General features: G+C 43.8%; 2 protein-coding genes across 3 annotated transcripts in view; both read right to left on the bottom strand.

The window, feature by feature from the left end:
• Positions 1-36,694: 36,694 nt before the first annotated feature.
• amer1 (APC membrane recruitment protein 1) lies at positions 36,695-56,370 on the bottom strand. Of its 2 annotated transcripts, none has more exons than XM_085999065.1 (2): positions 56,291-56,370; positions 36,695-45,067 (listed from the first exon to the last, which is right to left on the bottom strand). In XM_085999065.1, exon 2 carries the CDS (start codon positions 44,959-44,961, stop codon positions 41,323-41,325), a length of 3,639 nt encoding a protein of 1,212 aa, XP_085855191.1. In that variant the 5' UTR covers positions 44,962-45,067; positions 56,291-56,370; the 3' UTR covers positions 36,695-41,322. The 2 variants fall into 2 exon arrangements, with proteins under 2 accessions (XP_085855191.1, XP_085855199.1); XM_085999073.1 differs by having other exon boundaries at positions 56,284-56,361.
• A 12,060-nt stretch (positions 56,371-68,430) lies between these two features.
• The window catches only part of asb12a (ankyrin repeat and SOCS box-containing 12a), a 5,060-nt gene continuing 1,401 nt past the window's right edge, over positions 68,431-72,089 (bottom strand). Inside the window, exon 2 of the mRNA XM_085999051.1 lies at positions 68,431-70,098. Coding sequence (XP_085855177.1) covers positions 69,965-70,098 — 134 coding nt within the window. The 3' untranslated portion in view covers positions 68,431-69,964. The remainder of the gene's footprint in view (positions 70,099-72,089) is intronic.

Below are 72,089 nucleotides of genomic sequence, written 5' to 3'. Positions count from 1 at the left end.
GGAGAGAACAGCTGTCAGTGTGCCGGGGGACCTTGATGTGTGGATCCCGAGTGGTAATTCCACCCAAGTTAAGGGATAGAGTGCTCAATGAGCTTCATGAGGGTCATCTGGGAGGGGTAAAAATGAAAAACCTAGCCAGGGCTTATGTGTGGTGGCCGGGAATCGATAAAGAAATCGAGGACCTGACCAAGAGCTGCTCAGGATGCCAGAAAGTCCAAAATGCACCACCACAGGCCCCTCTACACCCATGGGAGTAGCCCTCATCTCCATGGCAACGGGTGCATATTGATTTTGCTGGTCCATTCATGGACTCAATGTTTTTAATAGCCGTGGATGCGCACTCGAAATGGCCTGAGGTCATCAAAATGTCCTCCACCACCACGGAGAAAACTACTGCAGTCCTACGGACCATTTTTGCCAGGAATGGCTTGCCAGAACAGATTTGCTCCGACAACGGACCACAGTTTGTGTCCGAAGAGTTCCAGAGGTTCTTGAAAAAGAATGGGGTAAGGCATTACACATCCACCCCGTATCATCCAGCCACAAATGGATTGGCTGAGAGGTTCGTACAAACCTTTAAGAAGGCAATAAAGGCTATGTACAATGACAACATTCCGCTGCAGCACAAGGTGGACAATTTCCTGTTCGCCTACCGGAATGCGACACATGCAGTCACCAACCAGGCCCCAGCCATGATGTTCTTTAACCGAAGGTTAAGATCTCGCCTGGATTTGCTCAGACCAAACGTACGAAGAGATGTTGAGAGTAAGCAATTCCAGCACATCCATGAGAAGCCAACAAGGAGCTTCAATGTAGGGCAACCAGTCTTGGCCCGCAACTACCGAACAGAAAAATGGCAGCCAGGAACGATATGCACACGGCAGGGCCCACTAATATACACAGTGGACGTTGGGGAGAGCATCGTGAGACGCCATGCTGACCAGATCCTAGAGTCACAGGAACAAGTCAACCCCATGCCTCGCCCATATGTACCTGGTGATGAACCCGACATACAGGTCGCATCTACCCCAGAAACAGTAGCATCGGAAGCTGATGAACCAACCGACGACAGGGGGCCAGAATCGCCTCCGCACCAAGAGCAAGACACTCGGGAAAGGCGCTATCCAGAAAGGATCAGGAAGCCTCCCCAAAGACTGAATATATAAATAGACTATTTTCAGCTAATGTTGCATGTTAAAAGTGTTAATTGTAATTAGTTTGATATTTAATTGTTAAATGAGTGTTATGGTACTGTTAATCTAAAAGGGGAGGAATTGTAATGTATATACCTTTAAGGGGGGAACTATCTTTTACAGCTCATGTATACTGCAGTACCGGCAGTGACCACACCTGTATATAGCACTGAGTAGTAATCTGTACAGATCAGTTCCAGTGTGAGCCATGTTGAGTAAACACCTGTTGTACCATTCTCCTGCAGTCTGTGTCTTATTATACACGGACACAACAAATACCTTGCCCCAATCCCATGTGCCTTAATTTTACACACTAATCTCTTATGCGGGACCTTATCGTAAGCCTTTTGAAAATCCAAATACACCACATCCACTGGTTCTCCCTTATCTATTTTACCAGTTACATCCTCAAAAAATTCCAGTAGATTAGTCAAGCACAATTTACCTTTTGTAAATCCATGTTGACTTTGCCCAATCCGGTCACTTTTTTCCAAGTGCTCTGCTATTACATCCTTTATAATGGACTCTAGCATTTTCCCCACTACCGATGTCAGGCTTACCGGTCTGCAATTCCCCGTTTTCTCTCTACCACCCTTTTTGAACAGTGGGGTAACATTAGCTACCCGCCAATCCATGGGTACTGTTCCAGAGTCTATCGAATTTCACCTGCCGGTCGCTCATTTTTCAGGCAAGAAACGGGCAACAGGCAACGGAAAGTCTCCCTCTACTATTCTGGGATCACCGAAGCCATTTCTAACTTTCCATATTTGGAAATGTGATCAAACTACGTAAATTATAAAAAAGGGTCCCACCTCATGTACCACGGAGTCGTACATAGCAAGAGGGCCCAGGTCTGATTCCCAGTTGACTGAACTCATCTGGAGCAGCATCTGGGGCAACAGCTGTGCTGAGCTGGGATAAAACAATCTGCCAGGGTTTCCACTCCTAACTGCCAGCTAGAGATTCCGGCTGGAAGGTGCACACATGTGTGGGCCTCAGATGAGAACAGAATGCTGCTCGGTTGTGCTGCTCTCCATGATGAATAGTCTGCTGATATTAACTGTTTGGGCTTACACATTAAGAAATGTGGTCTTGGGTGAAGTGCCAGAGGGCTGTTAACATCTGTTTTTTTTTTTTAATTCATTCATAGGATGTGGGCGTCGCTGGCAAGGCCAGCATTTATTGCCCATCCCTAATTGCCCTTGAGGAGGTGATGGTGAGCCGCCTTCTTGAACCGCTGCAGTCCATGTGGTGAAGGTACTCCCACAGTGCTGTTAGGGAGGGAGTTCCAGGATTCTGACATGGTGACAATGAAGGAGCAGCGATATATGTTGAACTGCATCCCAGCAAAATTCAGCGCCTTTAGGGAAGGAGGGAGAGAAAATCAGGAAAAGAATCATCTTGTCAGACCAAGGTGGCTCACAACAGAAGGGAGCAGGAGCGCACAGGCGGGGGACAAGCCGACACCCAACCACTGTGTGTACTGGAGAATCGAGTGCTGCAAATCATTGGGCACTAGGTGGTGGGTACCGTGGCCACCAGCGACGTTGACCCCTTTGGGGACAACAACAGTATGTTCATCCTTACTCCTCACATCCCACTTCCCCCTCACCCCTCAAGCGTTTTGCACTTTCCAGCTAATCATGCTGCATGCATGCATTTCTCCCTTCCTGCCTCCCTCCCCTCACCTTAACCCGACTCTTGCGCCTTTATGCTTTCAGATAATCAGCAAGCACCTAAGCATCCTGTCCCTGAGGGTACCATAGAGAGCGAGGCGAGGGAAGAGGACCCACAGACACCAGCTCAGATATTGGCACTATGCGTTCTTTAAAGGCTAGCATAGTAGCGGGATCTGCACATGGTGACACACCGGGGACGAGTGGGCTGCAGCAAGGCCAAGGGGAAAGGGTAGCTCGGGGGCCAGCTCCCCGGAGGGCGAGTTCGCACGCGAGTTTGCCGCACAGGACTCAGATGAGGACCTTAATGGGGAGGCCTTTAGAAGAAGGGTGATGAGTGATGTAACAAAAGAGTCTCACACATCAAGGAACTTTAAAGTAAGCTTTAAGCAACTTATAATTAAACTATATACAAGAGCGGTCTTCACCATGCCTCTAGGTGAAGCCCTTTTACCATACTGAGCAGTACAGTATTTATACTAGTCCAAACACCGGAAGTGACGTATGCACAGAGTTCACAGTTCACAGGAAGTGATGTGCACATAACTTCCCGGAAGTTATTATTATTATCACAATGAGCATGCACACGGAGATGATAGGTGCAATGGCAAGGGTGCCCGAGAGCCTTTCAGCAATGATAAGAAGCGTGGAGGAGTCCGTCTCCAACATTGCACAGAGCTCTGCGCGCACCATTTCTAGTCTGCAAAGGATGGTAGACTCCCAGAGAGACCGTGGGGACCCAGACCTGATGCCGCGTGTGATGAGCAATCTGGCAGCTTCCATTGCAGCACAGGAGGAAGCGACACAAAATCTTAGTGCTGTAATGCAGTCTATGCTTTGTGGTATCCAATCTCAGATTGCTCTCATGCAGTCTCAGCTTGATGCCACGCAGGCTCTGACTGCTCTCATGCAGTCTCAGCTTGGTGCCACGCAGGCTCTGACTGCTCTCATGCAGTCTCAGCTTGATGCCACGCAAGCTCTGACTGCTGCCATCGTGGCTGGGTCTACCACCGTTGGCCGGGGCTTTCACGGTGTCGCAGCAGGCCAGCAATCTGTGCTCCAGCAGATTGCTAGGGATGCTGAGGTGCTGCCCCGGGGGAGTGGCAGTGGGTCAGTGGAGCAGGAACCTGCTGTCCTCTCCCAGGATGACAGCAATCCTGCTCCCACCACTGCCACTCCGCCCACGCTGAGGTGGTGCAGTCGACAGCCGGGTCTTCCAGGTCCAGAGCTGGTCAAGGACGTCCTGCAAGGCCATCTGAAGTCTCCCGCATGGACACTCAGCAGCCTTCCACCAGCTGCAGCCACTGGGCCAACACTTCGTAGGAGCACTAGAGTAGGCAAAGGCACAGTAACGACAGGCACCAAGGGATTGCACAAGGGTGAATAGTTAATACTTTTGGTGTAAATATGTGTTCACTAATTTTTGATAAATTTATTAATTCAGTTTGGATTCTTTTGTGGTGTATCTCATTTCAGCTTTGCACTGTAATATGGCCTGCAACAGGAATGGAATGATGGGGATGTGATGAGCAATGTGGACCTGAGGTTTAAGTCATTCGAACCACAGTCTGATGAGGCGGTCACAGACCGCCCTTCTGGAAGGCCAATTGAGTGGCTGCCTCCTCCCTCGCTCCTCTACCTCCTCGTCCTTCTCGTCTCCCTCTTCCTCCTCTTGAGGTAGTCCCGCAATCCCTGGTGGCAAGGGCTGGGCCCTCATGATGACCAAGTTGTGGAGCATGCAGCAGACCACCACGAAATGGGACACCCGCTCAGCCGAGTACTGGAGGGCTCCTCCCGAGCATTCAAGGCAGCAGAACCATTGCTTCAGCAGGCTGATGGTCTGCTCAATGATGTTACTGGTGGCAGCATGGCTCTCATTATATGAGTGCTGGGCAGGAGTGATGGGGTTGCAGAGGGGGGTCATGAGCCAGGTGGAGTGTGGATAGCCCTTGTCTCCAAGCAGCCAGCTGCGAGCTTGACGTGTTGGCTGGAAGAGTGCTGGCACAGGATGAAGGCATCGTGGCTACTGCCAGGATAGCGGGCATTGACGGTGAGGATTCGCTGTCGGTGGTCGCACACTAACTGCACATTAAGTGAATGGTAGCTTTGTGGTAACGGAAGATGTCAGGATTGTTATGCAGTGCCTGCAAAGCCACATGGGTGCAGTCAATGCCGCCCTGCACCATGGGGAATCCCACTATCCTGGCAAAGCCACATGCATGCTCATCCTGCTTCTCTCTGGGAATGGGAAAGGAAATGTAGTCCCTTCTCCTACTGTAGAGAGCCTCTGTGTCCTCCCGGATGCAGCGATGGACGGCGAACTGCAAGATGTTAGCTATGTTTCCTGTTGCAGACTGGCGAAGAAATTGAGGGCGACGGTGACCTTGACTGTCACTGGAGGAGCCGTGATTGCCCTGGTCTGGGGCTGGAGGTCTGGTTACAGGAGGTGGCAGAGTTCAGTGACCACCTCCTTGGTGAAGCGAAGCTTTCTAATACACTGCTCCTCACTTAATTGGAGGTAGGAGAAGAGCTCTTGGAATATCCACGGAGGGTAAGGCCTCCTGTTGAGAGGCCTGGTGGCCCACCTCCTCCCTCTGGACACATGTTCCAGTCTTTCTCGCTGTCTCCACCCCCCTCCGCCGTAGAACCTGGAGGGCAAGGTCGACTGCCAGTACAGCCCCCATTAATGTAACCAAGTATAGCAATTTGAATCTTTGAACACTAAATGTAGCTACTTTTTAGTTGCCAGAAGACTCCTGATACAGAAGAACCTTGAAATAACTGAATGAAACTGTTGCAGTGGGTGAAAATAACAAAAAAAACACTGAAGCTGCACTAACCTGACAGCTGCGAGTGATTACTGATGATCCCTTTAAATAGCATCCAGCTTTCTGGTGTTGCACACCAGCTCTCCCTGTCGGTGTTTACTCCAGGCGGTGAGATAAGTGGCGAGAATAGATTTTGCAAATCGGGCGGTCAGTGAGCATTGCACACTCACTGATGTCACAATCTACCTGGCGTTGACTTTCCTGGCAATAACTCTTACTGGTGGCACTACAGGGGACTAGATTTGGTGTGCGCCGCTGGATTTGCCTTGCTCCATTAGCGCCATCTTGGCACTAACAGGACAAATTTTTCCCCCTTAATCTTTTTTACGTTCACATATCTTTGGTTTTGCTGTTAGCGGTAAAATTTTCAGTATGGATAGTATGTTCTGCATACAATTTTAGTTAGGGCCAGATGATGCTTGAACAGTCAAATCCACATCTAGACAATCCTGCTAGAAACAATTTTCAGCAGCCCCCTGATATATAAAAAATAACAATTCCCACTTTTATTCCTTACAAAATTAGCAATGATTTGGTAAAATGTAGGTCAAGTGTTTTATTGCAGTCCGTAATTTATTGTTAGTCAGATCGACTCAGGAATTAGCCTTCAAGAGTTTTTATACAAAATTATAGTACTTAGCAAATCACACTACAGTACATAGAAAAAGGTGAATGTACACAACCAGGAAAGATTATTTCAGTCTATCTGGCTGACGTCAGCCAGAGTTCAAGAACAGAATGCACATGCTCTCTTTGATGTCAGTGGCAGGAGGAAATACGCAACAGGAAGGCCCTGTACAAGTGAACCAAGGACCCAAAACAAGAGGGGCCAGTAATATAAACATTGCAGTATTAACCTGAGAGAAATAATGCAATATAACATACATGAATGAAATTTAAAACCATTACTCACCAAATATCTGTCCAACTTTGTCTTAAAAAGGGAGCCTTGATTACCTCCCTATGTAATCCATTCCAAAATTCACCACCCTCTGTGTCAAATAGTGTCTTCTGGGTCCATTTTCTGAACTTCATCCTGTGTCACCTGTTGTCATTCTTGGGCCACGGTAAAGGTTTCAGGCTTCAACTTGTTGGTACTTCAACTTGTTCAACTTATGTATCTTGACTGCCTCATTAACATAAGAACATAACATAAGAAATAGGAGCAGGAGTAGGCCATTCGGCCCCTCGAGCCTGCCCAGACATTCAATAAGATCATGGTTGATCTGATCTTGGCCTCAATGCCACTTTCCTGCCCACTTCCCATAACCCTTGACTCCCCTGTAGCTCAAATATATGTCTATCTCCGCCTTGAATATATTCAATGACGCCGCTTCCACAGCTCTCTGGGGTAGAGAATTCCATAGATTCACGACCGTCTGAGAGAAGAAATTCCTCCTCATCTCCATTTTAAATGGGTGACCCCTTATCCTGAAACTGTGCCCCCTAGTTCTAGATTCCCCCACAAGGGGAAACATCCTCCCTGCATCTACCCTGTCAAGCCCCCTCAGAATCTTATATGTTTCAATAAGATCCCCTCTCATTCTTCTAAGCTCCAATGAGTATAGGCCCAACCTGCTCAACCTTTCTTCATAAGACAACCCCTTCATCTCAGGAATTAACCTAGTGAACCTTCTCTGAACACCCTCCAACGCAAGTATATCCCTCCTTAAATAAGGAGACAAAAACTGCACGCAGTACTCCAGGTGTGGTCCCTCCAGCGCCCTGTACAATTGTAGCAAGACTTCCCTACTTTTATACTCCATCCCCCTTGCAATAAAGGCCAACATTCCATTTGCCTTCCTAATTACTTGCTGTACCTGCATGCTAACTTTTTGTGTTTCATGTACGAGGACCCCAGATCCCTCTGTACCTCAGCATTATGTAGTCTCTCGCCATTTAAATAATAATTTGCTTTTTTATTTTTCCTACCAAAGTGGATAACCTCACATTTTCCCACATTATACTCCATCTGCCAAATTTTTGCCCACTCACTTAACCTATCTATATCCCTTTGAAAACTTTTTGTGTCATCCTCACAACTTGCTTTCCCACCTATCTTTGTATCATCAGCAAATTTGGCTACAGTACACACGGCCCCTTCATCCAAGTCATTAATATAGATTGTAAATAGTTGAGGCTCCAGCACTGATCTGTGTGGCACCCCACTAGTTACAGTTTGCCAACTGGAAAATGACCCATTTATCCCGACTCTTTGTTTTCTGTTAGTTAGCCAATCCTCTATCCATGCTAATATATTACCCCCAACCCCGTGAGCTCTTATCTTGTGCAGTAACCTTTTATGTGGCACCTTATCGAATGCCTTCCAGAGATCCAAATACACTACATTTACTGGTTCCCCTTTATCCACCCTGCTTGTTACATCCTCAAAGAATTCTAGTAAATTTGTCAAACACGATTTCTCTTTCATAAAACCATGTTGACTCTGCTTGATTGTATTATGATTTTCTAAATGTTATTTACTGTCTATTACTTCCTTATTAATGGATTCCAGCATTTTCCCAATGACAGATGTTAGGCTAACTGGCCTATAGTTTCCTGTTTTTTTGCCTCCCTCCTTTCTTGAATAAGGGTGTTACATTTGCGGTTTTCCAATCCGCTGGGACCTCTCCCAGATCCCCTCTCAATCTTATCTTTTCTAGTGCGGACAAATTCAGCTTCTGCAGTCTATCCTTGTAACGCAGTTGTCTGATGCCAGGTAACAGATGGATAGCCCTTTGCTTTACCTTTCCCATTGCCATGATGTCCTTGCTGTAATGTGGCAACCAGAATTGCACACAATGCCCCAGTGTAGGCTCAGTTTTACATCCTATGGTTTGTGTTCTATTCCATGCACTCTACAATCCAAGAACCCATTTTCTTTATTTACTGCTGAGCTTCAATGATCTGTTCCTCCAATACCTCCAAATTCTTCTCTGTGCTGTGTCCTGTAAAGTTACACCAGTTATTGTTCCAATGTTTATGGTTCTTCACTAGACTCATCACTTTGTATTTGATGGCATGGAATTTCTTTTGTCATTTCTCAGCCCAACTAATGAGCCTATCTAGATCCCTCTGTTCAGATGAGGTGTTAATCCGAGACCCCATCTGCCCTCAGAGTGAGTTGAATGGTCTGATCTCTGTAGCAGCACCTGGCCAAAGTGTAATGATGTCTTAATTATACCATATATTTGGCTCAGTAGTAGGGTAACTTGACATCCTTCCCCAAGGACTGTGATTGGCACCCCATACCAGGCAAACATTTGACTTTATTACTGCCCATTAAAGAAGATTTAGTGCTAAGTGGCACGCCTATCAATCATTGCTGTCTCCATATATTGTCCCATCATGTGTTACTGGGCACAGCACAATGATAAAAGCAATAGGGGGTCATTAAGTAAAGCTGAACCCAAAAAGACACATTTCTAAGATTTTCTTTAAACATAATATTGCAGGCTAACACTTTGCAGGGTACCGCATTCCTACAATATCATTTACAAACACATCTAGGCTATTACTATGTGCAGTATGAAGACCTCAGGTATGTATAGCAGAGAGCACTTAACTAATATGATATTTGAGAAATTCATGAAGGAAAAGGGCTTAATGGGGTGAAATTGCTTTAAAACATATTGTGCAGCATTGTAACATTGTGTGGCCAACCCAACAAAGTTGTGCTTTTTTGACCATTGATTTGATGCCAGTAGAAGTGGCTCAACAAAATGTTATCCAGAGCAGACAGTCTCAGCCAATTATCATTAGACAGAAGGTCTATCATAAGGACATGTAGTAGTGGGCGGACACATGGCAGATGAAACTCAGTGTAGAAAAGTGTGAGGTGATAAATTTTGGTAGGTAGAATGAGGAGAGACAGTACATGCTAAATGGTACAATTTTAAAGGGGGTGCAAGAAGAGAGAGACCTGGGGGTGTTTGTGCACAAATCTCTGAAGGTGGCAGGACAGGTTAACAAAGCAGTTAATAAAGCATATGGGATCGTGGGCTTTATAAATAGAGGCAGAGAGTACAAAAGCCAGGAAGTTATGCTAAACCTATATAAAACACTAGTTTGGCCCCGGCTAGAGTATTGTGTCCAATTCTAGGCACCACACTTTAGGAAGAACGTGAAGGCTTTGGAGATTTACTAGAATGGTTCCAGGGATGAGGGAATACAGTTAGGTGGATAGATTGGAGAAGCTGGGGTTGTTCTCCTTAGAGCAGGGAAGGCTAAGAGGAGATTTGATAGAGGTGTTCAAAATCATGAAGGGTTTAGTTAGAGTAAATAAAGAGAAACTGTTTCCAATGGCTCAAGGGTCGATAACCAGAGGGCACAGATTTAAGGTGATTGCCAAAAGAACCAAAGGCGACATGAGGAAAAACTTTTTTACACAAGTGGTTAGGATTTGGAATGCACTGCCCGATAGGGTGGTGGATACAGATTCAATAGTAGCCTACAAAAGGGAATTGGATAAATACTTGGAGAAAAAATTGCAGGGATATGGGGAAAAAGCAGGGGAATGGGGCTAACTGGATTGCTCTTCAAATGAGCTGGCGCAGACTTGATGGGCTGAATGGCCTCCTTCTGTGCTGTACTATTCTATGATTCTATGGCCTAGAAATTCGGTAAAGCCCGAAAACGGGCGGTGCCACTGCGGGCTGAGGTTAACTCCCAACCGTAAAACGAGCGCAGGCAGCACCGTTATTTTGGTGCTGCCTGCTGATTTAAATGAGCACAGCACAGAACCTACCATGCACGCGCTCTTTCAGGTGGTAAGATCAACAAGAGGCCGAAGGTCAGGTGCAAACTATCTGTGCAACGTTATCAGGAAATCGTGATTTATGAAAGTGAAGTGAAATGTTTCTGGTTATGTTTCTCGTGTTTTGTTGGTTGACAAGACGGGGTATGCAAGATAAATCAAAGCCTGAAAATACACTAATCTGTCAGATTTTATTGAATGCAACCTGCAGTTTAGTTGAAATCTATGTTTAATTCAACTGCTGACACTCTCAAATATTTAGCCGGCTGATTTGCCAAGTACAATTATTAATCAAAAAAAGTCATTGTTAACTGATTAAATTACTGTAATTTGGGTGGCATCATTCTAGCAGTTTGCCATTCCAAATAATTGAAGTCATGAAAACTCATGCTACATGTGTCATGAAATTTCTGATTACACCATCTAGTGCAAACAATTTGAAACAGTGATCAGTGAAGAATGCAAACCTGTCACAGAGCCTGGGTTTGGTGGGGCTGCAAATATTCTGCAGTTATTGAAGACTTCTCAGAGATCTATAGATCTCCGCCGCTTTCACCCGGGTCTACGCACTGGCATAGGCTGCACGCACGGGTGTGTTTTGGAGAGGGCTTAAAAGGAGCGATGATGTCGAAATTCTCTCAGCGTGCGTCAATGCAACACATCACTAATGAGGAAGCAAGAGTCCAAGGTTATCAAAAGAAGGATCATTAATGAGGAAAGAGGGGGTTCGAGGTCAATAATAGGGGCACCTGTAACAGGAAAGCATGGGGTTTAAGGTCAGTAAAAGAGATATCAGAATCAGGGGTCCTTGAGAGAACAGTGACCTTGTTTACAGAATAATTTAGTGAATAGCACTTTTGACTCTCGACCAAGGCAACAGATTGAGCGTTTGCTTCATTATCATGTTAAAATATTGAGATGCTAATCTATTGGGACCTCATCATCCATTACAGTAGAAGTGAACATCAAATGTTATATTTCATAAATAATTTTTATTGTTTAAAAACGAGACAGATTTACCAGATGCTGATGTCAGCTGTGTCCCTTTTGTCAAAGCCTTTTAATTAAAATATTGAAATCTGAAATAAATAAAAGAAGCTTCCTCACTGCTTTCAATTTATGAAATATTTAATTCTAAGAATTTTTCTTTGCAACATATCGTACTTCAGTAAACCAGCATTTAAGTCGCTTAAGTCAAAAACATATCAATCACTGATTGCCTCAATTTGAACTTGCGACATTAGGAAAAGGACTTTATAATTTACAAGATCTGGAATGCACTACCCGAAAGGGTGGTGGAAGCAGATTGAATAGTAACTTTCAAAAGGGAATTGAACATATACTTGAAAATCAGTAATTTACAGGGTTACAGGGAAAGAGCAGGGGAGTGGGATAGCTCTTTCAGAGACCCCGCACCGACAAGATGAGCCGAATGGCCTCCTTCTGTGCTCCATGATTCTATGATAAGTAATAATGCACGAAACCCTACCGAACCCCACATCCCCCCGCCCCCCCACCCCCACCCACCCCACCTTCCCCGTGATTTACCTAAGTGTCAGTGGTTTCATAGAAAGCTGAAAGTTGTTGAGAGGAAAGGAAATGTTTGGCATGAAAGAAGAAACCAAATTACTTAGAGGCAGTGAGAGTTCCACTTGAGGTTATAGGAAATAGTGAGGCCAAATTGTTAATACTTGAAGGGGATTAAACTTGGAGCACCAAAGGTGGTAGCTGGTTATTAGATTTACAAGGGGAAGTCGTCTTTGAAAAATTGACAGAAGCAAAACTTTCATTGAAAGCTATGGAGGAAATCAAGATATAATGGCCCTGATTTTAGTTTAGAGTGCATATTGGGCGGGAGGTGGGTGGAGCCTGATGACATTGTCGGAAGGCCCAAACCATTTTGATAGTTGGGCCTCATTTAAATTTGACAGGCAGGCTGCAAGCATGCATCTCCCTGGGAGGATGGGAAATCTGGTCATCCTGACACTTGATAAAACCAGGCTGTGCATCTTAAACAGGAGGTGGGAAGCGTGTTTGTATAAGCTGAAGGAAAAATGTTGACGGCCAGGGCACCTGTTTTTGTGCTGCTGGTAGAGCAAGTTAGGGCCAGGAAGGAGGTCCTCATCCTTCCAATAGCAGACGGTTCCCGATACAAATCAGCCAACAGACATGGAAAGAGGTGGCTGAGAATGTTAATGCTTGTAATATCATCCCCAGGACCTGGCTGCAGTGCAGGAAAAAAATTCAATGATCTCACCAGGTCTGCCACGGTAAGAATTCTGTCTTCACATCTATTTTACAGCCCTACCAATCCTTCCCTCTCCCGCTGCACATGCCTCTCCTTCAATCAGAACGTGTGACCGCACCACACCTCCTTCTACTTACACTCACACACGCAACACTTGTTTCCGCCCTCAAAACTGGCACAAACGACATTCTGCTTGTTTCTGGTTACTGCTGGAATAAATTCCACTTAAAGAACATAAGAACATAAGAAATAGGAGCAGGAGTAGGCCAATCGGCCCCTCGAGCCTGTTCCGCCATTCAATAAGATCATGGCTGATCTGATCCTAACCGCCAATCCACTATCACAGAACCATCTCCTGAATCTAACAGAATTAGACACACGAAATAGGAGCAGGATCAGGCTACACGGCCCCTGGGCCCGCTCCGCTACCCACAGGGCCATGACCGATCCGAACCTAGACTCATGTCCAAATTCCTGCCCGCTCCCCATAACCTTTAATTCCCTTTACTTCTAGGAAACTGTCTATTTCTGTTTTAAATTTATGTAATGATGTAACTTCTACAGCTTTTTGGGGCAGCATATTCCATGGACCTACCACCCTGAGTGAAGTAGTTCCTCCTCATCTCAGTTTTGAAAGAGCAGCCCCTTATTCTAAGACTATGCCCCCTAGTTCTAGTTTCACCCATCATCGGGAACATCTTCCCCGCATCCACTCGATCCAACCCCTTCACAATCTTATATGTTTCAATAAGATCACCTCTCATTCTTCTGAACGCCAATGAGTAGAGTCCCAATCTACTCAACCTCTCCTCATATGTCCATCCCCTCATCCCCGGGATTAACCGAGTGAACCTTCTTTGTACTGACTCGAGAGCAAGTATGTCCTTTCTTAAGTATGCACACCAAAACTGTACGCAGTATTCCAGGTGCGGTCTCACCAATACCTTGTACAACTGAAGCAATACCTCCCTATTTTTATATTCTATCCCCCTAGCAATGAAAGCCAACATTCCATTGGCCTTCTTAATCACTTGCTGCACCTGCATACTAACCTTTTGAGTTTCATGCACCAGGACCCCAGATCCCTTTGTACTTCAGTACTTTCCAGTTTCTTGCCATTAAGATAATAACTTGCTCTATGATTTTTCCTGCCAAAGTGCAAAACCTCACACTTTCCAGTATTGTATTCCATCTGCCAAATCTCTGCCCACTTACTTAGCCTGTCTATGTCCCCTTGCAGGTTTTTTATGTCCTCCTCACTCAATACTTTCCCTCCCATCTTAGTATCATCTGCAAACTTTGATATGTTACACTTGGTCCCCTCCTCCAAATCGTTAATATAGATTGTAAAGAGTTGGGGACCCAGCACTGACCCCTGCGGAACACCACTAGTTACTGATTGCCAGTCTGAGAATGAACCATTTATCCCAACTCTCTGCCTTCTGTTAGATAGCCAATCCTCTATCCATGCCAGAATATTACCCCCAATCCCGTGATTTTTTATCTTAAGCAATAATCTTTTGTGTGGCACCTTGTCAAATGCCTTTTGGAAGTCTAAATACACTACGTCCACTGGTTCCCCTTTATCCACCCTATACGTTACTTCCTCAAAGAACTCCAGCAAATTTGTCAAACATGACTTCCCCTTCATAAAACCATGCTGACTTTGTCCTATTAAATTATGATTATCCAAATGTCCTGTTACTGTCTCCTTAATAATGGACTCCAAAATTTTACCTACCACAGATGTTAGGCTAACCGGTCTATAGTTTCCAGCCTTCTGTCTACTGCCCTTTTTAAATAAGGGTGTTACATTTGCAGTTTTCCAGTCTGCCGGGACCTTTGCCGAGTCCAGGGAGTTTTGGAAAATTATTACCAATGCATCCACAATCCCTACCGCCACTTCCCTCAAGACCCTAGGATGTAAGCCATCAGGTCCAGGTGATTTATCCGCCTTGAGTCTCATTATTTTACCGAGTACCACTTCCTTAGTGATTTTGATCGTGTTTAGCTCCTCCCCCCCTTTAGCCCCCTGTTTGTCCAGTGTTGGGATATTCTTAGTGTCTTCTACTGTAAAGACTGATGTAAAATATTCATTCAGCATTTTTGCCATCTCCATATTTCCCACCATTAATTTCCCGGTCTCATCCTCTAAGGGACCAACATTTACTTTAGCCACCCTTTTTCTTTTTATATAACTATAAAAACTCTTACTATCTGTTTTTATATTTTTTGCTAATTTACTTTCATAATCAATCTTCCCTTTCTTAATCAATCTTTTTGTTATTTTTTGCTGTCTTTTAAAGTTTTCCCAATCCTCTATCCTCCCACTAGATTTGGCTACCTTATATGCCCTTGTTTTTAGTCGAATACTATCCTTAATTTCTTTACTTAGCCACGGATGGCTGTCTTTTCTTTTACACCCTTTTCTTCTCAGTGGAATATATATTTTTTGGAAGTTGTAAAATAACTCCTTAAATGTACACCACTGATCATGTATCGTCTTACCCTTTAATCTATTTTCCCAATCAACTCTACTCAATTCCGCTCTCATACCTTCATAGTCTCCTTTATTCAAGCTTAGCACGCTTGTTTGAGATCCAACCTTCTCACCCTCTAATTGAATATGGAATTCAACCATGTTATGGTCACTCATTCCAAGGGGATCCTTTACTAGGACATTTTTAATTAATCCCGTCTCGTTACACAGGACCAGATCTAAGGTTGCTTGCCCCCTGGTCGGTTCAGTTACATACTGCTCAAGAAACCCATCCCTAATACACTCAATGAACTCATCCTCAAGGCCGCCCTGCCCAATTTGATTTGTCCAATTAACATGATAGTTAAAATCCCCCATAATTATAGATGTTCCCTTATTACAAGCCTCAACTATTTCCTGATTGATACTCCGTCCAACAGAGTTGCCACTGTTCGGAGGCCTGTAGACTACGCCCACTAGTGTTTTTTTCCCCTTATTATTCCTTACCTCCACCCAAACTGTTTCATTATCCAGATCTTTTGACCCAATATCATTTCTCTGTATTACAGTGATTCCTTCCTTTATTAACATTTTGGTAACTTCGTTCACACTTCACACTGTATTCACTTTCTTTCATAGAAACATAGAAGATAGGAGCAGGAGTAGGCCATTCGGCCCCTCGAGCCTGCTCCGCCATTCAATGCGATCATGGCTGGTCATCCAAATTCAGTACCCTGTCACTGCTTTCTCCCCCTATCCCTTGATCCTTAAGAAATATATCCAACTCCTTCTTGAATATATTTAATGAATTGGCCTCTACTGCCTTCTGTGGTAGAGAATTCCACAGGTTCACCACTCTCTGGGTGAAGAAATTCCTCCTCATTTCTGTCCTAAATGGCTTACCCCTTATCCTTAGACTGTGACCCCTGGTTCTGGACTCCCCGACCATCGGGAACATCCTTCCTGCATCTAGTCTGTCCAGTCTTGTCAGAATTTCATGCAACCACCTCCTCCGAGTAATAATCAGGAGTGGGAACCCTGGCTGATTTCTTCCCCCTCCTCTGCCCAGGAGTGTTGAGACCAATTGCAGCACCATTAATATTGAACAAGCTGAGAGCAGCTAACTCAGCACAAACCAACAAGTGAACCGACTAGACTTAATGGCTTGGCGCTATGCCAGGCTGCTGGGTGGGAGAGGGGGGCATTTGCTTTGCAGGTTAGCTGAAGACATCCAGTATCACTTGCACTGGTGAGCATTGATGCCCAAACTGAAGAATTTTGCATGTGTGTATCAGCTACCTTGATTGCCTTGACTGAGTATCACATTTCCTGATTAGGTTGCCAAATGGAGCAATAGGACCTGAATACACAATCCAGTTTGATGAAAAAGCTGCCAGGATTCCTACCTCCCAACAGAAATGTAAATCCTATCATTCATAACCCTAACTAGAACCGAAAAGAAGTTAATTAGAAGTAATTCCCCTGATGGACTAGTGGTGTAATAGTACCAACTCATACAGATCCTACATTGAAGTCCTGGTCCGTGCTCAGTTGGTTGATCTCAGCTATGGCAGCAATTGAGGTGCTACTGACTTCATTGTTCCTGGGCTAGGGAGTGAAAAAAGATCAGCTGGAGTACCCATTGCAGATTGCTATTTAGTGACTGTCTGGCATAGTGACCCAGTTGCTAATGTGATGGGCTGCCAAACCATGGGGCGATGTGTATCTGGTGTTGACGCCACGGCGTGTAGCCACGAGTTGGGGCCCATTAATGATGGGGACGACCCACTGGTAGTTAATAGGAGGTGGACAGATTTCAGGACGGGTCACCCCGAGTTAGAAGAGGGAGACTTAACACGAGTCCTCCTCTTAGCCTGTTCCACTTCTTTAAAGAATAACCTGCCAGAAGCGATCCTCCAGCGTGGCACCGCGACCGATGCAGTTGTGACCGAGATCCTAAACCACTTAGGGATCCAAAACTTAAACTTAGTGGCTATGCTTAGTCAAACCAAACAGTGACCAGATGAGACCCCTAGAGACTTCAGTAATCGCCTGTACGATATCTATGAACGTACCCAGAACCAGGCACCCGCAAATGCTGCAGCAGGAAAGAATCAGGAACAATTCAAAACGATGCACCTGACCCAACTCCACTCTTTAGTTAAAACCACCCTGGGCATAGCCGTGAGGCCCGCCGATCAGTGGGCAGATATAGAGACTAATGTTCAAAGAGCCTGGGAGATGGTAAAAGACCAGTTAAAGGTGAAGTCACCAACCACCGATCCTAATTAAAAAGGACCAGACTGGGGAGAACCCCAACACGGAATGCTGTTCTGATAGGGGCGGGGCTTACCCGTGTAGGTGCGACGTGAGAAACCCAGGGTGCCCAGCCTGCGGGTTCACTCTGGATAGTGAACCCCCTGCGTGTGGCGTACAGCTTACAAGGTGGGGACCGAATCAGGCCCAGTATGCATATACGAGTCATGGGGCTTATTGCGTGACCACCAGTGTCAAAACGATGAGGCCTGGGAGTCAGGTGTGGCCCATTAAGACGCCTTTGTTTCACACCAACCGCCCCGACTGTATTGAGGGACCATCGGCTGCTCCCGGTAAGCATTCAGAACATCACCGACCTCAGGGTAGAGTTTCTAGAACAAGCAGAGGCCCTGCGAGCGGTGGATAACTTTGGCCATCCACTTCCCTGCATCTCTCTCTCAGTTTAAAATCCATTCTACAGCGGTCATCCATTTCACAGAAACATTTAATACAGATGACACAGAACAATGCCATAAACAGCAGAGCTATACAAAAGCTAGGAGCCAGCCCATGGTGGGAAACAGTGTATAACGTAGGACAACACCCTTGGCTCAGAACCCCCTCAATGCTTATGGTACTGGCACAAGCCAGAATTGTAGTGATGGGGATCATCATGATCTGCTACCTGAGAAAACCCCTTAGAAAACTGAACCACCATATGTGAGCCCTGAGGAGATAAACCAAATCAGGGGTCAATAAGGATATTTCCCCCTCAAGGCGGGGAATCTGTAAGAATAAAAATGTATGTTTTGTCAAAATTATGATGTGTGAGGGACTCGAGACTATTAATATAAGATGTATGTAATAAAGATGAATTTAATATGTATGGATCTCCCCAGGGTGGGCAGGGCTCAAGACAACGGCGCAAAACTTAACAAAAGAAACCTGCATAACAAGATTACCCCCACAGAGACATTTTAAGGGTAAACAAACCCATCGAAAACCCATCGAAACTCAGAGCCATTAAAAGGTGTTAACAAAATGATTAACTTAATCAAGAAATGGCACCAGCCTCTGCAGACAGACACATGGGTAAGGGAAGCCAATTAAGAACTGCCATGAAACTAAGACCCAATCCTGGGGTTTTAGCAATGTATACTATAGACAATGGACTTTAAAAGAACTAAAAGAAGGAACCCAAAAGCTCTCTCGCTCTCTCTCTTGATGACCATGCAGAAAAGCAGGAAGCCCTGCTCTACGGACCAGACCAAGAAGCAAGAAAGAAGACCACATGCATTGCTTGACTCAGAGGGAAGTATAAGTCTGTTTAAATCTGTAACCCATTAACTTACCTGTTGTAATCAAGTAGAGTCCATAGGATACCAGTAAACTGATTGTTTTGTCCAATAGGCTATATGCATGTGTGTGTTTGATAAACTTATTCCAAATTGTTTCAAAAGAATTAGTCTTGCTGTCAATTTAATGCCAGTCGAAATAAAAAGCTTACAAAACTGGGGGCTCGTCCGGGATCTGGTGCCACAGCTTTAGATCATTCTTTTAAACAATTGGAAACTTCGGAAGTTGCGATTCTAACCTGTGGTGGGAAGTTTAAAAGTAAATTCAAAAGACACAGGATGAAGGGATTGGGGGCATACAAAAAGCCAGCAAAAGACTTGGTTGTAGCCTACCATGAGAAAATATATGAAAAGGTGTGCATAAGGGACTTACAAGAGTTACGGGCGCGATGCATCTGTAAGGGCCAACATGCATCCTTTGGGGAGCTCGTGGCATTTATCCAGGAGAGGGTAGATGAGGGAAAGCTAAGGCCCAAACAGGCAAACGCTCTCTTAGCATTCGGGGCACATTACTATGCTCGGAGAGATGAGGAATTAATGAGGCAGGATGCAAAAGAGATTTGAGATTTAAAGGGAGAGATACAAGATTTAAAAGGACTAAAAGTCAAAGAGATTCAACTAAAAGAAAAAGATTCAAAGTATGAAAGAACAGAAAGAAGAAGGCATCCAGCTTGTTAGGCAGTTAAGGGAGGGAGAAATCCAACATTTGAGACAAGAAATCGCTCGATTAAGCCACTGTATCAGGCAACTAGAAAGAGGAGCCAAGCAGGCAGCTTCGTTGCAACAGCAACAAAGCTTCTCAAATGTAAATGCTGGAGCAGCCGTCGCTGCAGCAAATGAAACAAGATTAGAGCTCAAGAAATATAAATGGGAAAACCTGGGGCTCTGGCAGGAAGTAGAAGACGTTAGGGGGGCATTAAGGGAAGGAATTAAAAAGCCACATAGGGAGGCATACCACTCCCGGTGCCACCTAGAAATAGCATGGCTAAAGAGTAACTTAGGGCAGCAACAGGCTCTAGTACCCACAGTAACACGGGGAGCCATAACAGAGGAGGGCGGGGAAGGATAGGATACCTTGGAGACACAAGGGCCAACCATAGCAGTAGTGACCACCTCCTTATGGCGTAATGTGCATGGTCACATCACCAGTAACCATACCGACTCACGGCCCATATCTGGTGCTGACGCCATGGCGTGTAGCCACAAGTTGGGGCCCATTAATGATGGGGACGACCCACTGGTAGTTAATAGAGGTGGGCAGATTTCAGGGGGGGTCACCCAGAGTTAGAAGAGGGAGACTTAACACAAGTCCTCCTCTTGGCCTGTTCCACTTCTTTAAAGAATAATCTACCAGACGCGATCCTCCAGCATAGCACCGCGACCAATGCAGTCGTGACCGAGATCCTAAACCATTTAGTGATTCAAAACTTAAACTTAGTGGCTATGCTTAGTCAGACCAAACAGCGCCCAGATGAGACCACTAGAGCCTTCAGTAATCGCCTGTACGATATCTATGAACGTACCCAGAACCAGGCACCCGCAAATGCTGCAGCAGGAAAGAATCCGGAACAATTCAAAACGATGTTCCTGACCCAACTCCACTCTTTAGTTAAAACCTCCCTGGGCATAGCCGTGAGGCCCGCTGTTCAGTGGACAGATATAGAGACTAATGTTCAAAGAGCCTGGGAGGTGGTACAAGACCAGTTAAAGGTGAAGTCACCAACCACCGATCCTAATTAAAAAGGACCAGACTTGGGAGAACCCCAACACGGAATGCTGTTCTGATAGGGGCGGGGCTTACCTGTGTAGGTGCGACGTGAGAAACCCAGGGTGCCCAGCCTGTGGGTTCACTCTGGATAGTGAACCCCCTGCATGTGGCGTACACCTTACGAGGTGGGGACCGAATCAGGCCCAGTATGCATATACGAGTCATGGGGCATATTGCGTGACCACCAATGCCAAGATGATGAGGCCTGGGAGTCAGGTGTGGCCCATTAAGACCTTTTGTTTCATGCCAACTGCCCCAACTGTATTGGGGGACCATCGGCTGCTCCCGGTAAGCATTCAGAACATCACCGACCTCAGGGTAGAGTTTCTAGAACAAGCAGAGGCCCTGCGAGCGGTGGATAACTTTGACCATCCACTTCCCTGCATCTCTCTCTCAGTTTAAAATCCATTCTACAGCGGTCATCCACCTCACAGAAACATTTAATACAGATGACACAGAACAATGCCATAAACACCAGAGCTATACAAAAGCTAGGAGCCAGCCCATGGTGGGAAACAGTGTATAACGTAGGACAACACCCTTGGCTCAGAACCCCCTCAATGCTTATGGTACTGGCACAAGCCAGAATTGTAGTGGTGGGGATTATCATGATCTGCTACCTGAGAAAACCCCTTAGAAAACTGAACCACCATATGCGAGCCCTGAGGAGATAAACCAAATCAGGGTCAATAAGTATATTTCCCCCTCAAGGCGGGGAATCTGTAAGAATAAAAATGTATGTTTTGTCAAAATTATGATGTGTGATGGACTCGAGACTATTAATATAAGATGTATGTAATAAAGATGAATTTAATGTGTATGGAACTCCCCAGGGTGGGCGGGGCTCAAGGCAACGGCGTGAAACTTAACAAAAGAAACCTGCATAACAAGATTACCCCCACAGAGACAGCATGATTTTAAGGGTAAACAAACCCATCGAAAACCCATCAAAACTCAGAGCCATTAAAAGGTGTTAACAAAATGATTAACTTAATCAAGAAATGGCACCAGCCTCTGCAGACAGACACATGGGTAAGGAAATCCAATTAAGAACTGCAATGAAATTAAGACCCAATCCTAGGGTTTTAGCAATTTATACTAGAGACAATGGACTTTAAAAGGAAAAAAAGAAGGAACCCAAAAGCTCTCTCGCTCTCTTGATGACCACACGGAAAAGCAGGAAGCCCCCCCTCTACAGACCAGACCAAAAAGCAAGGAAGAAGGCCGCATGCATTGCTTGACTCAGAGGGAAGTATAAATCTGTTTAAATCTGTAACCCATTACCTTACCTGTTGTAATCAAGTAGAGTCCATAGGATACCAGTAGACTGATTATTTTGTCCAATAGGCTATGTGCATGTGTGTGTTTGATAAATTTATTCAAAATTGTTTCAAAAGAATTGGTCTTGCTGCCAATTTAATGCCAGTCGAAATAAAAAGCTTACAGATACAGGCATCCCAACCTCTGCACTAGGGCAATGATGGATGGTGGTATTACCTCCAGTTGCATAAAGACCTGATAAATTGCTATTCAGCGACTCCTGCTTGAAAGTGTGCATTTGTGAATGTCAACTAATGTCAGCTTGGCTTTGATACCCTCCATGGTCAAATAACCTGCAGACAGTCACTGTGTATGCTCATGAACGATGAATGGTTACTTGAACAAGGTACCAAATGGCTTTAGGTGCCTGTGGAAATGTATCCCCCGCCCCAAAATAATAGTGCCTTCAGAAGAGGAGAGAATTGGGAAAAACATAGAAATCAGTTATTTCCTACAAAATACATGTTGTATCCTAAGTAACTAAATGTATTTACAAAAGCAAAATACTGCAGATGTTGGAAGTCTGAAATAAAAACAGAAAATGCTGAAAATACTCAGCTGGTCAGGCAGCATCCGTGGAGAGACAAAGTTAACATTTCAGGTTGATGACCTTTTATCAGAACTGAAAAAAGTTAGAGATGTAACAGGTTTTAAGCAAATCTTCTTCTTCTTAGGCAGTCCCTCGGAACCAAGGATGACTTGTTTCCACACTAAAAAAGAGTTCTCAGGTGACTGATGAGTCCAATGCGGGACCTACAGACTGTCACAGCTGGGACAGACGGTGGTTGAAGGGGCAGGTGGGTGGGGTGCTTGGATTGACGTGTGCTCCTTCTGCTGTTTGCGCTTGGCTTCCGCTTGCTCCCGGCGAAGAGACTCGAGGTGTTCGGCGCCTTCCCGGATGCTTCTCCTCCACTTTGTGCAGTCTTGGGCCAGGGATTTCCAGGTGTCGGTGGGGATGTTGCACTTTTTCAAGGAGGCTTTGAGGGTGTCCTTGAAGCGTTTCCTCTGCCCACCTGGGGCTCTCTTGCCGTGTCGGAGCTCCGAGTAGAGCGCTTGTTTTGGGAGTCTCGTATCGGGCATGCGGACGACGTGGCCCGTCCATCGGAGCTGATCAAGCATGGTCAAAGCTTCGATGCTAGGGATGTTGGCCTGAACGAGAACACTGGCGTTGGTGCGCCTATCCTACCAATAGATTTGCAGGATCTTGCGGAGGCAGCGTTGGTGGTGCCTCTCCAGTGCTTTGAGGTGCCTACTGTAAATGGTCCATGTCTCTGAAGCAAACAGGAGGGCGGGTATCACTACTGCTCTGTAGACCATGAGCTTAGTGCTGGGTTTGAGGTCCTGGCCTTCAAACAGTCTCTTCCTCAGGCGACCGAAGGCTGCACTGGCACACTGAAGGCGGTGTTGGACTTCATCATTGACAGTAGGCTCCCAAGGTATGGAAAGTGGTCCACGTTGTTCAAGGCCTCGTCGTGGATTTTGATAATCCGGGGGCAGTACTGTGTGGCGGGGGCAGGTTGGCAGAGGACCTTTGTCTTACGGGTGTTTAGTGTAAGGCCCATGCTCTCGTACACTTCGGTGAAGGTGTTGACGATGGTTTGGAGTTCGACCTCCGAGTGTGCGCAGACGCAAGCGTCATCTGCATACTGTAATTCAATGACAGAGGATGGGACGACCTTGGATCTGGACTGGAGGCGACGGAGGTTGAACAGTTTCCCGTTTGTTCTGTAGATTAGCTCCACTCCAGAGGGGAGCTTACTGAGGGTGAGATGGAGCATTGCAGCAAGGAAGACCGAGAAGAACGTTGGTGCGATGACACAGCCTTGCTTGACCCCAGTCCGTACGTGAATTGGGTCTGTGGTGGATCTGTTGGTCAGGATCACGGCTTGCATGTCGTTGTGAAGCAGGCGGGAGGGTGGTGAAAAAACTTTTGTGGGCAGCCGAAATTGAGGAGGACACTCCATAATCCCTCACAGTTGACAGTGTCGAAGGCCTTTATGAGATCAAATACAGAGGCAGGGAAAGGGGGTGGGGGAGGAAAGAACAAAAGGGAAGGTCTGTGATAGGGTGGAGGGCAGGAGAGATTAAATGGCAAATGATGATGGTGCAAGGAAAAAGGAGATGGTAATGGGACAAGTAAAGAGACAAAAGGTCAGTCCAGAAGAGGTAAAAATTGGAATAGCAGAATCATTATCAACAGCTGCTTTCCAAAAAAATGGGAGTGGTGGTTATGATCTGAAATTGTTGAACCCGATGTTGAGTCCGGAAGGCTGTAAAGTGGCTAATCGAGATGAGGTGTTGCTCCTCGAGCTTTCATTGAGCTTCATTAGAACAGAAATGGGTTCCTACAAAATACATGTTGTAACCTAAGCAACCAAATATATTTACAAAAGCAAAATACTGCAGATGCTGGAAATCTGAAATAGAAACAGAAAATGCTGGCAATACTCAGCTGGTTAGGCAGCCTCTGTGGAGAGAGAAACAGAGTTAACGATTCAGGCCAGTGTCATCGACCTGAAACGTTAACTCTGTTTCCCTCTCCACAGATGCTGCCTGACCAGCTGAGTATTTCCAGCATTTTCTGTTTTTATAACTAAATATATTTATTTTGTTAGGCTAGCATCCAACAATTTCGGCTTCAGATAAAACACACATTCTGAAATGTGTAATTACCATGAAAAGTATGTCTGATGGCTGCATTCTGTGTTAGTTAGTTCTGACTCAGAATAAAAACTGAATGACTACCCATCATTATGAAAACAAATTATTATTTGGATCCCTCCTCGCCAGTGTTCTTCTGCGTGCGCCTGTTCATCATCAGCTTCAGTCTCCATTTCAGTAGATTAATCCTCCTGTACATTCTGTCTTTAATTAAATCAAATCAATTTATTTCTGTAGAAGTATCACTCATAGCTAAGTGCTTGGCCCTGCTGTCAGCTATGATAAATGGCCTGTCATTCTAAATATTCAGCGACTAGTAAGGTACCACCTTAATTTCCAGCTCCATGTGTTGTGTGTCAATGAAACCGAGATGCAATTCTTTTGTTTTGTTGATTTCCGCCCCTTTTCTCCTATCCTGAAAGCAGAGATTTCTTGCTGGAAGTAAATCCACTAACAGCAGGTGCCATCAGGTATCTGGCCATCCTTCTTGAGGGAGCCAAAGCGGTGACTAAGCCATATAAACTTGAAAGTCTCAGATTTGAATCCAGTCTGTACTAAGTTGCCTGATCTCAGTCAAGGCAGTGGTCAAGTGCCACAATTTGCCTCAGAGCTTCTAACCTAGGAAGGGGAAAAATCTGCCGGGATTTTGGCTCCTCATTACTGTTTAGTGATCCCTGTTGGAAAGGGCATATGCGTAGATATTGAGCAAGGAGAAGATTAGCATGGGCTGTGCTGCAACAGTCAGATAGTCAGCCAATGCTCACTATCTAGGTTCACAGATAAAGAATAGGCACTTAGATAAGGCATCAGAAGGCTACTGCTACCCATACAATAGTACCCTAGTAAGAGCTCATATCTTCAGCAAGGCATAGGAGAAAATAGGGAGAGGGGGAAGAGAACATGGTGGGGGGGGGAGGGTTGAGAAGAAAACCAAAATCAAAATAAATTTGCACTTAAAATTAGTTTATGTTGTCCATAAATGTAAAGCATGGCTATGGATGTCACTGGCTGTCTCTGATGTCCCATTCACCTTTTAACAAAACCTTAATAACCCTTGTAAGTCTATAAGATTTGAATTCCCTTTGTCTGGCCCAAGCAATTGAGGAATCTGCTGAACCTAATCCCCTATTCCACTAAAGCTGCAGAATAAACTGTAAATCTTTCTACAATAGTGTCATTTTAATAACTTTGCAAACAATCTCCTAGAATAGAACCTCAATTACACCACATTTTCCATATTTAACTCTGTATCTGTCTTGCTGCTCTGTTGATATCTCATTTAATCTAATCCCCGACTCTAGCTGTGAAATTCTATTGCTTTACTGACTAAATTATGATAATGATAATAACTATATACAGTCATTATATGACATGCTGTTTCGATCACAGGCTTAAGACTGGCCTAATTCCTTCCAACATCTGTTCAATACAGAGTCAGTACAGCGTGAATGACTGATTTCTTACTTTAGTTCCCCACTATAGCCCATGCCATTTTCTTGCCAACATCACTCAGCAATTTGTAACATCCATATGTGGCACTACAAATCTTCTGGTTGTCATCAACTACAATTGCGGAAAGCCCAGACTGACTTTAAAGCTCTTTGACCCCAAAGAAGCGAATTGCAAACAGTGCCCGCATACGCCATGAAACATTTTGTGTAATTTTGTATTTCCCTTTTCTCCCCTCCTCTCCTGAAGGCACTGACTCTTGCTGCGATATGGGTTCACAGATTCCAGCTGCTCTCCAAATGGCCATTGTTCATGTGTGAGCCGAAGTATTTGACTGTGGAGGGCTTCACAACCAAACCTACCTCATTCTCACTTGACATCCACACACATGTCCATGAGGTCGTGGACAGCAATCAAGAACAGTAAAGCTGGCTGATTTCACCCCTCCCCCTCCCTAGCCAGGGGCGCTGGTTGAGGCCAATTATACTGCCTCAACTGCTAATCTGGATGAGATCAGCTAACTCATCACTGGTCAGACATTGAACCTGGGACTTTCTGGTCTGTATGGCTTACCTGTGGTGGAGAAGTGGGGTGGGGGTGGGGGTGGGTGGGGGAGCGTAAGCTGTTGGGGGAGCTATGAACAACCTTAATTGAAACTAGAGTAGACCGTGGAAACAGAATAAAAAGACAATCAAGCACACAAACGTTATGAATTAGAATGTCATTCTGCCATCGTCATTTACACTTCATCTAGAGCCATCTTTTGTTTCTTAACTTGTCCCATTACCATCTCCTTTTGCCTTGCACCATCATCCCTTTTGTCTCTTAATCGCTCCTGCCTTCCATCCTATCACAAACCTTCCCTTTTGTCCTTTTCTCCCCATCCCGCTTTTCCCTGCCCCTACACTTGCTTAAAAACCTGTTACATCTCCAGCTTTTTCCAGTTCTGATGAAAGGTCATCGACCTGAAACATTGGCCCAGAAATTCGGGTCGGAGGCTTCCCACGGGTGCAAGCCTCCGACCTGCACTTACCTGGCGCGCCGGCCGTTGAGCTGTGGGCCCGCGTGGGATTACGATCCTGGGCCTCCTCCAACTGCTGGCGCGCAGTGCTTGCGTAACCCAGGGGCGCAGTTAGTTCGATGCGTCCCCTGGGATCACGTGGGCCATGGAGAGCCAATGGTAGCAGGGAATGCTTCATTCATAAGTTTCACAGGAAGAGCTGTCAAACCTATAAATACTATAAGCCCCTAAACATCACTAAAACTTCAAATAATTTTTTTTTTTAAACACATTTTTAAAATAACTATAAATTATATAAAATAACTAAACAATAATTTAAATTTTGAAAAAATTAATTACATTTTCAACGGGGCTAAAAATAAACTTACCTTTCTTTAAAGTATTTAAAAATAATAAACCTGTGGAAAAAATGTTTTAATTTTAATTAATTCACCACTTACCTTGTTAAAAGCAGGCCTTGCGCCTGCTTTTCATGTGTAACTGCTGGAGACTTACACTCCCGGAAAAACCTGGAAAAAAAAACGTAAGTTCAATGCGCACGCGCTGCCTCTCTGGTGCACGCGTTCCACCTCTGAACCCCTTCTTTCAGGGGAACGGAAGTGCCGGTTTCCCGCGCATGCGCAGTGCATGCACGAAACCGGCACTTCCATTGGGCCTATGGGTGAGTACCCCATGCGTACTCACCCGTGGAGACCTGAATTTCTGGGCCATTAACTCTGTTTCTCTCTCCACAGATGCTGCCTGACCTGCTGAGTATTTCCAGCATTTTCTGTTTTTATTTCAGATTTCCAGCATCTGCAGTGTTTTGCTTTTGTATTATGAATTAGAAAATTACTTTAAAGTCAGCAGCAGGAGTGGGAATAAGAAACTAGGAAGGAGAAACCAGCAGTCAAAATATCACGCCCCCAATGGCCTTAGTACCCCTGGGGCTAGGGAGAAAAAAAGAATCGGCTAGGATTCCTGCTCCTGATTGTGGACCTACTGAGTGACCCCTGATGCAAAGTATGTCAGGCAAGAACTAGAATGGGCTCAGCTGTGATGCCCGCCTCCATGGCTGAATAACTCACCAACACAAACTGTCTTGGAGAAATGATCACTTGTAGTGGTACCGAAGGGCTGCGGTCACCTGTAGAACTTTACCTCTAAAAGATTAGAGAGATGGGGGCAAAATGGAGAAAAAATAATTTATTGAGCTCCTCAGAATAGAAACATTTGTCAGTTATAGGGACTTGTGTTAATCAGAAAATATGTTTTAAATGTATTATTTATTTTTCTAGCTTGACCCTTTGAGCTAACAGAATATGCATAAACTTATTTATCTTTGTGACTTGTTGCAGCTCTGTAAATGCTGCAGCAGTTTATGGACGTTAACCATCAGATATCTTAAATACAGATTTCCATACATTCCCTGTCTGCCTTATTCTTAGACACACAAACAGTTTCTAGTTTACCTGTTCAAAATAAGCAATTCTTTTTTGATGGCAGCTTAAATAATACTCACTGTGTTGTCCACAGGCAGAAGTCCCCCACTCTTCAAAACAGCCATCAAAAAGCAGATCCATGTCCCCTCCGTGCAGAGTTCTCAGAGGGTTGTAGGGCTGGAGGAGGTTACAGAGATAGGGAGGGGCAAGGCCATGGACAGATTTGAACAAGAGGATGAGAATTTTAAAATTGAGGTGTCGATCACCAGGAGCCAATGTAGGTCAGCAAGCACAGGTGTGATGGGTGAATGGGACTTGGTGCAAATTAGGATACAGGCAGCAGAGTTTTGGATGAGCTCAGGTTTATGGACGGTGGGATATCGGAGGCTGGCCATGAGAGCATAAGAAATGGAAGCAGGAATAGGCCATTTGGCCCCTCGAGCCTGTTCTGCCATTCAATAAAATCATGGCTGATCTTCTACCTCAACGCCACTTTCCCGCCCGATCCCCATAACCCTTGATTCCCTTAGTGTCCAACAATCTATCGATCTCAGTCTTGAATATACTCAACGCCTGAGCATCCATCCTCTGGGGTCGAGAATTCCAAATTGGAGTATGAGGCTCAGCTCTGATCCCCCCCTGGTGAATAGTCTATCATCATTCATTGAATAGGCACACATATGAAGAATGGCCACTTGCATGATGAAAGGGAGGAATACCAGCGTGTGGAATTGTATCGCAGTAAGAATCAGAGCCTCCAGTAGAGGAGGGGAGAAAATTGAAAAACATTGGGCAAAAATTAAATTTATTTATGATTTTCACGCCATATATGTCTTCAGGATAGTACAATGGCCATGTGACTTGAAATATTTTTCATAAAGATCATCGATTTTACGTTCTCTTATGTTATGTCTAGAAATTCACTGGAAGCCTGATCACATCATTCTGACAAGTTGCTGCTCAAATACAGTATCAACTTTGTATATTTGAAACAGTTCACTATATTTTTATTATATTGTCCTTGGTGCAATGCATTGATATACATGACATTCATAGTGTACCGTGTACATGGTGCGCTATAGTAGTGAGTGAGCTCTACTGAGTGGCAGGGCTGTGGACTTCTAATCAAGGTACCTCAAAGCTGAGACTGCACAGGAAGGCATTTTTGAAGAAGACTTTGAAGGATCAACTTTCCCTTTTACACTGATGGCACCTAACACTATCTCTTTGCCACCACTCTTGACTTCTCAACCATCACTGTACTGTCTGACTACCTAGTCGATATGAAGTTCTGGATGAGCAAAAGTTTCCTTCAATTCAATATCGCTAGACTGAAGGTATGCTGTTTAGCTCTCACCAAAACTCCACACCTTAGCACCTAATTCCCTCCATCCTCTGACAACTTGCTCAAACTGAACCCAATGGTGCACAACCTCGGTATCCTGTTTGAATCTGAGCCGAGCTTCAAATCCTACATCTTTGCCAGCACAGAGACCGCCTATTTCTATTTCTGCTACATGGCCCGCCTCTGCCTCACACCCACTATTTTGGAAACACCCACAATTTCAGAAACAATTATCCATGTCTTCATCACTTCTAAACTTGATTACTCTCATGCTCGCCTTGCTGGCCTCCCGAGTTCTGTCCTTTACAAACTGCAACTTATCCAAAGCTCCACCACCCGCTCCTATCCTACACAAAATACTGTTTCCCTATTACTCCAGTGCTCACCAACCTTCACTGTTCCCTATCCACCTCGCCATTAACCTCAAAATCCTTGTCCTCATCTATAAATCTCTCCATGGGCTTGCTCCTCCCCAGCTCAGCAACCTCATTCAGCCCTACTTTCTTGTATTTGCCCTGTGTTTTTACAATTCTGGTCTCTGTTGTATCACCTCTTTTTGCTGAGCTTTTGGCTGCAGAGCCTGCAGCCATTTTGTCCTGGTGCTCTGGAACACTCTCCTTCGGCCCCTTCACCTCACTACCTCTCTCATTTGTAAAGGTTCACCAGATTGATTCCTGGAATGGGGAGATTGTCCTAAGAGGAGGGATTGAGTAGACTAGGCCTATATTCTCCAGAGTTTTGAAGAATGAGAGGTGATCTCATTGAAACTTACAAAATTCTTACAGGGCTTGACAGGGTAGATGCAGGGAGGATGTTTCCCCTGGCTGGGGGAAGTCTAGAACCAGGGGTCACAGTCAGAGAATAAGGAGTCAGACATTTAAGACTGAGATGAGGAGAAATTTCTTCACTCAGAGGGTGATGAATCTTTGGAATTCTCTACCCCAGAGGGCTGAGGAGGCTCAGTCCTCCAGTATATTCAAGGCAGAGATCGATACATTTTTGGATATTAAGGGAATCAAGGGATATGGGGATAGTGCAGGAAAGTGGAGTTGAGGTAGAAGATCAGCCATGATCTTATTGAATGGCGGAGCAGGCTTGAGGGGCCAAATGGCCTACTCCTGCTCCTATTTCTTATGTTATGTCCTTCAAAAGCTTCCTCAAAACCTACTTCTTTAATCTTCATTTCAGTCACCACCCCTAATTTTTCTTTCTCCACTTCTCATGGGCTCTGGTTTCCCATCTCTGAAGTGTTTTGTGACATTTTATTACATTAAAAGTGCTATATTGGTGCAAGTTGCTGTTGACCAGTAATTCTGAGTTTCTGCTTATTTAATCAATGACCATGGTACTTCAATAAAAGGATTTAAAATTGATATGTTACTCAAGAGTGTCCTTCTCTGTAAGTTACCATCAGTAACTGCATTTTCCAGACATTAATTTACCACCTTATATGTGTTAATTAAATTGCTTCAGAATGTAATTTTCCCTGAATCAAGTATAGTCTACAAGAGCCACCTGCGACAAGGCAAGAATCATGCAGAAACATCAGTGATTGTATCATCAGGGAGGTTTTAGCAATGTAAATTTTTGAACAGGAAATCAAATGGAAACGCAGTCAGGGCCTGGAGCACGATTACCTTTGGGCTAATTAGAATGAATAGCTAAAGACCAATAAACATTAATTTATTGAATTATTACACAGCAGATGATTTGAGTTCCAATTATCCAGACGATTTTTTCCCCCTCACTTCAAGGATGGCATAGTGTCACAGTGATTGAACCTAGACAATAAGCGTTGACAGAGTATTTGAACATGGAAGGCAGCACAAAGTTCACACAAACACACTTTCTAGCTGATGTTCCTGAATAGAAATCAGGAGTGGAAACCCTGGCACAATTGTTTCCCTGCTTATCTAGAGACATCGAGGCTAATTTTAGCACCCCTTCTTTCACTCCAGCTGAGATCAGCTAGGAAAAAAACCTGGGGGAATCCGTTCCACATAATTCCACTACTCACTGAATTACCAACTGACTCAATGGGAAATGTTCCTAGACTTCCTCTTTTAAAAGGTATGTTCTTCCCAAGATGCGAGTCATTCCAGCCATAACCACCACAGGAGCATAAAGGGCATGATTCACCCATTCATTGACACTTCTATAAATCCCAGAACTGGCCCTTGATGTGCCTCTATTTATCCTAGTTTGATCCCTAGTAAGAAGGTAGATAAGGTAACCTGCCAGCCCTCTCACGAAAATCAGTAACACAATAGCCAGGCATAACGTCAGTAACACAATAGCCAGGCATAACGTCACCGAACAATTCCGCTACATGGCTTTTATCCGGCTCAGCATAAAAAAAGGTAGAGTAAAAAAATTGGATCCTTGCTCCCAGACGCTACACAGTCTGAATTATTATTTTGAAAAAGTCAACCATCTAAATTGTAGTTACTTTTTCCATATATATTTATTCCAGCCAACTAGGAAAGGCAGAGGTGAACACAGGGATAGGTCACACAAGAAGTGCCAATTTTCCATAAGCTGCACAGAAAAGTGGTGTGCAATAAGGACCAAGTGGATTCTTGGAAAAATAATTTTCAAACACCCAATACACACCAGCCAATAAAGCCAAGTGTCAAAACAAGAAATGCACTTTGAAAATAGCTGCAAAAGTACAATAATTAAAAGACAACAATGGTAAGTTTTCCTCTCCTCCCCTTAGAGCACTGCTTCCTGCTGGGTACAATTTTATAGGCATTGGCACACCTCTGATCCTTTAGAAATATAGAAACATAGAAGATAGGAGCAGGAGTAGGCCATTCGGCCCCTCGAGCCTGCTCCGCCATTCAATGCGATCATGGCTGATCATCCAAATTCAGTACCCTGTCCCTGCCTTCTCTCCATATCCGTTGATCCCTTTAGCCTTAAGAAATATAACTAACTCCTTCTTGAATATATTTCATGAATTGGCCTCTACTGCCTTCTGTGGTAGAAAATTCCACAGGTTCACCACTCTCTGGGTGAAGAAATTCCTCATCTCTGTCCTAAATGGCTTACCCCTTATCCTTAGACTGTGACCCCTGGTTCTGGACTCCCCCGGCCATCCGGAACATCCTTCCTGCATCTAGTCTGTCTGGTCCTGTTAGTATTTTATAAGTTTCAATGAAATCCCCTCTCATTCTTCTAAACTCCAGCGAGTATAAGCCCAATCGACCCAATCTCTCCTCATAAGTCATTCCTGCCATCCCAGGTATCAGCCTGGTGAATCTTCGCTGAACTCCCTTCCTCAGATAAGGCGACCAAAACTGCACACAATACTCCAGGTGTGGTCGCACCAAGGCCCTGTACAACTGCATCAAGGCATCCTTGTTCCTGTACTCGAACCCTCTTGCTACGAAGGCCAACATACCATTTGCCTTCTTAACTGCCTGCTGCACCTGCATGCTTACCTTCAGCGACTGGTGCACAAGGACACACCGGTCTCGTTGCACTTCTTCTCCCAATCTATTGCCATTCAGATAATAATCTACCTTCCTGTTTTTGACACCAAAGTGGATAACCTCACATTTATCCACATTATATTGCATCTGCTATGCTTCTGCCCAATCACCCAACCTGTCCAAATCATACTGGAGTTTCTCAGCATCCTCCTCACAGCGCACATTCCCACCCAGCTTTGTGTCGTCTGCAAACTTGGAGATATTACATCCAATTCCCTCGTCTAGATCATTAATATATATTGTGAATAGCTGGGGTCCAAGGACCGATCCCTGCGGTACCCCACTAGTCACTGCCCACCACTTGGAAAAAGACCCATTTATTCCAACTCTTTGCTTTCTGTCTGCCAACCAGTTCTCTATCCAAGTCAATACCTTGCCCCCAATCCCATGTGCCTTAACTTTACACGCTAATCTCTTATGCGGGACCTTATCGAAAGCCTTCTGAAAGTCCAAATGCACATCTACTGGTTCTCCCTTATCTATTTTACCAGTTACATCCTCAAAATTCCAGTGGTCAAGCACGATTTACCTTTTGTAAATCCATGTTGACTTTGTCCGATCCGGTCACTGTTTTCCAAGTGCTCTGCTATTACATTTTTTATAATGGACTCTAGCATTTTCCCCCACTACCGATGTCAGGCTCACCGGTCTATAATTCCCCGTTTTCGCTCTACCACCTTTTTTGAATAGTGGGGTAACATTAGCTACCCTCCAATCCATGGGAACTGTTCCAGTCTATAGAATTTCGGAAGATGACCAGCAATGCATCTACTATTTCTAGGGCCACTTCCTTAAGTACCCTAGGATGTAGATTCTCAGGCCCTGGGGATTTATCAGCCTTCAATCCCGTCAATTTTCCGAACACCATTTCCCAAATAACTATACTTCATTTATGAACCTAGCCAGTGTCAGCAAGTTGTTCAACTGACGGGCAAGTCCTGTTCTCACCCCATGTCTACACCTGCACATTTTCCAGCAGTGGTTACTGAAGAGCAATCAGGAGCAGGAATCCAGACTGATTTCTCCCCTTGGCCCTAGGGCAACAGGCCAGTTATAGTATCCCATCTGCTGAGCTGGCTGAGATCAGCTGATTCAATACAGAGCAGGTAATGGAACTGAAGTGAAAGTGCATGTGTGGATATCAGGGGAAGGACATATCAAACTTGCTTGCGATGCCCACACCCAAACAGTCTGTCAAACCTTACATTCACAGAATAGCCATATGGACTAGCTACTGGAAGACTGCCAGCAGCCACAGAGCTGTCTCCCAGCCTGAATCAGGATAGTTGGGAAATTAAAAAAGAAATTACATGTACAGTAGCATCTGTATCTCAGTTGTACATTTGCAGTTCCTTCCTCTAGGATTGTGCTCCGCTTTGCTGAAGGAGCTAATCCCGACTTGGATACTATTCCAACAGCCCACTGGAGGGATTGGAAAGGCACAGATCATACAAGTGAAAAACTTCTGATATTCTATTTATTAAAATGTAGTTTATTACTGCACTATGGATATATTTAGCACAATTTTAATTATTACTGTTGCCATGATTGTAAAATATCTTGACATGGTGGACAAGGTAAAAAGGTTGGAGGATAGATGGAGCTGTACTCTGCATCTAACTACACTAAACCCAGTATTTAAAAAAATCTTTAAATGCTAAAAATACACAGCATCTGTAACAGATTGATGCTGCAGAGTTCCTTCAGTCTGCCAAATGATCTCCACCCAAAATGTTAATCTGTCCAGACGCTGATGGCCTGGAAATGTATTTCTAACATATCCTGATTTCATTACGTGTTCCATAAATGCAAGTTCTTTCTTTCTCAGATCCAAAGTGTTTGATGTCAACAAGGTTGGCCCGAAATGGTATGTGTTCTGTTCCATATTATTAATATCCCTCCCATATAAGCACAAAAATAGTTACTCAAATTGCATCCTCAGGGACAGTAGCCAAACCACCTATAAAATCAGGGCTTCAGGAAAACAAAAACCACACTATAAGACAGACTTTTTGCTCCATAGTCGAGTTTTATTTCCTTTGTACACAGTACTGTGTAAATCGTTCATTAGATACACTGATAATGAGTGAATAACTTGGCCATAAATATTTGGAGCACAACAGCTGGATATCAAAGGCCTGCAAAACAATTTACAACACAAAAATAGGCATTATCCATGCTCTACGGAGGCCAGTTATGTACAGTACAATATATTTACAACAAGTCACACTACAACAAATACATTGCCTCATTTGAATGGATGTGGCTACATTGACCACTTGGTGTTTAGTTACTATAGAACATGTTATACATGCAAGCAGCACAAGAGACAGCCAGCAGTATTCAATGTTGGCCAAGATGACAACAGTAACAGTTTTATTGATGTGACTAACCCCAAACATCGTTACTTAAGGCACCTTAGTACATTTATTACACACAAGAGACACCACTAGGACCTTTGTTGCCGCTGGAACACACCCACATATCGTGCACAACAGAAAGCATGCGTCAGTATGAAATTACACCCAAGTGTGCAAGTAAGGCTAGTATCAAAAGAGAAAATTTGCAAATGCCGGCAATCTCAAGTAAACACAGTAAATGTTGGAAAGACATTAAACGGGTTAACAATTTGGGTCGAAACTCTTGCCAGAACTGGTGCAGAATCCTCGGCCAATGTCTTTTCAGTTACTGACAGACCTGTTGTGTATTTCCAGTATTTTCTGTTTAATGCAAGGCTAGCATCACGTTCAAATGCAGAAAGTGTCCATCCATAGGCTTACAACTTTTTCCATACATGTTACCTCAGTATCCATTTAGACCCCACCCCCCACAAAGTTTGATACTTCTACATATTTTAATTATGTAGAGTAATGGAAAAAATGGCCAGCCCAATTTTCTAAAACATCAAAATGTTTTGATTGCTATACAGGTTTCAGAACGCTTAATAAAAACCAATATAGGTCAAAAAGGAATTCCTAAACATGATCAAAGATATTTTATGGTAAGTTTAAAAGACTAACCCAAGGATATGTTTAACATCTGTCTGTCAGCTGTGAGAATCCTATATAAAACAAAGCTCGTCTGGTCTCAATCCCGTTCTGCAAGTACAGGCAAAAATCTAGCACTAACTCAGCATCAATTGGTAATGTCAGAGTTCACAGGGTGACATGAGTAGGAAAATGTTACTGTTGCAGTAAGGGGATGCTCTTGTGAGGTTCTGGTTGAGACACGTTGCTGGGAGAGAGTACCAAGAGCTTAATTCTGCATCTAACCATACTATACCTGACTTAATGCCGGTTTCTGATAATGGGTGCCTGAAACAGGAACAGAGTTCCATTTTCCCATCAACATCCCTCATCACAATGAACACAAACACAATTTCTTTTTGCAAAAGTCAGACTAATAATTAAGGACACCAGTATCAAATTAGATTCCACTTGTTATATTTGGTATAGCAAAGCAAAACACTAATCAATTTATATATAAAACAAGTATTAAAATAGTCCCACCAAATCTCAGTGAGTTAACAGCTTCATAGAAAATAATGCTAAGTTGTGTATGAAATACAAAGACATTCTGAGGTCATTTGATCATATTTTATAATTAATGCAGATAAATTTCAAAACTAAGTCACAGGGATCTATTGAGTTTAATAGTGTAACATTAGGAATAAATTGCTAGAAAAACTGGTTAATCTTAACTTTTGCAGGTAGTTATGCTGGAGAGTTTCTTTTCACAGATTATTAAAATCAGAATTTTTTTTTCAATAAATTGTTCCCCACCTCATACAACCCCTTATACAAAGCTCAGATATAGCGAAACTCCATTTGTTGTGCAGAAGAAAACTAGAATAGTCTACCAACTGTTTAGGCTCACACAAGCTGTGGATCCATATCCTAGGAGAGATGGTGGGGATGGGAAGGGAAAGGAAAGAATGAGAAAAATAAAAATTGAATTGTTACCAGTTTAAGGATAAAGAAATCTTGAGAACTATAGACTGCAACTGGTTCACTCGTAAGGAACAGTTACATTTGCACTTATTGTTGAGGCAAGTGTTATGTTACAGCATGACATACTGCGAATTTCTACATTTACAGGGCTATGGGGAAAGAGCAGGGGAGTGGGACTAATTAGATAGCTTTTTCAAAGATCCGCGCAGGCACAAAATGCCGACCTTCTGTGCTGTATCATTCTATGATTTGCCATTTGTTGTGAAATTTGCTTCCAGAGTACCACAATTTGGATTCAAAGTTCCAAAGGAAGTAAAAAAAAAAGGCAATTGCAGTGGATCTCTGTGCTAAGTCACTTGCCCCTACTTCTACTGTTATACCAAACAGGACTATATCTTCATGAAAGTGTTCTTTGTAATTGAGGTGGTATCATAATTGGAACAGATGATGCTAGGGGAAAAGTTTAATCAGATCCACACATCAACCCAGCACCTATTTCAAATTTCCATCTAATGATCAATACTTTAAATTACTCAAGTAATGGGAGATATCAACAGACTATGAAAGGAAGAGCTGTGGGATACTGTCTTTTACTGGTTTTGTTATAGGTTAAAGCACAGGAGACTGGAGCACCACTCTCCCAATTTTTCCTTGAAATGCAATAGGGTGAGAAATGCCTACTTTGTGCATGCCACTGATGGCAACTCGCAGTACCCACAAAAATTCAAATCCTGGGCGCTGCCCTTTAAAATATGTGAGGCCATTGATGATGGCAGTAAATGCAGCAGATACCAGAACACAAGTTATAAGGTCAGCTATTTGTGGAACATAGACCACTCCATGTATTCTCTTAAAAATCCATCCGATTCATCTTTCAATTAGGCACTTTACAGCCTTCCGGACTCAACATGGAATTCAACAATTTCAGATCATAACCACTGCCCCCTTCCCCCCCCCCCCACACAGCAGCTATTGATGATTCTGCTATTCCCATTTACATCTCCTCTAGACCCATCTTTTATTTCTTCACTTGTCTCATTACCATCGTCCCTTTTGTCATTTAATCTCTCCTGCCTTCCACCCTATCACAGACCCTCCCTTTTGTTCTTTCCTCCCTCCCACTTTCCCTGCCTCTGTACTTGCTTAAAACCTGTTACATCTCTTAACTTTTTCCAGTTCTGATGAAAAGTCATTGACTTGAAATATTAACTGTTTCTCTCTACCCAACTTGCTTAGTATATCCAGCATTTTGTTTTTATTTCAGATTTCCAGCATCTGCAGTACTTTGCTTTTCTACTTATGCTTCTCTTTTCCTCCCCCTTCTCTTCTGAAAGTGGCTCATGTTGGAGTACTAATCCACAGATGCCTGTAGCCCTTCAGTAACTCTCATGGACGGTCATTTATATTGTGCAAGCATTCACCGAGGAGAGACGGAAATCAACCAAATTTGTAGCTCTGAACTGCTATTCAATGACTTCTGCTTGAAAGGGTGCATGCGTGATGTCAGGCAGGGACATAATTGGATTCTGCTGTGAATTCCTGTAAGGAATGGCTTGGCAACACTCACAATATGGGCTAAATGGCCATGTGGATAAGGGAATGGAGGACAGCAGCATTTTGAGAACCGTACACCAGCATGTGTTTACATCTGCAGGGAGGAGAAAACTAGAATGAAGGTTGTGGCAGCAAAGTGAACCAACTGCTCCTGCAAACAGTTTGCATCATAATATCATGGCATTTTACTCAATGTTTTAGCTGCGTTGCAAAGACAAATTAAATGATTTGGGGGGAAAAAAGATGCAGCAATTCCTGCTCTGCTGAAGGCAACGCCACATGCCAGGTACAATTCCACAGGCAGTCATCCACCAGTATCTTCATGTGTGCACTTGGACAGTGACTGCTCTGGAGGCTATTCTACTGTACAGGACATTACAGCCACAGCCAAACCTGTCCTGGCCCAATGTCCACAAATGCATAAGGGGATCGAGCAGGAACGTTGGCTGACTTTTCTCCTCTCTAGCTATTTTACAGTGACAAGAGAAACATTTGATTTGATCAGTTGCATCAAGTTTGCACATAGAAAGTTCAGTTTGAATTTCCGATTTATAAAAGAGACATTTCAGCGTTACAACCTTCAGCTAAGTAAAACTTAAGAGCAAGCAAATGATGTTTCAAGTTTTGGTTCCATTTAGCTGTTTAACCACCAGTACTCTGATATAGTAATGTATGACTCAAAGTGTTCTCTAGGCACAGCCCAAGTTTGAAAGGACCAAAAAAATCAATAATTGCAATATTGTGTATTTCTCATGGATCAATTTAACCCACTGTTACACTTCACCCAAATCCCAGTGGCAACACTCCATAGCCACATTTCACAACAGACAGCAGCACATTGTAGAACTCCAACCAGTTTTGTGTAATACAGACTTTGTAGTGTTTTTCCCATTATTTTGTTATGTTTCTTTTTACTGCTGATTTGCCTTGAACTAATAATTACTTTGGTTATGGTAAAAATATTTGCCAATTAATATGGAGGGGGGGGGGGGGGTTCTTCCCCATCCCACTCTTGCTGAGGAATGGTTCCACAGTGCCTGATGGCTCTCCAGTACTTTACCCATGTAATTATTCATAGCAAGACTAGGCAGTGAGTACTGATAGGTTACTCAACCCTGGGGGGGGGGGGGGGGGGGGGGGGGGAGGAGGGGGGGGAAAGAGGGCAATTACAGATGAAGGCTTTCCAGCAGAAATCATTGGAATAACGATCAGCAGCAACAACACCACTTGCCAATATCCAACCTTTCCTTCCACAATCCTGGTTGAGATCAACTAACTTGGCAATCGAACCTAGGATCTTATAGTACTGAATTCATATCAGGCAGTACACTGACTAGGCTATTGGGGGAATTTAAATTATCTGGGAGTTTATAGAAACCCTGATGCAAGTGCAATACAGGAAACTCTTTTTACCGGCACCTAAATAACCGGGAATCTCTTAACCAGCAAAATTCAGGAGTAGGTTCGGGTAAGTTTTACTTCATATTAGTGGCCGTGTAACCGGGGTTCCTGGATCTGTGGCCGTGTAACCAGGGTTCCTGCACCTGTTGCCATGCAACAGGGACGCCTGGATCTGTGGCCGTGTACGGGGCTCTCGTACCTTGGTAAGTATACCTCGGTGTAATCCGGACTTTTTGATCAACCAGCACCATGCCGGTCCAGTCAGTGCAGGATAAAAAAAAAAAAAAGTTTCCTGTATTTCTTACCAAAGTATTTGTTTCGACAGTTTAACACCAGTTAAACTACTCCATGGCAATTATTACTAGACACTAATCTGTACAGCCCTTTATAAATTATAATGGAGGGACATCCTGTCAGATAACAAATTAGTCTGACAACAAATCTATCATTTCTGATTGGTCCATTTACATTAGGTGATCAAGTTCTTAGAATAGATACACACAAAACTCAGTTATTTTAAGAAGATACTCTTGGGAAAGCTGGTAGCCCTGGCTCAGGAGGACCCGAGGCTGAATAAAGATGCATTAATATTAAATTCTATCGATTACAGGGAATCCCAATTACTACTATTAATCCTGCTGGATCGCAAACCCAGCCTGTAAGAAAAATGAAATTAGCATTTTAGCAGGTTTATGCAAAAACCATTGAAAGTTCTTGTAGATAATTGGGAACACAGATAATGGGAGTACAAATAAATCAAGGTTGTACTGTAGTACAAAATTCCAAACTGGTAACAGTCACATTTGGTATATTTTAGTACAACGCTCAGCAAAACATCCCCATACTTTGGCAGTATTGAAGCAGCATCTTATACCAAAGTAATGGAAATGTTTTTATAATAAACCACTTTACCACATCTACAGCTATTTTAAAAATTCATGCACTTCACATTCTAAAAAATGGTGCTACAATTACTGCTTCACTAATACTTTTTTTGGAAAAAAAAAATTATCCAAAGCCTTTGGTGAATACAAAAAAATGTTTTGTCACTTTACAATCAGTAATGTAAAAAACACACATCAGGCAGCGAATATTCGCTTTCTCTAGTCCCCAGCCACCTTCCGTCCCACAGTATGTTAAAAAGCTACACATCCATTGTAGTGTTTTTATTCCATCCAACAGGAAGTTTCACTCCAAGGTCACTTCTCCCTTTAAACATGCTACTGTTAGCAGTTTTGTAATGTCCAGTAGGATCCATGGTGTGTTTTAGACTTTCTGCTTTACTGGAGTGAAATGGAGATAGTACCCGAGGGATCCCTACAGGCCTGCATCCTTTACCATTAAGTTCAGAGTCAGAATCAGAATACTGAGTCATGGGTGCAGTTTTGCAAAAATCATCCTCCTGTCTTTCATTTAATGAAGAAACAACACATGCCTGTTTGCCATTAGTGTTTTCCCTTGAAGAACTAAAAGAAACAGCCCTTGACTGCAACACACAACCATCATTTTGCAATGGTAGATGAGAGGGTCTAACCAACTTTCTAGGGTTGTGAGGCATCTTATTATTAATTACAGGTTCCAGATGCCTTTTAGAAGTAGACTGGTTTTGGGTTGTCAGTTTAACAGAATTAGATTTACAGTGTAAACTCAAATCCCCACCCTGGCCTGTGTGCTGTGTGCCCGAGCCTGTATCTGAAGGGCAGAAAGACTTGGATGCTGTGTTTCTCTTATCTGGAGACAAAGGCTCTTCCTTATACTTAGCAAGCTGCTGCCCAGAGCAATTTGAAATGTATGCAGTCTCCCCGGTTTCCAAAGAAACTGCTTGACCACTTCTTTTGCCAAACCAATGACGAGCTGATCCTTTCTTGCCATCCCGTTCATACTGAGGAACATCAGGAGACTGTGGGGTGCTCTTTGATGCTGGAGTGACCTTTGACAGATACAAATCAGTGAGTTCAGATTCCAAGCTGTCAGTGTCAAGGGACCTGCTCCTTCTGTTGAGGGATAACGGAGCTGGCAACGACGGGCTTAGTTTATAAAGGCTAACGTGGCGTGGAAGACTGGCAGCACCCCAGCAATTGCCAAGGAATGAATTCTGGGCGCACATCTGAAACATTCTTTCGTCACAGTGGTTATAAAGATCTTTCTCCATGTAACGGTTATCAAAGGCCTCATAAGATGCAGAAATTTCCTCGTCTGTGACCATTTCACTCTGCTGGTCACATTCTCCCTCATTCTCAACATCAACAACATCAAAAGTTACCATAGCTGGCAGAGCATGTATATCCTGTGTGAATTGAGAACCCGAATCAGAGCTCCCAAGACTTTCGGAGAGATTGGGATAAAGTTTTCTGTTAGCTGTGAATTCAACTAAAGCCTGTGAGTAATTGATAGCTTGTTCACACTTCTCAGCCTTTTCCACTATTTTACAGGCAGAGGCATTTCCACAGGAATCATCAACTGCTCCTTTGGAACTTGTACTATCCAGAACTACTTTTTTCACACCTCGATTCTCACCATCTTTCATTTGTTGTCCCCATTTACCGCACTTTTCACTTTTGTATTCTTGCGTGTAGTTTGCCCCAGACATCTTATGGTGAGGTTTTGGAACGCTGTAGCTCCCACAAACACTCGGCCTGCTCATCATGTATTTATTACTGGCTTCTTTTAGACAGCTAGATCCCTGGAGATCTGTCCAATTCTGCTCATCAGCCGTGGCTGGCATGTAATCATCTTTCACCTTCCCATTCCTGCTCAGACTACGTGAAACAAGTGGCTCTGTGCTCACGCCAGCTTGCTGGCTTTTGGCAATAATACTGACAGCTTCGGTGTCAAGGTTATTAAATTCAGTACTGTGCACATCACCAGAGAACTTTTCCTTTTCTCGAAAGGCTGAGGCTTTAAGCACGGTCTTTCCACTTGGCTCCCAACAGGTTAGCTGCTGCTGCACGTGGGCTAATCTGATCTCGTCTTCCTGAATAAAATCAAATTTCTCTTGTTCAGAAGGAAGCAGAATATTTTGTTTGCTTGGGGTATAAGCAACATTTATATCCCTTGGCACAAAATTTTTTAAAACGGATGTAAACGAGGTTTCCAAAGAAGGTGGCTTTGTTTCCAACGACTGCTCCTCACTCGGTGGGGAATTCATAAGGCTATCATTCTGCTCAACAAGGAGTTCATACAAGGCATCCCCACTATAGCTATCCCTTGGAAGCCGTCCTTTTTTGCTTTGGCTGATGCTATCTCCTGCTTCCTCATCATGTCCTGGGGTGGTGGAGTCGTAATAACCTTCGTCACTATTTGGTGCAGATTCCTGGTGGTCGCTCTGTGGTGTCACCAGCTCGCTACTATTGATTGCACTATCATTGATCCCCCTCAGAACACAAGGATCTGCCAGATTGATATGCAAGGCAGAGTGGTCAACGTCACTAGGCGATCTCGGACACTCACCGCCATCCTCTGCTATATTCTGACTGCTGTCATAGACCGGAGCTGCCCCCGCTGCTTTCTCCCACAGTGATTTCAGGTATTCATCATCCACCTCATCCGGAGTTGCCATTTCTTCCCCACCACCCTGGTAAGTGACCAAACATGAGCTCCGTTTCCCAGCTGTTCTGCCCCTCTCGCCAGACACCGTACTTTCGGCAATACTATCATCATCGTGGTCAGCAATAATGTCTCCACAGCCCGTTAGGGAATCAAAGCTCTTCAGTGAGGTCACATCACCAAAAATCAAGCTGATCTGATCAAAAGAATGCACTGATGGTGGGTCATGGTCTATGCAATTAGGTTTTACAATATCAGGCATGCTACCAAAACTAGAGTTCATATTAAGAATAGCACCACCTGCCTTCCCATTTAATGTCTTAATTTCACCTGCACTGACTTTCCTTACCGCTGCACCAGATGTCTCAAAGTCATTCCTCTTATTTCTCAAGGTAGTTTCTATTTTGATAGCACATGATTCAGATGAAGAGCTTGTACTATTTGCAGTCCCAGTTTTCTCTGTTGAATCACCAGTCCCTGAATGGTTCATTTTACGTGAAGGCTTCAGGTTCAGCTCCACCAAGCCCTTTTTAAATTCAGCCTGCACTCCTTGCTCTCCTGCTGTCATTTGTTCCGTACGTGCAAAATCAGCATCAGCAGCAGCATGGTTGCTGTCTGGTGGATCTCCTTTAGCAGAATCAACAGCTTTGTTCTTTTTGTGACGCCTGATACTATTAAACAGTCCCCTCAGTCCCTTCTTTGATCTCCTCACACTCGAGGGCTTGTCAGCGCTTCGTTTCTGAGCAAAACATTCGGAGTTCTCTGACTGTAGTGATTCACCTTTATGGAAATCAGAGTTTACATTGTTGTCAAGTGCCGAGTGCTCACTTTTAGAGCTGCACAAGGTTCTTGCTGCAGCAGAGTTCCGACTAGATGAATCAGTGTATCCACTCCATATAGTATCAGGTCCTTCTTTCTGGTTGATGTCCAACACCACTTCACTTATGCCATTGTGAGTTTTGCTTTTGGCGATTCCCCTTTTGGAGGATCCTTTTACTTGCCCTTTGTTCTTTATTGTGAAAAAGCTAGGTAGTGTGCAAATGCTCTTCCTTCCTCCAAACAGTTTGAATGCCGTTTTCTTAAGCTTCCCAGAAGACTGTTCAGCATCAGTGGCATCAGTACACTCGGATGGTGCGAGCACAGCTGCTCCCTGGGCCTGGTTCCCTCTGGCAAGTTCCCCACGGCCGGCAGACAAAGCCTTTGTTCCAGCTGTCTCTTCATTGCTGCCAGTTTCCATGACAACCGTGTCTATACACAGGTGCAATCAGCTGTAAATTGGATCAGTCGCACAGGCACCCAAACCATCGCCACAAAGTCTGTATACCTGCTCAACCATCATTGTCCTACAAAAAAAACAAAACATCAGGTTGTAAACTAGAAAGGGTAACATTTTTTGCACTTGTATTATTGCCCGACTAGCCATTACCTAGTAGCTGCTGACAATTTAACTTCTACATGGCAACTTCAACTGTGCTTCGAACCACTAAATAAGAGAATCGCAGATTAAGATAAATGTCTTTATTGGGATATTGCAGTACTGCAATTTAATTTAAGGAAAAGGTCTACATTCAACTGCTGCTGCACACAGCACCAGGGAAAGACAATGCCAATAAAAAAGCACGCTAGCTAAACAAAACAAAAATCAATACTGCGATTTCCGATAGATGCTATTTCTTTTTTCACTGCCTCACCCAAATTTCTTTCCTCCTCTCCAGACAGCACAGATTCTTGCAGGAGTACAGTTCTATGGGTGCTATTGTCCTCCATCACCTCATCTAAGTAACCATTATATATGTCTGAGCCGGAGTTTTAGCATGCTATTTGACGGCAGAGGTCATCACAGCTGAGCTGTATCCTGTTCTCAATGTCCAAGCAGACATACTTTCCAACATGGGCCACTGGACAGGGATCAGGAGCAGGAACACTGGCTCATTCTGCCGCCCGCCCGCCCCCCTCCCCACCTCTCAACCCCAAAGGCTCTTAACTGATATCAACTGTAGTGCCCCCTACTGGAGTTAATCAAACTTCAAATATGGTCTTCATATTTGGCCTTGTTGATAAACACAGATGGCAGATACATTAACTGAATCTACTACAAAAAAGGAAAGCAGCTCCTTCAAAGTAACTTGCAACATGGTTTCAGAAAATGCTGGCATGGCGCTTTTCGCAGCAAGCAATGAGAACTAGACTTTCTCTGCACTCTTCAGACCGCATATATTTGCACAGCAAATTGCTGAAAATGCGAATTGATAACGGCGCAGTGATGACATCTTCGCATCTGGGACTTCATGAATGTCGTAATTAGAGTCAAATCAGAGAAAGAAAGTGTGACTAAGAGGTCAAAAGACAGAATTTAAAAAACCTCTAGGAACAGTTTACTACCTGCAGGAGTGAGACTCCACAGTTAGTGTTTCCTTTCTGGGGCTCCATGGTTGAGTGGTAGGTCAGGACCATAGAACAGGTCATTAACAGGGTCCTTACGACATGAACTATCAGCCCTAAATGGCTGCGGCGAGATCAATTCACATTAACGGCAATAAATCTAGCAATTTCACGACAGGCAATGAACTTTAATGCGGAAGCTCACAGCGAGAGCGAGATGGTCATTTGTTCAGTTTTGGCAAGGCTAACGGCAGACTGGCGCAAATCGTCCAGCAGTTTGTGGAGAATCGGAACTCATGGCGTATCTCTTCGCCACAAATTGCTGGATTATTTACAAATTAATAATGGCGAGCGCTGTGAACTTGCATTATTTTTCCTCGCAGTTTCTGGGCCATTATCCCCCACAACAAAAAAAGGCATTTTCCCCCTCACCATTATCAATTCCAAAAGACAGCATAATGTAACATTTTTAAGAGGCTGGTCTGTGAGAAGATGGAACTGTTGTTCCTCTCACCCTTGGGGAAGGGGGAGTTGGGTCTTTAAGACAACACTCAAACGCTTCATGGAGAGAGAGAGAGAGAGAGGGGAGGATATTGCAGTAGCTGACTTGTATCGGAGGCCCAACCACTCCCCATCCACCACCACCCTCCTCTGCCTGGCTGAACTTGTTCTTACATTGAAAAGCTTCTCCTTTGACGCCACTCACTTCGTCTGAATAAAAGGTACTGCTATGAGAACCCGCATGGGTCTTAACCAATATTCCCGCTAAGCTACGTGGCTGTGCAGCAGTCTGGAGGTCCCGCGCAGGCTGCTCACTAGCTTTTACATGCAAGAAACTGCTCATGCATGAAAATTTGAATGGGCCGCGTAGCCAGTTAAAGGGACTGCGCACAGAAAAAAATTAGAGGGTACATTGGTCCTAGCTATGCCTACCTTTTCGTGGAATATGTGGAACATTCTTTGTTTCAGTCCTACTCAGATCCCCTCCTTCACATTTTTTTACCATCTCCAGATCCCACATCTACCCTCCCCTCTCAGCATTCCAAAGAGACCGTTCCCTCTGCAAAAGCCTGGTCCACTCTTCCATCACCCCCCTACATCCCCTCCTGTGCAAGCGCACAAGATGCAACACCTGCCCTTTTACCTCCTCCCTTCCCACCATCCAGGGCCTCAAACACTCCTTCCAGGTGAAACAGCGATTTACTTGTACTTTCAATTTAGTATACAGTATTCGCTGCTCACGATGTGGTCTCCTCTACATTGGGGAGACCAAATACAGATTGGGTGATCGCTCTGCAGAACACCTCCGTTCAGTCCACAAGCGTGACCCCGAGCTTCCAGTCGCTTGTCATTTTAATTCTCTGCCCCACTCCTACTCTGACCTCCTACACTGTTCTAATGAAACTCAATGGAAGTTCAAGGAACAGCACCTCATCTCTTAATTAGGCACTTTACAGCCTTCTGGACTCAACGTGGAGTTCAGCAATTTCAGATCATAGCCACCGCTCCCATTTTTTTTTTCCCCCCTGGACAGCAGCTGTTGGTAATGATTCTGCTATTGCCATTTATACCTCCTCTAGACCCATCAAATATCTTTCGTTAACTTGTCCCATTACCATTCCCTTTTTCCTTGAACCATCATCCCTTTTGTCATTTAATCTCTCCTGCCCTCCACCCTATCACAGACCTTCCCTTTTGTTCTTTCTTTGCGTAAAACCTGTTACATCTCTAACTTTTTCCAATTCTGATGAAAGGTCATCGACCTGAAACGTTAACTCGGTTTCTCTCTCCACTGATGCTGCCTGGCCTGCTATTTCCAGCATTTTCTGTTTTTATTTCAGATTTCCAGCATCCGCAGTATTCTGCTTTTGTATCAGTGGCACTTGGTAATTATTAATTACACTGGCTGGAGGGTGTAATTATAGCATGACAAGTTTACAAAAGGAGTTTCTATTATAAATGTGGACATAGAAATCTATAATGGAAACATAAAAATAACAATGTATGACTAAACTAAATATGGAATTGCGTCTGCATGCCCTGGTCCGATTATTGCATTCGCACAGCCTGCTTCACCCGACACCTACACTTGGTCTCGACTCCCTGGGTGCAATGCTACGGAAAAATCCTCCAATTAATATAAAAACTGGGTTTGGAGTTTTGTCTGGAAGAAGTTAAGACACCCTGCTCATTTGGATCTTCACAATATGGCAACATTTTAGTATAGTACGTGCAATATAACCCATAATTATCAGTAGCCCCAAATATTGGGCTGCGCGAGTCTGCAAAAACAACTTGCTAGTTCTTCAGTGGAAAATACAAAATAATTTTATATTTGCATAACTTTTGTTTTCTACAATTTTGATCTACGTCCTAACCACTTCATTCAATTACTCAAGCATGTGTGACCCAATACTCAGTTATAAGTTCTTTTTAAAATGTATCTCAATTCTAATCCTTTGATGGCCAGTGCAATCATGCTAGATTGACAGCTGGAGTACATGCAGCCCAGAAATATAAACAATTGCTTGACTATAAATTTAGCAATGTCTGCATTTGTATCATTAGACAAATACTCTGAATGGGAACAAAGTTGCTGTGTTGGGCCTCAGCCTTCCTGTTTTTTGATGGGCTACAGATACACCCGTGACAAAAGACCTTCGCTAAGCAACCAATCTTTACATGCAAACAGATGAAAGCTATGCAACCTGGGGGGCATCACAGCTGAGACCGATCCTGTTTTCATCCAACATCATCACACTTAGTATTACTAGACAACAGTCCAGAGCAGGAACTCTAGCTGGTGCTTTCCCCTCCTTTGTCCAACAGGAATAACACAGACTTGCATTTATATAGCACATTTCACAGCCACAGGATGCCCCAAAGCACTTTACGGCCAATGAAGTACTTTTTTGAAGAGTAGTCACTGTTGTAATGTAGGAAAGGCGGCAGCCAATTTGCACACAGCAAGCTCCTACAAACAGCAATGTGATAATGACCAGATAATCTGTTTTAGTGATGTTACTTAAATAAAATGGGGCAGACCCAGAGGTGCTGAGGCCAATTGTAGGCCCTAATAAGAACATGAGAAATAGGAGCAGGAGTAGGCCATTTGGCCCTTCGAGCCTGCTCCGCCATTCAATAAGATCATGGCTGATCATCTACCTCATCTCCACTTTCCTGAACTATCCCCATATCCCTTGATTCCCTTAATATTCAAAAATCTATCGATATCTGTCTTGAATATACTCAACGACGGAGCCTCCACAGCCCTCTGGGGTAGAGAATTCCAAAGATTCACCACCCTCTGAGTGAAGAAATTTCTCCTCATCTCAGTCCTAAATGGCCGACCCCTTATTCTGAGACTGTGACCCCCTGGTTCTAGCCTCCCCAACCAGGAGAAACATTCTCCCTGCATCTACCCTGTCAAGCCCTGCAAGAATTTTGTATGTTTCAATGAGACCACCTCTCATTCTGGCATGGCATGGCATGAGCACAGAGCAGAGATTGAACCTAGGACCTTCTGGCTTATAACCACATCTGGCAGTGGGCTTACCCAATCAATCAATCACCAGGGGAGTTGTTGGGTTTTTTGTAACTTACTTTAATTAAAAATTGGTACTAAAGTCACCACAAAACACAGAAGGCACCCATTTAGCTGATGAGGTAATGAAGTGAAAATGCTTGATGTCAACAGTCAAGGGCGTGAGCCATTCGTTATGGTGATATAACAGATCCTGTATTTCAAGATGTTCTGTAGCCACTGAATTGCATCAAGCCATTTTTAAATGATACAAATTAGTCACACCTTGACTAATGATACTGTCAAATTAAAATTAAAAAGCAAACAAGAAGGGGTTAATCATTACTCGGCAACAACAATAGATGCTATTATAAATTATGTAACATGCGGGTGGAGGAAGGGGAGCAATTAACAAGTAAAATAGTATTACAATCCAAGGTGTGAAATTCCCAACATTCACAGGGCTAAAGGCAAGTAAATAATCAGCTGGAACAAATGCACACATCTCTGCCCAGGGAGAAATTAAAAAGAGTGCACGGCTCTCCAATAGCAACCAAGACCCGAATCTTATCTAGAAATGTTTTCACCTCATCGAAGGCAGTATGAAACACTAGTACAACTATTTAGTAATATAATGATAAGAGAATTCCTTGGATCAGAGCAGCTTTTGGAATAAACTTTCTAAATTGTTATACAGCAACTGTCCTGTGGCCCAGCAGAAAGCAGCCAAAACAAAAAACCACTACCATCAATTAAAGAGTAGGTGCTGGTAGTGTGGTAGCACAATAAGTGATGTACTAACAATCTGAAAATAGCACAAGGACATAGGTCTGCAGCAATACTATCTCTCCCCCTCCCCCAGTTCTCAACTTTACGACAGTGGCTTTAATGTGACAAAGTGCAATCGGTGGCACACACATGGCCCACCTACTGGGGCCAGTACCCACCGGCATAAAAGTGGTGAGCGCCACATTGCCTGCTCAATTCAGTTTTTGGGGGATCAGAAAGCTGCCAACAGATGCAGAACAAGATTTGAGCCTCCTTTCTAATGGCTCACCAGGGAGATTAGTACCTGTGAACCAGGCAAGGAACAATTATAAAAATGCCATCCGTGACAAATCAGAGTGGAGAAAAGAAAGTCTGTACAGGGGAGGGTGGAATCGGAAGATGAGTAAATCCAGGCTGCAAGCATAATCTCTTTAATGGCTAATTCAAGAGCAACATTTAAAAAGGGCTCTTATCATCAAGTTATCCCCATTCTTTTCAAAAAGAGGAATACTGTAGATGCATTTTACCATTTCAACACAAGTTCTTTTTGCTCAGGAGTCTGATAAATATACAAACCATTAATAAATGGTTGCACTTGTACTGTATTATTGGTTTGACTCTGGTTCTTGTATTTATTTCAAGGCACAGGCTTGATTGGCACCCCATCCACCACCTTAAACATTCACTCCCTCCACCACCGGCATACCGTGGCTGCAAGATGCACTGCAGCAACTCGCCAAGGCTTCTTCGGCAGCATCTCCCAAACCCGCGACCTCTTCCACCTAGAAGGACAAGGGCAGAAGGCGCATGGGAACAACACCACTTCCAAGTTCCCCTCCAAGTCACACACCATCCTGACTTAGAAGTAGATCGCCGATCCTTCATCGTCACTGGGTCAAAATCCTGGAACTCCCTCCCTAACAGCACTGTGGAGTACCTTCACCACACGGACTGCAGCGGTTCAAGGCGGCGGCTCACCACCACCTTCTCAAGGGCAATTAGGGATGGGCAATAAATGCTGGCCTTGCCAGCAACGTCCACATCCCATAAACAAATTTTTTAAAAGTCTTATATTCTACATTTGTTTTGCCATTCTTTCTTTGGCTCAAGCCCCACCCCGGCTTGGATACCAATTGACTGATGAACTTCCATCCAAAGGATCAGGCACCAGCTCCAGGTAAGGGGCAAGGCCACCTTGGCTGCACATGCCAGATCCTATTAAATCAGTAAAAATGTTTCTGGTTGCGGCTGATCTTAACTTTGCCACCTTTGTAGAGATTCACATATCTCTGGTAAACAGGATCGAGTGCAAACCAATATGGTGGGTATATTGTGTTTAATCAGAGTTTAGGATGGAATAGAACACACTCGTAATACAGCAAAAACATACGACCGTGACAAGCAGCTTGTACCGGACCCAATCAAACAGATGTCTGGCATGCATGAACAGTTCTCTGGCTTCTGGCCTCTCTCTCTCTCTCTCTCTCTAGGGCCTTCGATGGTGAGCATGGGATCACTCGTAAAAGAGCGTTCGACCAGCTGTTCGGCTCTCTCTTCCACCGTCTGTGTGCGCCCTTGGGGTGTCACTTTTTATTCTCTTTTTTTAGGGGTGGGCCTGAGGCCAAGTTATTGACAAGACCATTTAACCTATGGAGGTTCCTCCAAAACTACTTCAACCAATGACAGCTCAAATTCTGTGTCTTGGATGAAAGCCCTCCCCAAAAGAAGGTCTCATTACTTCGTCTTTGTTTTTACATTTTGAAGGTTCCTCCATTGGAATCCATCTTATCTCTTTTTACTCTCTCCCCCTTAACCCAGCAAGTTCAAGGCCCCAGTCAGAGCGGTCGCACATTAACCAGTCGCTATCTCACCATTCTGACTTTCACAAGTAAGGTCTATGATTTACTCCCTTTTTCTACTGTGAACTTTTCTCTCAGAACTTTTACATTCCCATGAATTATGGTTTCGCACTGCTTTCAGTGTTCAATAGCTGTTGCTTTATACTTTCTCCCTTCCCCCCCCCCCCACCTTTCAAAAATACATAGCAACTTGCAGCTGCTTGGGCTATGTACATTTTTAGGCACCCCTAGTTTCTAACACCTTGTCGAGTTTCTTCCTGAAGCAGCACTACAGCTAATTGAGTATTGCCCACAGACCTGCTCCAGCTCCCGACTGGTGCTTCAGCAAAATTGCCTCACTGTGGAGGGGTGGAATAGAGGGGATAAGGGGATAGATGGATGGGAAGCAAATGGGGAGGTGTAATGGGAAAGTTGGTGGTTTTATAATCGTGAGAATATTTTGAGTTAGTCCAGTTTGATATTTTATTGTAAACCCCATAATACCAGATGAAAAAATTCCCATAAAAGGCTATTTTCCTAGATCCTCGTTTGATTGATTGAGTTGGGTGGCTATAATTTTTTTTTATTTTTTATTTTTAATAAAAACATTATACAATTTTTCCTTTGCTTTATTTTGTATTTTTTTTTTTTTTAAACTTCCCCAAATTTAGTCCATGCCTCATTGCCAACAATAAAGATGCATTGCACTGCAAAACAACAAATGTTCTCAACCCCCCAGCTCTCCAGCACAGTTCTGAATGTAAACAAATGGCATCATTCCCATTCCCATTCCCACACCAGGACTCTATAATCAATCAGTCACTAAAACCAGGACCTGCCAGCAATGCAGGACTGTAGCAATGTCAATCCCATGATCCCAGATAGCATTGGGAAACCCCACTGGTCAGAACAATGGTATTCAGTCGCCTGTAGAAAGAGCCACAGATGCCTGAACTTAATACAGTATCTTTGCCAACTCAAGAAACATGCCAAGCCACCACAAATTTGCTGCTAGTTTAGGGAGTGCAGGATCCATCTGATGCAATGTGTTATGGGATGATCCCAGAGCACTGCAGGAAGTTTAAAATCAAGTACTGATTTTGACTAACTGTCCACTGACAAAAAGCCGGAAACCTGGATTATCTGCTGCCCTGATTCCATTATTTGAAAAAATACAACCTGCTCCAGCAAAAAAAAAAGGCAAGTAGCAACCCTCATCTTCCAGACTTCCCTTCTTACTCCCAACTTCCTTGTGTTTCCAGGTATTTGATCACTTTACCAAAATTAACAATTTTCCAGCACCAATTTTTTAATTCCCTTCATAATCCTGAAAAGTTCAGTTAAGAGATCTCGAAAAACAATCTTGAAATTGTTGGCCGATGACACATAAAATATGGAAGTGGTTAACAAACAGTAGTCCATAACGAGGATTACTATGCAAGAAATAAAGTTAGTCTTCCTAGCCTGACCATGCACAAGTATTGAAAGATAGTGAGCAAATGGAAAATCTATAAACACTAGGACTTGAAGTATTGTAGACTCAGGTGGTCAATTGACACCTTTAAAATTAAACAAAATCAATGTCTGCCGAGAAGGGGGATTGGGGGTTATACAGACATTAACACTGCTTGATTATTTTTAAATCAGGGGAGGTTAAGGGAAGGAACTTAATGTTCCTTACGCGAGGGTGGGAGTCCATGATAGATACTTAAAGGCTTGCACAAATATCCTTTACACTCAAGACTGTGGATGGGGCAAGCTTGATGGGCCAAATGGCCAGTTCTCACCCCATATTCTTATTGTACACCTGACAACAGTCCCATGTGCAGATACAGAAATAATGCAACACCCACCTTTCTAAGATAAGTTTTTGAAAGTTTCAAAAACATTTGCGACAGAATATTATTAGTATCTACTTGCCTATATTTACTTGCCGGGGGGGGGGGGGGGGGGGGGGCAGTGATTGGAAGTTACTATAAGAGGAATTCTAGTGTTACAGTACCAGCGCTGTAATGCAATAACTTATACTGTCTTAACCACTGATACCCTTTACTGTGCTCAATGCAACACTTTAATTAGTGCATTATACTCTTTATGTACTACACTAGTTAAACAATTTACCAACGGATGGCTATAAGTTTATGTCCATGATTCAATCAAAGGTCCACTGAGGTTTTTTTGCCAGTAGATCCCCCTTATTCCCCAGTCAGCAGATCTACTGGCATGAGAGTCCTTTAGTACCTAATCCATGATACTTTTTCATGCAAAGCCCATCTCAGTACTGTTAAAGACTTTCATTTCATTTACATAGCACCTTTCATGACCATCAGATATCCCAAAGCGCTTTACAGCCAATGAAGTACTTTTTGAAGTGTAGTCACTTTACAATGTATGAAGTGTGGCAGCCAATTTGCACACAGCAAGCTCCCACAAACAGCAATGTGATAATGACCTGATAATCTGTTTTCGTGATGTTGGTTGAGGGATAAATATTGGCCAGGACACCAAGGATAACTCCCCCTGCTCCTCTTCAAAATAGTGCCATAGGATCTTTTACGTCCACCTGAGAGAGCAGACAGGGCCTCGCTTTAACGTCTCATCCGAAAGACGGCACTTACAACAAAGCAGCACTCCTAGAGTACTGCGCTGGAGTGTCAGCCTAGATTTTTATGCTCAAGTCCCTGGAGTGGGACTTGAACCCACAACCTTCTGACTCAGGCAAGGGTGCTACAAACTGAGCCACAGCTGACACATATGGGCAGTGCAGGGTCAATACCAAGCCAGGTCCAGTCCATATGCAGCATTCAGAGTTGTACTTCCAACAAACAATGATCAGGGATGAGAGCCCTGGCTAATTTTTTTCCTCCCTAACCCAGGAACAAAGGCCAATGTTAGCACTGAAACAGCTGCCCCACTTGAGATCAGTTTGCTCAGCACAAACTGAATCCAGAATCAGTCCAGATATTCATAAACCATTCTAGCCACATCAGAGCCAATCCATCCTTGTAACTCATGGCCAGCCATCTGTTCTAGTTTTAGTGCAAGATTTGTGCAAACCTTTAAGTGTCTTCCTTTACAAATTAGAAGGGTTACCACTTAAGGAGATAAGAATGAAATATAAGTGGATTATCTCACTATTCTTTTAGCACACCAATGTTTTAAAACAATACTCTCATAACTCAATACTACTGCACTTTGTCATCCCAGACAGTGATCATCACACAATTATGCTGCCCATCAGGTCCACTTTGCTGTATATCCTCAAAGAAAAATTAAAACACAAATCAAATGTTCTAAGAATTGCAATTCCACTGTCCCTTTATTAACCTTAGCCAACATTGCGCTACCTCTACTATGTTCAACACAATTGCGGCAAATATGTTTTTTTGTAATTAGCTACTGCATTATAAACTGAATAGCAGGCATCTAGCTGGGAGTTTAAGGTCAAGATTCAATTGTTACAACTCTAGTGGAACTAAGCAAGGCATGCAGCAACCCCAGGGATTCATCGGCACCCTGCACCTCGCAGCCAGAGGTTCGAGGTCTTATCAGACCCCAGATATTTTCAGTTGCTTGGTACCTTCCCAAGGAACAACAATATTGTCATTGGGTGTATTTGGTATATTGGTGCCAAATCTATCAATACCTCACCCTCAGCTAACACCCTCCAGACACAATCTGCAATGGTGCTGTTGGGGATTTTACACAATTCAAGTGTAATAATTGCACACATTTGACCACAATCATGGAGGGCCAACATTGAGCGAGTCAGCCTGTGGGCTGATGAAAACTTTTGGTGGAGTTGTTGAAATTGTGGTGGCAACGCTGCGGTAGTGGGGAATGGACCAACCTGCATCGAAATGCCAGCCTCATCTGCGGAGCAACAAGAGCCCAGCGCCGGGCACCGCCAGCACCATCACATTTCATTACCGAGCGCTCCCCCGGCTCCAGGCCTGCTCTAATCCCGATCAACGCTGCTGAGGGGCCCCGCTCTATGTATAACACAGAGCCGCGGTATACTGTCCTCAACACCGGCCTCGCCACTCACCTCCTACCTCTGGCTGCAGCCGGGCCGTTTCCGAGTACCGGAGCTGATTTCAGTCTCTCCGCCGCCGCCAGGCCCCACTCCTTGACGACGCCCAACCACTGATTGACAATCCAAGCATCCAATCAGCGCCCACTTCCGCCTGCCAATCACGGCACCGAGGGGTGGAACTTCCGTCAGAGGCCTGTCAGCGAGGAGTCAATAGAGAGGAGGAGCCAAATAGGGTCAGTGCAGGCAAGGGCAACAGAGAGGAGTCGAACAGAGTCAATGCAGGCAAGGGCAACAGAGAGGAGCCAAACAGGGTCAGTGCAGGCAAGGGTAAGAGAGTGGAGCCGAACAGGTTCAATGCAGGCAAGGGCAACAGAGAGGAGCCAAACAGGGTCAGTGCAGGCAAGGGCAAGAGAGAGGAGCCGAACAGGGTCAATGCAGGCAAGGGCAACAGAGAGGAGCCGAACAGGGTCAATGCAGGCAAGGGCAAGAGAGAGGAGCCAAACAGGGTCAGTGCAGGCAAGGGCAACAGAGAGGAGCCGAACAGGGTCAATGCAGGCAAGGGCAACAGAGAGGAGCCGAACAGGGTCAGTGCAGGCAAGGGCAAGAGAGAGGAGCCAAACAGGGTCAATGTAGGCAAGGGCAACAGAGAGGAGCCAAACAGGGTCAGTGCAGGCAAGGGCAACAGAGAGGGGCTGATAGAAGAGAGAGTTATCGCCGACTTTTGGATGAGACGTTAAACCAAAGTCCCAGCTGCCCTCTTAGGTGGATGTAAAAGTTCCCATGGCACTATTTGAAGAAGAGCAGGGGATTTTCACCAGTGTTCTGGCCAATATTTATCCCTCAATCAACATTACTAAAAACAGATTATCTGGTTATTCATGTCATTGCTGGTTGTGGGACCTTGCTGTGCACAAATTGGCTGCTGTGTTTCCTACATTACAACAGTGACTACACTTCAAAAAGTACTTCATTGGCTGTAAAGCACTTTGGTCTTCCTGGAGTCGTGAAAGGCGCTATATACAACAACAACTTGCATTTATATAGCACCTTTAGTGTCCCAAGGTGCTTCACAGGAGCGTTATAAAACAACATTTGATACTGAGCCGCATCGGGAGATATTAGGGCCGATGACCAAAAGCTTTGTCAAAGAGGAAGGTTTGGAAGTTTAGGGAGGGAATTCCAGAGCTTAGGGCCTTGGCAGCTGAAGGCACGGCCACCAATGGTGGAACGATTAAAATCAGGGATGCTCAAGAGCACAGATATCGCAGGGGGTTGTGGGGCTAGAGGAGATTACAGAGATAGGGAGGGGCAAGGCCATGGAGGGATTTAAAAACAAGGATGAGAATTTTAAAATCAAGGCGTTGCTTAACCAGGACCCAATGTAGGTGAGCAAGCACGGGGGGTGATGTGTGAACATGACTTGGTGTGAATTAGGACAGGGGCAGCAGAGTTTTGGATGACCTCAAGTTTATGGAGGGTAGAACGTGGGAGGCCAGCCAGGAGTGCATTGGAATAGTCAAATCTAGAGGTAACAAAGGCATGGATGAGGGTTTCAGCAGCAGATGAGCTGAGGCGGGGCGGAGTTGGGCGATGTTACGGAAGTGGAAATAGGTGGTCATAGTGACGGCGCCGATATGTGGTTGGAAGCTCATCTCGGGGTCAAATATGACACCAAGGTTGCAAACGGTCTGGTTCAGCCTCAGTCAGTTGCCAGGGAGAGGGATGGAATTGGTGGCTAGGGAATGGAGTTTGTTGTTTCTTAATATTTAGTTGGAGGAAATATCTGCTCATGCAGTACTGGATGTTGGACAAGCAGTCTGACAATTTAGAGACAGTGGAGTGGTCGAGTGAGGTGGTGGTGAGCTAGAGCTGGGTGTTGTTCTTTCTTTGTTCCAATATTTTAATGCAGGTATTAAGCCATTTAAAATAAACTAGTAACTTTCCTGTGGTGTTGCCTATGGTCAGTTAAAGAAGCAATTTTTTTATATACAAGTTGGCAACAGAGTTGGGAGATTTCAGAAACTCATTCAACAGAGCCACCTAGTTGTCAGAGCTTGCAACTATATTGAATACGAAGTGTTGACATAGCAATGCTAAATGTTGACATAAAAGCAGGAACTAAGCTTTGTGGATAGGAAGTGTGTGCTTTGTGCAAGATTTTTGGTAATATATAGATGGTTTAGCACCTGTGTTAAATTAGCAGATAGAGGAAAATTATATTATAAACTAGGAGGAGGGGTGGGCTCTGATGAGGATGTCAGGAGGCTACAGTGCGATTTGGACAGGTTGGGAGAATGGGCGGATACGTGGCAGATGCACTATAATGTGGATAAATGCGAGGTTATCCACTTTGGGGGTAAAAACAGGAGGGTAGATTATTATCTAAATGGCAATAGATTGGGAGATGGGGAAGTGCAGAGGGACCTGGGTGTTCTTGTGCACCAGTCACTGAAGGAGAGCATGCAGGTGCAACAGGCGATTAAGAAGGCAAATGGTATGTTGGCCTTCATATCAAGGGGGTTCGAGTATAGGAATAGGGATACCTTACTACAGCTGTACAAGGTGCTGGTGAGACCGCATCTGGAGTATTGTGTACAGTTTTGGTCGCCCCATCTGCGGAAGGATGTTCTTGCCATGGAAAGAGTGCAGCGGCGATTCACCAGGCTGATACCTGGAATGGCGGGAATGACCTACGAGGAGAGATTGAATAGTTTGGGCTTGTACTCACTGGAGTTTAGAAGATTGAGAGGGGATCTCATCGAAACATATAAAATTATGGCAGGCCTGGACAGGCTGAATTCAGAGAGAATGTTTCCAATGGCAGGGGAGCACAGAACCAGGGGCCACAGTCTAAAAATAGCGGGCAAATCATTTAAAACAGAGATGAGGAAGAATTTCTTCACTCAAAGAGTGGTGAGCCTGTGGAAATCCCTGCCACAGAGGGCTGTGAAGGCTAATTCAATAAATATTTTCAAGAGAGAATTGGATATATTTCTGAAGGCTAAGGGGATTAAGGGTTACGGAGAAAAGGCGGGGACGGGGTACTGAACTGGTAAGATCAGCTAAGATCTCAGATGAAGATCAGCCATGATCTCATTGAATGGCGGAGCAGGCTCGAAGGGCCGAATGGCCTACTCCTGTTCCTATCTCTATGTTTCTATGTTATCCACAGTCATTTCTAGGCTCAAAAAAGTTTAGTGGTATAATAAGCAAGAGTCAAGAAAAAATGTTTTTTTTATTTTGTTAATACAGTAGATTACCAAAACATACATGATTCGGTGTTACATTTTTTGAGCCAGCTTTTGCTGGGTTATGTTCTCTCATACAAAGTAGTAAAGAAAAGAAAGAAAGTCCCACTCCAGGGACTTGAGCACATAAAGCTAGGCTGACACTGCAGTGCAGTGCTGAGGGAGTGCTGCACTGTCGGAGGTGCTGTCTTTCGGATGAGACGTTAAACCGAGGCCCTGTCTGCTCTCTCAGGTGGACGTAAAAGATCCCATGGCACTATTTCGAAGAAGAGCAGGAGAGTTATCCCCGGTGTCCTGGCCAATATTTATCCCTCAACCAACATAACAAAAACAGATTATCTGGTCATTATCACACTGCTGTTTGTGGGAGCTTGCTGAGTGCAAATTGGCTGCCGCGTTGCCCACATTACAACAGTGACTCCACTTCAAAAAGTACTTCATTGGCTGTAAAGCGCTTTGAGATGTCCAGTGGTCGTGAAAGGCGCTATAGAAATGCAAGTCTTTCTTTCTTTCTTTCGAGAATTGTCACTACACCGTTGCAGCAAGGGTCACTAGACCATGGCTAATTTTGTACTCTCCTTAACCCAGCGCTGGTAAAAAAAAACCTTCCAAACCTGGAGGATCTGCACCTGTGCTCATTAGGGGCCTCCACACCCTCAAAAGGTTCAAATATTAAATTGATATCTAGGAATTTTACTTTCAGGGGGGAAAGAGGTGGGAGAAATTTCACAGTGTAGTCCTGAGTAAAAAGGGTTATCTAAAGTCACTCTTCCTGTACAACAACCAGTGTAAAATGTAAAGTGAAATTTTATATGTCCTCTCTTATGTAATCAGCATGTGCAATGAAATGATAAGCGAGACAAGAGTGGACAACAGAATTCTGCACAAATACAGGCTGGCATATGAAGAACAACCACTTTCACCCTTTTACTTTTCACCCGGGTGCTGACTGCATTACGCTCTGCTGTGTAAGACCTAGGTGTAATTAGAGTGCAAAGTCAGGAGATTGATTCCCCAAATTTACAGGAACTAATTACCCAAATCTGACAACAGATATTTCCATGGGGATGCAATATCATCAGTTCCTGGTAGGTTGGGTTGTTTATACTATGGAGTGTAACTGAAGGAAGAGGAAAGGGGTGTCTTCCATCACCTGTAAGGTAAAAAAATCATTGGACAGAGTTACCCCAAAGGAATAAATTCCATTTTCTGTTTCCCTGTGTGTTTTAACCACAAGTGTCCTGCTGTGGTGACAGCCAGTAGCTCACACTCCTTCCAGTGTTGTAATCAGCTGCTGTCAGTAAGTGGAAAGGATTCACTTTGAAACTTGTTTTTCATGTAAAGATCAAACAATTAAAAAAATTAATTGGTGCCAGGGCTTAGACATCAAAGTTCTCTGTGTATTAAAAAGAAGTCCTTTGAAGGCTGGAGTTTTTTTTTGCCTTTCCAGGAAGGACAGCTGAGGCCAAGACATGGGACTGATTTAACAAAAGGCTAGATGTAATGGGAAGAAGGTAGACTTGGTATTCTGGAGGGATGAGATTAAATGGGCCAAAGAGCTTTCTTCATCCGAACCTATCTTATGATCTTTCCAGTTTTCTCACCCCCTCTCCTGTACAGCTCCAGGGGAACAGGCAGCCCTCAAGAACCTCGTCCAAGTGCCGATTCTTCATGTGTGAGCCAGTATTTAGGCAGGATTCTGTTATCCAGTCTCCCCTCTCTTATCAATTCTTTTATTTCCTTGGCATATCAATTATTTGAGAGAATATATAAATTGCAGTGGTTCACTAAAGTTACATTACTCTAGAATCATATTTGCTTTATTAAATCATGCTGTCAAACACCTCAAAACTAACCACTCTGACGGGTTAGGTTTAGTATTCCAGCCAGATCCATTGTCTGGTGGCAATTTAATTTAAGTGTATTACATCCCTTATGAATATTAAACTGCAATTCAACCTTTTGTAGTTTAGGTTTACATTAATTAAATGAGCATTCAAACAATATAAAATACCTGATTTACATAATCTCATAGAGATAATCTGCACGATAATTATCTTTTTACCACAAATATGAATGCTACTTCACTGACACAGTGGCACCATCATCAGCAAATGAAGGACCCCTAGTGGTGTGCTATAGTATCTGAAGAAAATAATTGCCTGGAAATCATTGTAAAGATTTTAGCTGTCATCCTCTCCTGAAAGGGATGACTCTGGGGTCTGGTTCCACAGAGAAAGGCAGCCTATAATGCACAGCTCAAGTGTCTATTCTTCATGTATGAGCCGAGATGGCGAGTGTTGACAGACAGGAAGAGAGTCATCACTGCCAAGCCCAATCCTCTTCTTTGGGAAGGAAACTGGCAACAAAAAAAATGAACTGTTAAAGAAAACACATATCGCTAACCTACCAGGGATTATTATAAAGTGAGAGTCAAAGATACATTGAAGTTTTAAAGCAAATTAAAAAAAATATTAGTCATTATTCAATATATCCAATGACATTAATATTTAAACTGAATTTTTAAAATACATATATGGAATATATATGGAATTGTAATAAAGAAATACATGAAAACGCTCATCCTCACTTTCAAATCCCTTCTTGGCCTTACTCCACCCTACTTCTGTTATCTTCTTCTGACTGTTGCCTATTGTGCAACTTCCTTTCCCCTCCTCTTCATCACAGGTGGGCGAACCTTCAACCACAATGCCCCTGCACCCTGGAGTTCTCTCTCCCTCTATTTTTTTCCAAAAGCCTTGTCCAAGAATATCTCTTCAACCACGCCTTCACTCATCTCCTTCAATTTCTCATTACTTCCTGCTCGGTGTCGAGCACTACCCCAATAAAGCACCTGGAAAATTTTGAATGTGAAAGGCACCATGAACTTAAGTTATAGAGCCATAGAGTCGTAATGGCACAGAAGGAGGCCATTCGGCCCATCGAGTCTGTGCCGGCTCTCTGTAGAGCAATCCAGTCAGTCCCATTCTCACGCTCTATCCCCATAGCCCTGTAAGTTTATTTCCCTCAAGTGCCTATCCAGTCTCCCCTTGAAAACATTGAGTGTCTCCGCTTCCACCACTTCCGTCGGCAGTGAGTTCCAGGTCCTCACCACTCGCTGCGTCAAAAAGTTTTTCCTCATGTCCCCCCTGTATCTCTTGCCCAAAACCTTAAATCTGAGTCCCCTAGTCCTTGTACCAACAACTAGTGGGAACAGCTTTTCCCCGTCTAGCCTATCCAAACCCGTGAAATTGCACTTCTGAACATTTATCTAACAGTAGCAGTTTTGTTGCAGAAAAGTTACCATTCTGTAATGGACATAAACAAGGGGCATTTGGTCTTAATTATGAATATGGAAATGTGGCGTAATGCCACATGGCATTGGTGCTCCAGTGCCCTCAGAAACACTGACAGGATATGGGCATACCTCCAAGATTTTCCATACAGTAATTTCCCAATCTTAGCCATATTGTTGGGAGAAAAAAACAAACACAGACAAAATGCATTCCCAAAAGAACCAAGGAGAAATCAAAGGGAGGCAGCCATATCCCAATCTCATACACCTACAAGCAACTAGTTAATGTTCTGCCTGTTAAGCAGCCCGGGGGAGTTTACCTGGCTACTCGCTAAACCCAGGAATGACAATCCTTGGTAAACAATTAGCTTATATTTACATAACATCTTTAATGTAGAAAGCAGCCCAGTCACCTCACAGAGGTGACATGCACGCTAAGGGGGGAATTTTTTGGGGGTGTCAGCGGGCTTGTTTGGTGGCGGGTCAGGTGGGGAAAAAATTTTTGACAGCAGGTCAGGAACCCGCTGTCAACCCGCCGCCACGCGACTTTCCCAAATGTCGGGTCTGTCAGTGCTGAACAGACCCGACACGCAGCAGCGGGCGGCAATTGAGCCAATTATTGGCTTGTTTAGAAGCCCTTAACAGTGATATTTTACTCACCTTTTAATTTTACCAGGCCGCCCATTGATTTCACGTTGCTCCTGAACCCCGTCTGTTCATCTGAGGTGGAGGTTGAGTAGCCATTGAAGCAGATGATTGATGACAACGTTAAAACTTGTATAAAACCTCACAATTTACACCTGCACACTTTCCAAACACAGAGACTCTTTGGTTTCTCCCCTTGGAAAACAGATTGTGCTTTATGCAGACTGCAAGTCTTCGTAGCAAACTCTCAAGCCAGGCTCACCTTATTGCAGCAATCTCTCTCACATTTGACAGAGTGCTTCTGTCATCTCACCTTTAACTGGTACCTACTCCATCAGGATGGGAACCATTTACACTCTGTCACCTTGGCCCTCAGAATCTGACCACATTGAACCCCCAACACCAGCGTCACCAGGCACACCAGCAGCACCAACAACACCAACCTTCTCCGCAATCAACTGATGCTACACAGGACACAGGGCATCAGCAACTGACCATATTGCTGCCTGGGACACCAGGGATGGCCTCACCATGGCCAGATTTACTTCACTTGATGCTGTACACCCTGGCTGCCACATGATGCGCCAGGTTGGCACCAACCCACACCAACACCATAAAGCATCCATACAATGCCCAAGCCATTTCTTTCACACTCATCACCATTGCAGGGGGTACCTTTATGTCTCACCATTCACTGGGACTCACTAAGCCACTTCCAAAGGTGCACATAGATCTGTCCAAGAACTCAAAGTTTTGAAAATAAAGGTTTCAATGTTTGACAGCACATTAACAGAGACTTTACATGAACATTGCATAAAACACCCAAGTGCCTACCCTTGTGTGTTGTTAGTTGGTATGATTGGACTAGGATGAGGGTGAGTGTGAGGGGTGGCTAGTGAGATGGGGAAGTGATAATGTAGATAGAGAGGGATGGGTGGAGGTGCAAGGTAAGTTGGTGTGAGTAAGGATGTGCAGGAGTAGGGTAGGGAAGGCAGAGTGATGTGGATGTGATGAGCAGCACAGCAGGATGAGGTTGAGTGTGGCTTTGCAGTAACGTTTCGTGATCTACTGAGATCATTGAAAGGTTTGTGCCACTGCAGCCTGGTCCTCCTGACAACATTCCTGCTTGTGTCCTCCTGTGCAATGTGCAACCAGGCTGCATCGGTCTCCTGGGGAGTTCTCTTCTACCCATTGGAAGGTAAGAAAACCTCTCTGCGTGCTGTGACTCCCTCGATAAGCATATGGAGGGAGTCATGGGAGAGCCTGGGTGCAGCCGTGCTCCTCTGTGCAGTGATTGTCAGGGTTTGTAGCACCTCAATGCTGTAGAACACTGACAGCACAACTGTCAAAATCAATTTGCGCATGGTCCCTTTAAGGAAATCAGCTGATGACGCATCATCAAATGACATCATCAGACCCGTTTCCTTCAATTGGCCAGCAAATGCACTGGGTGTGCTTAACAAGCCCAATCATCATAAAATTATTTTGGACAGGGGGCTGGAGCCAGCAGTGGGGCCGGGACCCGCCACCGACATCACCCGCCATGAACCTGCCGAGGTTGGGGAAATCGCGAACTTAGCATTAGTAGGAGAGTTAAAAAAAAGATCAGAAACAAGGTCCAAAAGACAGGTTTTGAACAATCTTTTAAAGGTGAGGGGCAAAGAAGTAATATGGAGAGGTTTAGAGAGGGAGTTTCAAATGGAACCAACACAGCTGGAGGCCTTGTCACTGATAGTGGAGTGGAGGAAGGGTCTATGCAGGGGAGCCCAGGGTTGGAGGCTGAAGCACCTAGTAATGCTAGTAGCACTCTCCTACTAATGCTAAGTTCGCGATTTCCCCAACCTCGGCAGGTTCATGGCGGGTGATGTCAGTGGCGGGTCCCGACCCCGCTGCTGGCTCCAGCCCCCTGTCCAAAATAATTTTACGATGATTGGGCTTGTAAGGTCATGGAGGGATTTGTCAGTTCGGATGAAGATTTCGAGTTTAATTTGTTGAGGGAAAAGGAGCCAATGGAGATTAACAATGACAGGGGTGATAGGTGAACAGAACCTAATGCAGCACAGAATGTGAGCAGCAGATGTTTGGACATGTTGGAGTTTGGTGCTATAACCATTTAGAATATATTAGAAAATTTAAATATTCCATTCACTGTGTGTCTGTCTCTGCCTCTCCCTCTGTCACTCTCACCATCTGAATCTAAGTTTGTTTCTGTTTCTCCCCCTTTACCCTCTGCTCTGTACCTTTGTCTCTCTTTATCTTTCATGTCCCGCTCTCAGCCAACCTCTCTCTCTCTCTCAGCTTCTCTCAATCAGCCTCTTTCCCTCTCTCATCCAGCCTCTCACCTTCTCAGTTAGCATCTCTTTCAGATTCTCTCTCAGATAAAAATAACACTTGAAAATAGTTTTCCTGTCAAAACTTGCCTTGGAAAGAGGCTCTAAACTTCATGTTTTAGCTTGTTTGGAAGTCATTGGTAAAAAAAATCTCATAATTAATGTAATAACTTGAAGGAAGGACATGCTTTGAGTTATGCACAATTACATGAGAGAATTATAATGATGCAAGCTAAGATATTTTTTCACAGTACACAAACTCATAGTGGTAATTATGTTTGCTAAATCTCTCCCACTGATAGAGAAATAACTGGGAAGAATGTCAATTCAAATCCTAGTTTTTTTTTTATAGAGACTGTAAAAAAGTAAAAAATAATAATAAAGCCATTCAAAGTCACCAAAACAATTTTGTAGATAAGTTTAATGTTATAGTGACATATGTAATTTTTTATTATAACACAAATTTTATTTTTAACCTTAGATGTTTGTGACTAAGAAAACAAAGATGAATAGGATTTTCAATTTTTTTTTAGCAATTTGATTGGTTCACCTTTCTCTTACTGGTAAATGTTGTTGACTGCCATTTCTGATTTATAGTTATTGAAGTTCGTGATTGGTGGTTTTTCGTTCTTCTTGCTACTTGTTGATTGGTGTGGTGCTTACCTGCAAGTTGTGATTTGTTACAGTTTTATGAATACGAAATTTGAGTTTCTCAGATGAAAGTGTGACAAAGAAGTTTGTGTCTAGACAGTGTGACAATGACCAAAGTGTGGAGGATGGGAGTATGTCCAACAAAAGTGTGCTAGATGTAATATATCAATAAATGGATCTCTCATGAAGTTGCTCATGGCGAATCAGAGCATGTGCTGTTTTATAAGGAGAGCGGTATAGATGATATAATAATTTCTGGTGACATATTGGATAAATTAGGAATATAAAAAGTTTTTTTTGATTCAGGCACAGCGGTGGCATGCCTAGAAGTGCACTGCCACAACTCATTGCCAAGGGTGCAGGATGGAGATGTCTGGGCATTTTGCAGGGTCCTCACCTTTAAATAGCTATGAAACACTCCCAGTGCAGATTAGATCCTGTGAAGCCAGGAAAAGTGGAATATCCAACACAGCAGTATAAAATAGCAGCTGTTATGCCTTAAAGAGTTACCCGCATACCCTGTTGTGATCAATCATTCACTGTTTGGCAGTTCTTTTTGGATGTCTTTTTTATGATGTTTGAGGAGAGAGGACAGCGGCCTTTTCTGACAGAGGTAGTGTTGAGAGAGGTGAGCTAAGGAGGTTGCCATTTTTGACTCATGGGCTACCCTCCTCAGAAGGTAGCTATCTCTCTCTATAACTCTTGATGGGACCTTTTAAGTCCACCTGAACAGGCAGACAGGGCCTCCGTTTAACACATCATCTGAAAGACTACACCTCCGACAATGCAGCTCTCCCTCAGTAATGCACTGAAGTGTCAGCCTAGATCATGTGCTTGAACCCACAACCTTCTAACTCAGAGATGAGATTGCTACTACTGGGACAAGCTAACACTATTGTATCTTTATTTCTACCATTTCTCCCATCTATAATTTCTCATGCACTCAAGCATTCTGTCATTTGAAAAGTTAGCTGGCCTCACAACTGCAATGCATGGCATGTTTGTCTAGTGCAATGTGTTACAAGGCATGTCTTGCTGATAGCAACAAATGCCTCTTCCCATTGTGTTTCCATGGGGATGGAGGGTAACCAGCAGTTTGCTGGGCCTGAGGCTGCGAGGCATCCACTTCACACCACACAATGTCACCTACAGCAAGCATCAGGCCAGGAATGAGATCTTGATGTAGATTTAGAATATGGAGAAGCAGGTGAAAATCACAGCACAAATGAGAGCCAGCTCCAGGCTAATCTCACGTGCTGGGTTTTGTATTATTACCATCCAGGACATACCTACAAAAGAATGGGTTCTGGGTTCTTGGAGCCATTGGAAGATTACAAGAAATGTGGAGAGTTTTGAGAAAGGTTCTGGGGTGTGGAAGTATTATGGGCCCCTCGCATCAATTGGTGTGGGGGGGTCAGGATCTGGCATTGCTCAAAAAAGACTGGGTCTGGTAGTATTAAGCAGGGGGTGGAATTGAGGGGAATGTTGCCTGGCCTTCCCCAGTCCTTTTGTGGCTATTAGGTGTCCATTGCCCAGTGGCATTCCCAGATCCCTCTGGACCCCTTTGGAAGGGTTGACCAAGTTGCAGAAAATGGAGTAAGAGAGGGGAGTAAGCATCACTTGCAGTCCAGACTAATTGAGTGAGAGTGCAAAGGCATCAGCACTTGGTGGGGTGGGAGCAGAGAGAGACAACAACAGGGAAAGGGCTAAAGACTCGATTTTCCCAGTCCTCAGGCCGTAGTGGACAACAGCACCACTGCACCACTTAGCTTGGAGGCAGACCTGGGAAGACTCAGCTGGGCTATGGGCTATTTGACACAGTGTAAGATGTTGTGACAAATCCTGAAAATGTTTATATTTACTGCCTATAGCACAATTTTCTGCCCGAGTACAGTACTGCGATCTTGTATTAAAAAAAAATCCCAGATTTAGTAAAAATGCTGGTTTCATGGCAGATCTGAGTGATAATAAATCATCTATAACAAATCACTTGTCCTTCTTCATGTCCATTTATTTGCATAATAAGACACAGTCATTCAATCTCTCTAATGTATCCTATACTTTATAGAGTACATGGGAACAACATAATATTTCTTGGTAATTATTCAAAAATGGTGATAACTCAAATTTCAAAATAATTTGTGTTTTTCTTACTTTCTATTTTTCATAGTCCATTATTCAAACTGTACATATTTTAAAGTAGGAGAGACACTCCATTTCTTTTAATGGAAGCCTCTTTTTGTTTTCTCCCCCCTCCCATCTAATTTCCTTCCCTTCTGGCTAGGGTATGGTTAACCAGGCCACCAGTGGCACTTGGTACCTCACATAAGTAACCATATTTGTAAGCCTAGACATTTGTCAGCAGGCACCTCGACTGTGGAGGGCATCACAATTCTGTCCTCACCCGCTGCCCACACACCTGCACATAAACAAATAATGGCAGTGAAGGAGAAAATGACAGCACTGAGTTTGAGCCTGCTTTTTCAATTGTAGATGTAATCAAATAAATAATTAATGAAACAGTTGAATAATTAAATATACTATGTGTCTTCGGAGCGGACAATGTGACCCATCAATCAGCTCAAGCACAAACCAGCTCAATCAGCTCCGATGGACGGGTCACATTGTCCGCATGCCCGATACGAGACTCCCAAAACAAGCGCTCTACTCGGAGCTCCGGCACGGCAAGAGAGCCCCAGGTGGGCAGAGGAAACGTTTCAAGGACACCCTCAAAGCCTCCTTGAAAAAGTGTAACATCCCCACCGACACCTGGGAATCCCTGGCCCAAAACCGCACAAAGTGGAGGAGAAGCAGCCGGGAAGACGTCGAACACCTCGAGCCTCTTCGCCGGGAGCAAGCGGAAGCCAAGCGCAGGCAGCGCAAGGAGCGCACGTCAACCCAAGCACCCCACCCACCTGCCCCTTCAACCACCGTCTGCCCCACCTGTGACAGAGACTGTAGGTCCCGCATTGGACTCATCAGTCACCTGCAAACTCATTTTTAATGTGGAAGCAAGTCATCCTTGGTTTCGAGGGACTGCCTAAGAAGAAGAAGACTAGTGTCTTATATATTAAATAAATAGAACATCACTTTGCAGTATATGTTGTTCTTTCTAATATAATTGTCTAAATGTTTTGTGATTTACTCTATTGTAAATGTGCATTGTTTAACAAAAGTTTCCTTTTAAATAATTTATGAATTTTTTGTGTAATAACTTAATACACTATATTCAAGTTAAATTAAGAAATTCTACTGGTAAAGGGTGAGAAAAAGCCTGAATTTCCCATATGCGCTCCTGAGAGTGCAAAGCCAGAATATTACCTCTGTAATACAACACGCAAAACAAATACAACCTATGATAATCCAGTTGGTTTGATAACCATTGAAGTAAAATGCTCTACTTGTGTCTAACTCTGTTGCAGATGAGATCTAACCAATTTAAAATTTAAGATCACATGGTAAAAATAGACTTTGGGCCCAATTGGACACAAACCATATAAATCAGTAAAAGCTCAACAGTCAGCTCAGATCTGGTGTTTCACATAGTTTTTTAGGATTGGTGGTATATCCAGCTGGTCTATGGAATGTAGTCCACTTGCTTGTTTGAGATACTTGCGGATGGTTATCCTAGACAGTGACATCAAGCACCTCGGTTGAGCTGGAATCAAAAATACTTTAGGTCAGTTTCTTAGCTCAACAATATATGTAACAATTTTGGTGATTTTTTTTACAATTCAAACCTAGTTGTTGAACATAAGGGCCCCGATATTCCTCTCCTCTCCTGCACCTGGGCGCAGGTCTGACAATGACCTGAACTTCCATGTTCAGGTTATTAGCATTGGTCCTTTACCTAGAGTCGGGTGGGAATCCACAGCAGTAGTGTTCTCCAGCCCCGAGGGTTCATTACGGACCTTTAAAAAAGTGCTATTTACCTTTTTTAGCCTTCCTTGCTGCCTGGCCTCTCAGGTTTTCTGATTTGAAAGGGGCCAGACACAAGCAATCCTCCACATCTTCAGAGCAACTCCAGAAAATCCCTGGACAATATAAAAGGACCAGAAACCCAGCAGCATGTGTCTCTGTCCTTTTTACCTCTCCCTTGCATGTAGGAGTTGAGTGGTCCCTAGGAGAGGAAAATCTCCCCGAAGATGGTAAGGAACAGAAAATGGCCTGAAAAGTATATCCCTTTTCGCAGATCAACCCTGGCTTTCTACCATCTCACAATATCCCTGAAGTTTCTCTCTCCAGAAACATGTCCAATTGTCTATATTCTATCCTATTACACTGTCTACATCATTGTCCTTCCTTGGTAACTTGTTCTATTGGTAGAATAGCGTGCTGACAACTCTATTACCACTTGGGTGTTTAAGTTCCACCTGACCTCTTACCAACTTTCACATTTTTAACCTGTGTTCCCTGGTTCACCTGGATCAATTTTGTCAATTCCCTTCATAATCATCAAAATATCATAGGAGCAGGCCATTCAGCCCCTCAAGCCTGTTACGAAATTCAATTAGATCACGGCTGATCTGTATCTTGGGTCCATTTATCCGCTTTGGTTCCATATCCCTTAATACCCTTGCCTAATAAAAAATCTATCAATCTCAGTTTTGAAATTTTCAATTAAGCCAACATCCACAGCTTTTTGGAGGAGAGAGTTCCAGATATCCACTAACATTTGTGTGAAGAACTGCTTCCTGACATCACCCCTGAATGGCCAAGCTCTAATTTTAAGGTTATGCCCCCTTGTTCTGCACTCCCCCACCAGAGCAAATAGTTTCTCGCTATCTACCCTATCCAATCCTTTAACCATATTAAACACCTCAACTAGATCCTTAATCCTTTTAATTTAATCCTTTTAGCCCTGGTGAATCTGCGCTACACCCTCTCTAAGACCATTACATCCTTCCTGAGGTGCGGTGCCCAGAACTGAATGCAGTACTCCAGATTCGGTCTAACCAGAGCGCTATACAACTGCAGCATAACTTCCCCCCCTTTGTATTCCAGCCCCCTTGAGGTAAAGGTTAACATTCCATTCTCCTTTTAAATTATTTTTTGTACCTGTCCACTAATTTTTAGTGATTTCAGTACACGGACCCCTAAATCTCTCTGCTCTTCCACAATTCCTAGCTTCTTACCATTTAGAAAATACTTTGATCAATCTTTCTTAGTTCTAAAGTGGATGGCCTCACATTTCCTCACTTTGCACTCTATCTGCCACAGTTTTGCCCACTCACTTTAATCTATCAATGTCCCTTTGCAACTTTCTGCTCCCATCTAACTACTGATTACACCACCTAACAGTGAAAGAGAATTTTCTGCTGTTTTTTCTGACCTTATGATAAGCTGGTATTTCCCCAAAGGCCACTAATCTAGGGAAACTTGCCATCTATTTATTTCCAGATTTTCTTTTTAAACTAAATTTAAATTCGCAAGCTGTCATGGTGGGATTTAAACTTGCGTTCGCTGGATTACATTACTAAACCCTCTCAGTTAGATTAAAAAACCCTAAATAAACTTATTTTAACAGTTTCACTTCCAGATAGTCCAACTGTCAAAACTTTCTTGTCCAGAAGTCAATCACCACATTTTACCACAAATAAATGAATGAATGAATAAATAATGGGATTCTAAAGTCATTTTTAATATGGA

The sequence above is a fragment of the Somniosus microcephalus genome, chromosome 1, assembly GCF_052327205.1.
Source record: "Somniosus microcephalus isolate GS21.2 chromosome 1, FLI_Smic_1.0, whole genome shotgun sequence".
NCBI classification, from domain to species: domain Eukaryota; kingdom Metazoa; phylum Chordata; class Chondrichthyes; order Squaliformes; family Somniosidae; genus Somniosus; species Somniosus microcephalus.
This window is presented reverse-complemented; position numbering and strand designations above follow the sequence as displayed.

Bases quoted from the DNA above. Each gene is read 5' to 3' on its own strand.
- amer1 (XM_085999065.1), bottom strand. From the start codon at position 44,961: ATGGAAACTGGCAGCAATGAAGAGACAGCTGGAACAAAGGCTTTGTCT.